This window comes from Rhinopithecus roxellana, chromosome 4 (assembly GCF_007565055.1).
Source record: "Rhinopithecus roxellana isolate Shanxi Qingling chromosome 4, ASM756505v1, whole genome shotgun sequence".
NCBI classification, from domain to species: domain Eukaryota; kingdom Metazoa; phylum Chordata; class Mammalia; order Primates; family Cercopithecidae; genus Rhinopithecus; species Rhinopithecus roxellana.
Window position 1 is genome coordinate 5,979,005 of NC_044552.1, and position 72,089 is coordinate 6,051,093.

At 43.5% G+C, this 72,089-nt stretch overlaps 1 protein-coding gene across 4 annotated transcripts; it reads left to right on the forward strand.

The window, feature by feature from the left end:
• Positions 1–26,416: 26,416 nt before the first annotated feature.
• On the forward strand, positions 26,417–50,470 carry MCUR1 (mitochondrial calcium uniporter regulator 1). Of its 4 annotated transcripts, XM_030929212.1 has the most exons (9): positions 26,426–27,048; positions 34,313–34,432; positions 38,997–39,100; positions 39,941–40,042; positions 40,939–40,980; positions 42,404–42,475; positions 47,013–47,066; positions 49,249–49,363; positions 50,394–50,470. In XM_030929212.1, the coding sequence occupies exons 1-9, from the start codon at positions 26,622–26,624 to the stop codon at positions 50,447–50,449; spliced, it is 1,092 nt and encodes a 363-aa protein (XP_030785072.1). In that variant the 5' UTR covers positions 26,426–26,621; the 3' UTR covers positions 50,450–50,470. The 4 variants fall into 4 exon arrangements, with proteins under 4 accessions (XP_030785075.1, XP_030785073.1, XP_030785074.1 ...); XM_030929213.1 differs by lacking the exon at positions 47,013–47,066 and having other exon boundaries at positions 26,418–27,048; XM_030929214.1 differs by lacking the exon at positions 39,941–40,042 and having other exon boundaries at positions 26,418–27,048.
• Positions 50,471–72,089: the final 21,619 nt, after the last annotated feature.

Sequence of the window (72,089 nt, forward strand, 5' to 3'; positions counted from 1 at the left end):
CACTGGGTCATTGCCATGGAAAGAGGCGGTAACTCCCAGGTGGTCGTGACTGATTGAAAGTGCTTTTGCCCTGGCCCTGTTTTAGTTAGTCCTCAGGCTGGTCTGGTGTCTGAGCCCCACCTCTGGAGTCAAGTTCCACATTTTACCACACCTCTATGAGTCTTCACATTTCCTCCTCCTCTCTGTGTCTGCCTGCTTCTCTGTCTTTTCTTAAAAAGAAACCAATCATTGGATTACGGCCATCCTGATCCAGTTTTACCTCTTTTTTTTGGTGTTTGTTTTGAGACATAGTCTCACTCTGTCACCCAGGCAGGCTGGAGTGCAGTGGTACGATCTTGGCTACTCCAACCTCTCCTTCCCAGATTCAAGTGATTCTCTTGCCTCAGCCTCCTGAGTAGTTGGGATTACAGGCACTCGCCACCATGCCCAGCTAATTTTTGTATTTTTAGTAGAGATGGGGTTTCTCCATGTTAGCCAGGCTGGTCTCGAACTCCTGACCTCAGGTGATCCACCCACCTTGGCTTCCCAAACTGCTTGGATTACAGGTATGAGCCACCGCACTTACCTAGTTTAACCTCATTTTAACTCATTATATCTGTAAAGATTCTATTGTCAAATAAGGTCACATTCAGAGGTTCCAAGAGGACATGAACTTAGGGGAGGTACTATTCCAACCCAGTACACGGGGGAGCTATAGGTGAATGAAAATAGGCAGGATCACATTTCGTAACATATGAATATGAGCTAGACCTATGCCAGGGATGGCTGCACAATGTATGATGTGGTACTTAGCCTAAAATATTGTCCCACAATCTGGGTCACTTATCTACATGATCAAAAATGAAGTCAAATTTGGGCTCAAACCCATAGCATATAGTTGCCCACAGTTCACTGGCTAAGAACCTGCTCCTCCCATCCTGTTTAGTCAGTCAGTTCCTCAGAAAAGGTAGTCAATACCATTTGTGTTATACACATTGTACCATGTACTAAAGATAGTGATGAACAGAACATAGCCCCTGAACTCATGGAGCTTGCGTTCTATAGGATAGATAGGTTTTAAGTCATTGCATATGTGGTGAACATTACATTGCTATTGAGGAGTTTTTACTGCCCTGTGTGTGGTAAGTCCCCAAGATCACCCTCGGTTTCAGTAATTCACTAGGAGAACTCACAGGACTCAGCATATAAATATAAACATACTCATGGCTATGATTTACTAGGGCAAAAGGATGCCAAATGCCATTAGCAAAGGGAGGTGCATGGGGTGAGACATGGGGGGAACCAGGCAGAAGCTTCCAGATCCTCTCTTATTAGAATCGCATAGAATATGTTCATTCCTTCAGCAATGAGTTGTGACCACAGGTGTGAAATAGTGCCTGCCAGGGAAGCTTATCAGAGACTCAATGCTCAGAGATTTTTGCGAGGGGTACTGGTCCTGTAGACAGCCTCTGCTGGACATGTACTGAAATTCCAGACTCCCAGAAGCAAAGCAAATATTTGCCATAAACCATATTGTTTCTACAAACAGCTTATAAGCACATGAAGCCACTCCTATCAGTGGGAACCCTCCTAAAGTCTGAGTTCTCAGATACCAGCCAAGGGCCAGCCTGGCAAGCAGACCTTTTCAAGGAGAGCAGTTTGGGGCTGTTTTGTTAACTCTTTCCTGCACACCCACAGACTCAGCAGGTTGTATACAGGGTCGACTAAACTCCTCAAAGACCAGGATGCTACAATCAATGGGGCTCTAGATGACATTCTCCTGGAGCCACATCTATTCCACTTCAGTCACCTTTATCCCCAGAAGATACTTTTATTCTCATTGAGAGAGAAGAGCAGTTTTAAAAATAACAATATTGGGTAGATAAGCAAGGAATTGATTCCTTGCTCTGATCCCAGCCCAGTATTAGAGGAGTTGATGAGTCAAGTCAAGAAAAAAAGTGGGACTGTGGGTGGAGGGTGTATGCCCTGACAAGCCAGCTGTGCTGGGTTTCTCCTGGGCCTGGTAATCATTGCGCTTGTCTCAGACAGGTCACCTTGAGGCGGGTGAGATATAGTTGTGTGATGACTAGTCATTTTCACAATATATAATCTTTGAAACACTATAGCAAAATGGCACTAATAGCATCATAAGAAATAGTACTTGGGACCTCAATATTAGATCCAAATGATGTGGTTGCAATTCTAAAAGGCAACTGTGCCAGCATTTGAGGGTGACTTGCTTAGAGTGATAGAGGGGATTGCTAAATCCCCATCAGAGCTTCCCAGGACTCAAAAACCTGGCTCTGGTTTGGCAGGATTTCATGACTCAGCCTCACACATATCCCATGAGAACACTGGGGACTGGGGAAGCCACACTCATGAAATATATTCCAGCCTGATGTCATCTGAGCTCTCTGCTAAAAAATATGTATTTTGGGCCGGGCGTGGTAGCTCACGCCTGTAATCTCAGGACTTTGGGAGGCTGAGGCGGGCAGATCACAAGGTCAGGAGATCGAGACCATCCTGGCTAACACAGTGAAACCTTGTCTCTACTAAAAATACAAAAAATTAGCCAGGTGTGGTGGCAGGCGCCTGTAGTCCCAGCTACTTGGGAGGCTGAGGCAGGAGAATGGGGTAACCTGGGAGGTGGAGCTTGCAGTGAGCAGAGATCGCCCCACTGCACTCCAGCCTGGGTGACAGAGCGAGACTCAGTCTCAAAAAAAAAATGTATTTTGAACTTGTCACATTAACTTGAACGTTTATAAATTGTGTTGCTGGACATTCATTTTCTGCAGGCCCCAAACCCCAAAGTGGGTAACAGCTGGGAAGTCAGGATCTGGGCAGGCCCCTGCTTAGAACTGGCTGAATCTAAAGTGAAGCAATAGGCAGGTGCCTTGAAATGGAACAGATTAGCCCTTGGAGACAACAGTGAGATTTCTGGACCTGGCTTCAGTCAAATTATCAAGATTAAAAGAAATAGTTTGCAGTATTGTTCACTAAGGAAGTGTGTGTATGTGTGTGTATGTGTTTCTTTTTCTGGCAATATAAAAGTCTGTCTTACACATACAAACATACACAAATACTTCCAAGTAGAATAGGCCTTCCTTTCAGTAAAATGATCTTTCAGTTTTCACAAATCAGTAAAACATTTTTTACAAGTTAAATAAAGAGACTTATTATATATTAAAACAATGATTTTCTTAAAAAAAATTATGTCAGCTGAGAGCAGTGGCTAATACCTGTAATCTCAGCACCTTTGGAGGCCAAGGCAGGAGGATTGCTTGAGCTCAGGAGTTCGAGAACAGCCTGGGCAACATGGCAAAACCCTGTCTCTACAAAAAAATACAAAAATGGCCGGGCGCGGTGGCTCAAGCCTGTAATCCCAGCACTTTGGGAGGCCGAGGCGGGCGGATCACGAGGTCAGGAGATCGAGACCATCCTGGCTAACATGGTGAAACCCCGTCTCTACTAAAAAAATACAAAAAACTAGCCGGGCGAGGTGGCGGGCGCCTGTAGTCCCAGCTACTCGGGAGGCTGAGGCAGGAGAATGGCGTGAACCCGGGAGGCGGAGCTTGCAGTGAGCTGAGATCCGGCCACTGCACTCCAGCCTGGGCGACAGAGCGAGACTCCGTCTCAAAAAAAAAAAAAAAAAAAAAAAAAAAAAAAAAAAAAATACAAAAATTAGCTGGGCATGATGGCGCATGCCTGCAGTCCCAGCTACTTAGGAGGCTGGGGTGCGAGGATGGCTTGAGCCCAGAAGACAGAGGTCGCAGTGAGCCAAGATCATGCCACTGCACTCCAGCCTGGGTGACAGAGCAAGACACTGACTCAAAAAAAAAAGAAAAAAAATTATGTCAAGAGTAACAAATTGGGAAGGCCAAAATGTCAGCATGATAAGCAATGAATAAATTGTTTTTGTGCATAAGAAACTTACTATATCATGCTTAGTTTTCATAAGTATAAGGGTGTAAACATTTGAGGGTGGGAGAGTGTTTGGCACAAAATCCCAAATTTGCATTCACAATTGTGCCTCCCAAAAGGCCCAGTTATCACCAACCATGAAGTACCATGAGTTAGGCCCATCAGCCACAGCAGCCACGAGGGTTACTGCCTAGTCAGCTCTAGGGATGCTAGGTGGGTTTATATCTACTCTAAGAAAAGATGGTACCTAGAGGTTTCCAGGGGCCCTGGAATAACTGAAAAACAAACAAACAAACAAAACAACAAAAAGAAACACCTCATGGAATGAGTAGAAGGCTCCTTGTGCTCACTTAAAAAGAAAGATGTTGTTTTTATATAAGCCAAATCCATGAGTTCCCATCTACCAGCAATAAGGAAATCAGTAAGTTCGCAAAACTTATTAAAATATTTTTCTAATTTTAGAAAATTCCAGGATTTTATACATAACCAAGTATAATGGAAAAAGACTTGAAGTCAGGAAACTTGGGTTAGAATCCTGGTTCCCTCACTTCCAAGTTCCCTGGCCTTTTTAAGTCATTTAAACTTTCTGAGTCTCAGTTTGCTCATCTGTCTAATAGTGAGGAGCGGATGCACAAAGAGTTGAGAGGGAATGTAACAAAAGTACCTGGCACAATGCCTGGCAATGAAATTTGAGTTAAAACTTGTGATTGTTTTTTAAAATGTGGAACTGGAAAGACAAGTAACACCTGCGCTTAGCAAAAAGAATTACTACCTTCTTGCTCTTGTCCAAGACCAAGATAAATGTTTGGGTCCAAACAGTGTATTTCTGGAAAGCCAGACCACGTGAAAAAGTTATGACGTGGGCATTTATCATGTTTTCCGGCCAGCCGGTACCTTTGAAACATCCTTTCTATGTTTGGGGAGTTAACTCAGAAAATGCTACCCGAAAGGCTTCTTCACAGGCACATTGTAACCTAAGCTCCACCAATGAGACGTCTAAATCAGAATCTGATTCAGCAGTAGACCAGAGTGGGTGGGAAGATCCATGTAGAATCTACTTGCTGGTGGTAAAGGTATCCAGCCTTCAGAAACAGCAGTGTCTGCAAACTTGGATTCCTAAGGTGCAGAAATGGCGGCAGTGGCTGGAGTTTGTGGAAATTTCAGTTGTGCTGACTTGCTGGCAGCAGTACAAACTATAGCAACCAATGCTCCATGATGACAGTGACAGCGGAAGGACAGCTTTCCCATCAAACCAGGTCTGCCATGTGATTTGGGACACTGTTCATGGAAACTGAACTTCAGACCAAGTTCCTAATACTTCTATGATGCAATGGTATTTTAATTAACTCTATTTCTGCCTAATCAGCCAGAATCAGCTTCTCTTTTGTGCAAGAACTTAGGCAAATGCAAATACAATGACCTTTCTAAAATGCAAACTAATTATCTCTTGTCTTTGCCCAAAACATCACCATGATAAAGTCTAAACTCCTTATCTTGGCATATAGGCACTGCTGAATCTCTGGCCTCACCTGTCACTAATAGGTCTCCCATTCCACCTTAAGCTGCAGTCACGCCAAACTACTTGCCATTACCCAGTATTTCATATTCTTCCTTATCCTCAGATCCTTTGCATATTGCTATTTCTGGAAGCCAACAAAGATTTCTGAACATTGAAAGTAACATTAACCTAAATAACAAACAGAGTGAGGCTCTAAAAGGAAATGATGTTTATCTGGGAATAGAGCATTGCAATGGGAATATGCATGCCATGGTAAACTATGTGCATATTCAGGGAGGCAAAGGAAGACAAAGGTGTTTGTTTGTTGTTTGTTTTGAAACAGTCTCACTCTGCCGCCCAGGCTGGAGTGCAGAGGTGCAATCTCAGCTCACTGCAACCTCCGCCTCCAGGGTTCAAGGGATTCTCCTGCCTCAGCCTCCTGAGTAGGTGGTATTACAGGCATGCACTCACACCTGACTAATTTTTGTATTTTTAGAAGACGTGGGGTTTTGCCATGTTGACCAGGCTTGTGTCAAACTCCTGACCTCAGGTGATCCACCCATCTGGGCCTCCCAAAGTGCGGGGATTATAGGTACGAGTCACCACGCCCAGTTGACAAATGTTTTTAAAGAAAATAATAAGGAAGGCCGGGCATGGTGGCTCATGCCTGTAATCTCAGCACTTTGGGAGGCCGAGGCAGGTGGATCATGAGGTCAGGAGATGGAGACCATCTTGCTAACACGGTGAAACCCCGTCTCTACTAAAAATACAAAAAGATTAGCCGGGCATGGTGGCGGGTGCCTGTAGTCCCAGCTACTTGCTACTCGGGAGGCTGGGACAGGAGAATGTCGTGAACTTGGGAGGTAGAGTTTGCAGTAAGCTGAGATTGTGCCATTGCACTCCAGCCTGGGCAACAGAGCAATACTCCATCTCAAAAAAAAAAAAAAAAAAGAAAAGAAAGAAAGAAAATAATAAAGAAGATTACGTAATTGTTTTGAAATATTATGTTTGGCTACAATGATCAATTGAAAGGATAATGTCAGTCTGAGGTTGGACAGGTAGTTGCTGGGCAGATGTCCTTGGAGAAGTATTTTTTGTATAAGGTTGCAAAGGCCTTTGTCCAAGGTTGCGGTTTTTGTAGTCTTTTTCCTTATCAGGTGAACAAGTGTGAGGATCTTTTTTTTTTCTTTTTGAGACAGGTCTTGCTCTCTCACCCCGGCTAGAGCGCAGTGGTGTGATCTTGGCTCACTGCAATCTCTGCCTCCTGGGTTCAAGTGATTCTCATGCCTCGGCCTCCCAAGTAGCTGGGATTACAGGCATGTGCCACCATACCCGGCTAATTTATGAATCTTCTCTTCATGACCTTCTCGGGCTCTATTTGTCAAGGTTTTCTTAACATTAGTGACTCCATTTTGATTCTGACAACTTTCCTACTTCATTTCCCAGACACTCTTGCACCTAGGTTTGGCCATATAACTATGTTCTAGCCAAGGGAGGACGTAAGGGGAAGCGATGTGTTTAACATCCAGGTCATGTTCTTAAAAGGAAGAGGCATATCTTCCCTTTCTTTTTCTGACTGGGTAGAATGCCAGAATGTTGGTGACCCATGCTGGCAGACAATGACAATTGTCTAAGAGTGGTGAGTCAGTGGGTTTGCCAACTCTGTGGAGCCACCATATCAACCCTGTATGGTTACACGAGAGAGAAAAGATCTCAATCTTAGGCCAGGAGTGGTGGCTCACGCCTGTAATCCCATTACTTTGGGAGGCCAAGGCAGGCGGATCATGAGGTCAGGAGATCGAGACCATTCTGACTAACATGGTGAAACCCCCGCTCTACTAAAAATACAAAAAATTAGCTGGGCGTGGTGGCAGGCACCTGTAGTCCCAGGTACTCGGGACGCTGAGGCAGGAGAATGGCGTGAACCTGGGAGGCAGAGCTTGCAGTGAGCTGAGATCGCGCCACTGCACTCCAGCCTGGGCGACAGAGCGAGACTCCATCTCAGAAAAAAAAAAAAAAAAATCTCAATCTTATCTGTAGAGCTTGTGTTTTTAGATGCTGAACCTACATCCTAAATAGTACACCAATTTAACTAGTTAAGCAGAAATTTAATTTAATAAAGACACTTAGGTAGGTCACAGAATTTGCAAGAGAATCAGTCATGCTTGGAGAGTACATAACCAGGAAAAATGCCCAATGTACTACCATATGACAGCACGACACCAGCAAAGGTCCTGCTGATCATACCTGGTGCTGTGCATTAGATGCCAAAACTGCTCTTACTGCCTCCCCTGAAATTCAATGCCTCATCATCATTACCAGGAAAATGGCGCTTGCCTTCACATTGTTTCCCAGTCTCACTCTGGCACATGTCTATATTTGCAGGGCAGAGGTTAGGTCACATATCTAATTGCAAGGGATACTAGGAAAGTGTGTTTCTGGCTTTTCTGTTGGAAAGGCAAGTAAGGCTACTGTGCAGCCATGCAGGCTACGTACTGCGTAGCTCTGAAGGGCCACCATTCACATTCTTGTTACGTGAGTGCCTCCCCCTGGAGTTGTACAGTGGTGTATGAGTCAGGGTAGGCTAACATGTATACAAATAACCTCCAAATCTCAGTAGTCTCATATATAAGGGATGTATTTCTCACTCATATCATGGACCAGTCATGCACTGTTGAGCAGGCAGCCTTCCACATGGTGATTCAAGAAACCTCGCTCCTTGCGTCTAGTAGGTTTCACATTCATGCATACAGAGCAAACATGCACTGTCATCCCATAACATTGATTGGAGAAACCTGGGGCAGAATATAAACGGTATATACAGTTGGTGCTTGAGGTAAGATGCTGTCAGCAGGAAATGAGTCAAAGCCCTCACAGAACTATTTGCTCCAGCCCTGACTACAATCAGAGTCAAGCCTGAAAGGATATGAGGGGGTACAAAAAAGGCATCTGGTACACAAACCTCTACGTCATTCTTACCTTCAAAGGACCACAATTAAGTCTAGCTCTAAATCCATGAGTTCCTTGAATTTTGTCAAACACCTGCTACCCCAGGGCTGGGATATACAGGGAAAATGACAAAAGTGACTGAAAATGTTCCTGTCAATCTTAAACCAATCACAAGCCTTCATCCAATTTCCCTTAGGTACTGAATGTTGCTAATTCACTTAACTCAACCATCCTGCACTAGGAGTCCCCCCATGCAGTTCTCCCTCGAAGTGCTCTCTGCGGGTAGGAGCTATTCACACATGCTCATCATTCTTTTATTCCTTTCTTTTTTTTTTCTTTTTTTACTTTAAATTCTGGGATACATGTACAGAACATGCAGATTTGTTACATAGGCATACATGTGCCATGGTGGTTTGTTACACCTATCAACCAGTCATCTAGGTTTTAAGTCCTACATGTATTAGGTATTTGTCCTAAAGCTCTCCCTCCCCTTGCCCCCACCTCCGTACGGGCCCTGGTGTGTGATGCTCCCCTCCCTGTGTCCATGTGTTCTCATTTTTCAACTCCCACTTATGAGTGAGAACATGCGGTGTTTGGTTTTCTGTTCCTGTGTTAGTTTGCTGAGAGTGATGGCTTCCAGCTTCATCCATGCCCCTGCAAAGGACATAATCTCATACTTTTTTATGGCTGCAGAGTATTCCATAGTATTCCATGGTGTATATGTGCCATATTTTCTTTATCCAGTCTATCATTGATGGGCATTTGGGTTGGTTCCAAGTCTTTGCTATCACATGTGCTTACTCATTCTAAGAGGGTATATGTCACCAAGCTCTTCCATGCCAAGCCCTCAAGTCCCTAGACCCAAACCCTCACTTGTGTGAAAACCATCCTCCTGAATGTCGTTTAGCTTTGATAAACATTTTCCAGGAAGAGATGTTTCCACTTTGGGCTGCACAAAGTCTGCACTCTAAGTTTCCATTTCCCAGGGCATTCCCTTTCAAGAAATGCCCCAAAGAAAAAAGACAAAAAGGAGAGGAGAAGACCTATTTATTATACTTCAGAATATCTCCTCCTCCTCCTCCCCAGCTCTGAACTCATCCCCACAAGTTGCTTTCCCAAATAACTCATTGGACAAGGCTGTAACAGGGTCCCACAGGATGCTCACACCCACTTACCCAAGTGTCTCCCAGTGGCTGGCATCAGTGGGCAGCTTTTCTTAACTACTAGGACCCTTCCTTTGCTGTCAGGTGGGCTTGCATGTGGTACTTCTTCAAGCCTGCTGCAAGCTCTAAAGATGACAGCAAACCTGCTGACCCCGAAGTGCTCTGCTCCGCTCCTCAAAGTGCTGTTTCTCATTGGGTGCACCCTGAGCCTCAAAGATGTTTACAGTGCGGTGTTTTCTTATCGCAGACACTCAAGGGATTTCCTTGAAGAGTTTGGTTAAAGCAAGGCTAGCAGATTCTTCTAATTTTGTAGCTGCCTTAGGGAGGGAGGGAAAATAACCCAGAGAGTTATATTCAAAACTCCAACTCAGGAGGACTCTGGCAGCATCCCACTGGTCATTCTCATTTCTTCCTCAGATTAAAAGGCAGTGGATCCCAGTCTGCTACTTTTTTTCTCAGCCTGCACACTCAGGGCTGCCATGTACATGTGTTTAGATTGTGTATTTCATGAGATCACCACATGCCATTCACATAACGGGTGTCTTTATTTCTTTGTGGGGTTTGGTGGGTGATTTTTTTTTTTTTTTTTTGGCTTTTTTTCCTCCAAATAAGAATGTGTACATCCAGTATAAAATTTTTCCAGCAAATGGAAATAAAGTACCTCGTTCTAACAGGATAGATATAAACAATGCCACTTTAGCTTATTAAAAAAAGAAAACATTGTTGATCTAGCAATAACTAAAATAACCTGAGTTTCTTTTTTTTTTTTTTTTTTTGAGACGGAGTCTTGCTCTGTCCCAGGCTGGATTGCAGTGGCGCGATCTCGGCTCACTGCAAGCTCCGCCTCCCGGGTTCAAGCCATTCTCCTGCCTCAGCCTCCGGAGTAGCTGGGACTACAGGCGCCCGCCACCTCGCCCGGCTAGTTTTTTGTATTTTTTAGTCGAGATGGGGTTTCACCGTTTTAGCCAGGATGGTCTCGATCTCCTGACCTCCTGATCCGCCCGTCTCGGCCTCCCAAAGTGCTGGGATTACAGGCTTGAGCCACCGCGCCCGGCCCAATAACCTGAGTTTCTAAATGAGTTGCTCCTTTCATGAGTGATGGGCTAATCAGCAATTGCCATAAAATTACTAATAAATTGCTTTTTGATATTAGTGTGCTGGTTACATTTGCTATTTTATATTGTAGTTCATATCATTTGTCATTTTGTTATATCAGACGGCATTGCTGAGTTCACATTTTAAATCTACCATCATAATATAACCACTAATAGTATTTACCATGAATAATTCAAAGTAGTAACTATTATATGGAACTAAATTAGAAATTAATAAGTAATGCTAGGCTAATTATTTTATAGCAATCATTTATTTTAATTATGAAATTGTCATAAGTGCAAAATTTTCACGTGTATTAAAATTCAGCAGCTTGTTACTATATGTTACTTTAATATGCTATAAATTCTAATATAAGAATGCTGAGCTTTAAATTATTTCTCCCCACTGGAGAATATAGCTTCTTAAAACTAAAATTTATTTAAAACCTACTTAAGGTCTACTATGTCAAAAGAAACGTTGTAAAATCTAGAATCATTTCTATAGAAAATAAAATATTAATGCAAGTAAGCACAGAAATTGTCATAAAGAATTTCATTTCCATGAAAACAAGACATAATTATTTTATATAAATTATAATGTCCTATTTTATTAATTATCTTTAGTTGTATGGTTGGTGGCTTAAAGCAGTAAGCATCATTATCCGACATAGTGTTTGAGTCTTAGGAATCAGGGGCACTTTAACTGGGCGGTTCTGGCCCAGGATCTCAGGCCAAGCCGCAGTCAGATTTTGGCAGGGGCGGCAGTCAGCTCAAGGTCGGCCTGGGCCGGAGGCTCTACTTTCAAAATGGCACACTCACAGGGCTGTCAGCAGGAGGCCTCAGTTTCTCACCGTGTAGGCCTCTCCTTGGGGCTGCTCATGCCGTGGCAGCTCTCTTCCCGCAGAGTAAATGACCCAAGTGATGTATTCTCACTTCTGCCATACGCTATTAGCCACATAGGCAGTCCCCTTAGAAGATGGGGAAGCATGCACAAGACATGAATACCAAGAAGCAGAATTCAATACTGAGAATCACCCTGGAGGCTGCCTTGCATACCTAGTGACTTTGAGTTCCTAATTACTCTTATTTAAAATGTAAATTTTCTTCTAATTTGATTTGTACCATTCATACAGATTAACTTTATGGTTGTTTTATTGAGACATAATTAACACATTCATTTCCTTAAATATTTCTTGATAAGCCATGCCTCAAAAAGGTGGCATTGGTCAGACGCCGTGGCTCATGCCTGTAATCCCAGCACTTTGGGTGGCCGAGGCGGGTGGATCACTTGAAGTTAGGAGTTTGAGACCAGCCTGGCCAGTGTAGTGAAAACCCGTCTCTACAAAAATTACAAAAATTAGCCGGGTGTTGTGGCAGGCGCCTGCGGTTCCAGCTGCTTGGGAGGCTGAGGCAGAGAATTGCTTGAACCCGGGTGGTGGAGGTTGCAGTGAGCTGAGATCACACAACTGCATTCCAGCTTGGAGAAGAGAGAAAGACTCCGTCTCAAAGAAAAGAAAAAAAAAAAAAAAGAGAGGAAAGGAAGGGGAGGGAAGGGGAGGGGAGAGGAGGGCAGGGGAGGGAAGGTTTGGCTTTGAGGTTGTGGTGACTTTGATACAACTCCCCTGGGGGTGGGGTGTGGTGTGCATACTCATTTCAGAGACTTCAACCATCATTTATTTGTGGATGGTAAATCTGTAACTCCTGCCAGACCACTCTCCTGACTTGCATCTCCGAGCTGCCTACCAGACATACTCATTTACACATTCTCTAGGCACTTCAAACTCAACTTCTCCAAAGTGAATACTCTCTCAAAAATTACTTTGTTCTTCTTCAGTAATCCCTTTGACATCATAAGGCAGCACATCAATCCAGTTGCCTGAGCCAGAAACATGGTGTCATCCCTGAATCCTCATGAACATATATATCCAATCACTTATTAAGTCCTATTGATTTGACCTTCTTAGCATCTCCCAAATTTCCTCTAGATGCGATGGTCTCCAACACTACAGTGGTTCAGATGCTCAGCCTTCCTCCTCAGTTCTCCCAATTACCTTCTAATCACTCTACCTCTGATCTCATCTTCCCTTCCTCTGGTCTAGCTTTTACATAGGCTGCTAAAGTAATTTTAAATGTGAGTTTAATCACATTATTCCCTGACTTGAAGTCCTGCCATATACATTTGGTGCCATATACATTTCTTGGTTTGGCAAACAAAGCACCCTTGAGCCTGCTTCAGCCTGTTTTTCTAGTCCTCTTTCTCATTAGACCCCAACATAAACTCTAAGCTCCAGTCCTAATAAACTCTTCAGGATTCTCTGAATCACCTGTATGGTCTCCTTACCTCCGGGTCTTTGCACGTTACCTTTACTTGTAATATTTTTCCACTCCCTTGTTTACCATCCCAGATCTTTGCCATGTTTCCAAACATAGCTCCAGTGCCACCTCCTTTGGGCCACCTTCCCTGATTTCCCAACCTGAGCCAGAGGCCCCCTCTTCTGTGTTTTCCCACAGCATCACACGCATATCTCTATGGAAGTAATATCATACAGTTTGACAAGCATCTGTTCCTCCATCTTTGAAGACAATGACTGCATCGATGTTATTCAGCTGTTCAGTCCTAGTTACATAACACTCCCTTGATAAGTGGTAGTGAAAAGCAAAAAGGGGCAGAATGCCTTTTCCCCTCTCAAGGGCCTGGCTGGAAGCAGAACACTTATGTATGTTCCTATATGTTGCAGCTCTAGTCCTTACGTTCCTAGGGTGGGGAATTTTGTGGGAAGTCAGAGACCCTGAATGGAGGGACCAGCTGGAGCCACGGCAGAGGAACATAAATTGTGAAGATTTCATCTTAATATGGACATCTATCTGTTCCCAAATAACACTTTTATAATTTCTTATGCCTGTCTTTATTCTCTTAATCTTGTAATCTTCATAAGTTGAGGATGTATGTCACCTCAGGACCACTGTGATAATTGTGTTAACTGTGCAAATTGATTGTAAAACATGTGTGTTTGAACAATATGAAATCAGTGCACCTTGAAAAAGAACAGAATAACAGCAATGTTTACGGAACAAGGGAAGACAACCATAAGGTCTGACTGCCTGCAGAGCCAAGCAAAAAGAGCCATATTTTTCTTCTTCCAGAGAACCTATAAACGGACATCCAAGTAGGAAAGATATTGCTAAATTCTTTTCCTAGCAAGGAATATTGACACCCTGGGAAAGGAATGCATTCCTGGGGAGAGGTCTATAAACGGCTGCTCTGGGAATGTCTGTCTTGCGCAGTTGAGATAAGGACTGAGATCCACCCTGGTCTCCTGCAGAACCCTCAGGCTTACTAGGGGTGGGAAAACTCTGCCCTGGTAAATTTGTGGTCATATTGGTTCTCTGCTCTCGAACCCTGTCTTCTGTTGTTTAAGATGTTTGTCAAGACAATACGTGTACCACTGAACACAGACCCTTATCATTGGTTCTGCTTTGCCCTTGCCTTGCGATCTTTGTTGGACTCTTATCAGTGGTTCTTTTGCCCGTTGTCCCGTTCCCTCAGAAGCATGTGATCTGTGTTAGACCCTTATTAGTGGTTCTGTTTTTTGCCCTTTGAAGCATGTGATCTTTGTACCTACTCCCTGTTCTTACACCCCCTCGCCTTTTGAAACCCTTAATAAAAACTTGCTGGTCTGAGACTCCGGCAGGCATCACAGTCCTACTGATATGTGATGTCACCCCTGGTGGCCCAGCTGTAAAATTCCTCTCTTTGTACTGTCTCTCTTTATTTCTCAGCCAGCCAACACTTTGGGAAAATAGAAAGAACCCGAGTTGAAATACTGGGGGCATGTTCTCCCAATAGGGGAAATGATGCTACTTGCTTAGAAGCTGGCCCTCTCGGCATGCCAAATTATACTGCCTCCTTCTAACTGATGTTACAGGTTGGATCAATACCCATTTCCCTACTTTTGCTTTGTTTTCCTTTTCTGTTGAAGCAGAGAGGCCAAACGTGACTTTCAAGCCTTTCTTACACCTGAGGCTGGTTAATGACACAGTTCCAACCAATGAGATGTGAGCAAAAGGCCCTCGGGAGGCCATCCCTTCCTGAAATAAATAAAAGGCAAAGCCTTAGTATGAGGATTTGGCTACTTCACCTTTCTCTTTCCTTCCAGCCTGGAATGTGGTTGTGGGGCCTTGTGATGCAGCAGCCATCTTGTGACTATGAATCCAATAGGCCTAAAAATGAAAACCACTCACTGAGCAGGACAGAGTAGAAAGACAGAAGAAGTCAGGGTCTTTCAGGACATTGCTGAGCACTACATCAGCCGTGAATTGCCAACTTCCAATTATGTTCTGTAAAATTAAGTAAATCTCTAATTGTTTGAGCTACCAAAGGTCAAGTTTTCTGTTATTTGCAACCAAAAGCATTTCTAAGAGATATGAAACCCTATGGAGGCATAAATTTCTTATTAACTAGGACTCCTTGGAGTCATGTGCAACATAAATAACCAACATAGGTACTATTTATTGAGCTCATACTACAGATCAAGCACATTAATAAATGTTGATGATTCATGATCTCAATTTATTTTATTTTATTATTATTTTTGAGATGCAGTCTAGCTCTCTCGCCCAGGCTAGAGTGCAGTGGCACGATCTCAGCTCACTGCAAGCTCCACCTCTCAGGTTCATGCCATTCTCCTGCCTCAGCCTCCCGAGTAGCTGGGACTACAGACGCCTGCCTCCATGCCCAGCTAATTTTTTGTATTTTTAGTAGAGACGGGGTTTCACCATGTTATCCAGGATGGTCTCAATCTCCTGACCTCGTGATCCTCCTGCCTTGGCCTCCCAAAGTGCTGGGATTACAGGCATGAGCCACCACACCTGGCCATGATCTCATTTCAATCCTCACCTAAGAGAAAGATGATAGTATTATTATGATGATGATGATGACAGAGTTCTTCTTAAGCATGGGATAATTCAATGAGAGAGACAAGGAAACTCACCTAAGGTCACCCAGTAAGTGTCAGAGAGTGTCATGCTCGTAAGTACTGTATTGATCTGCAAATAACACCAGCCATTTGATCTTAATTTTTGGAGGACAGACAGCATTCCAGGCCTAAAGCCTTTCTGTTACCTGAGAACTGTCAATACAACAGAGCTTGGCTCATAATGATAGTTATACCACCTGTGTATGAACAAAACTAGTGTAACCAAATAAAACGGTGTTATTGTAAAGAACTCATGGGAATTTGAGAAGGGTAGCCTTTCAGAAAGCACCAAAAGGGGCCTATTTGACTTTGAAGTGCAAGGTAGCCTAGGTAGAGGCTATAAGAAAAATATTTGGCCAAAATGCTCCACACAATGTCTCAAGAAATTCTGGAGTTGTCAGCTGGTGCTATGAAGAGGGAACTGGACTCTAACAGAAAGAAGGGAGGAGAGGAAGGGCACTGCCTCTTGAAGCAGTGAGAAATCCCCTCTAGTGAAGAATGGCAGGAAAAGGTACAAGAGCAAGGAGTGATATACAATCTGAAGCAGTTTTCTGCTTATGCTATAATTATTCTCTGAAACTTCAGAAACACCTGTTAACTGAAATAGCCTTGTATTAGCAGTTTTGGAGACGGAGTAACACGTGGCAGTAGGCCAGGTGTGGTGGCTCACACCTATAATCCCAGCACTTTGGGAGGCCAAGGCGGCTGGATCGCTTGAGGTCAGGAGTTTGAGACCAGCTTGGCCAACATGGTGAAACCCTGTCTGTACTAAAAAATACAAAAATTAACCAGGCATGGTGGTGCATGCCTATAATCCCAGCTACTCGGCAGGGTGAGGTGGAGAATCACTTTGACCCAGGAGGCGGAGGTTGCAGTGAGCCGAGATTGCGCCACTGCACTCCAGCCTACGTGACAGAGTAAGACTCCATCTCAAAAATAATAAAAATCATCAGTGGCAGTACCTTCAAAAATCTACCAGGGATGAGCGGACAGGTTCCAGCTGCAAACCCACCTGTGTTGTGGATAGATTCTGTATTCTTCCCAAATACACCAAAGTCACTAGAACCTTGGGAGGAACAGGAAGAGGAACAAGATGACCTTAGTATTTAGGATGAAGGATAAAGTCGTTTTATTGGATAATACCGAAGAGGATGTTAGGCAAAAGGTAAAGCACTTAAAGTCACTTGGGTTTCATGGGTTTATTAAAAATTGGATGATATTCTAGACCAGCACTGTCTAATACATATATAGCCACAAACATCAGTCATATATTTAATTTTAAACTTTCTGGTAGGTACATTTTAAAAAGGAAAAAGAAATACATGAAATTATTTTAACAATTGCTATGATTTGAATATGTTCCCCAAAGTTTATGTATCAGAACTTTATCCCCAATGCAGCAGTGTTGGGGGTACAGCCTAATAAGGGGTGATTAGGTCATGAAAGCTCTACCCTTGTGAATGGATTAATGTTGTTATTGAGGGAGTGAGTTAGTTATCACAAGAGAGGGCTTGTTAGAAAAATGAATTTGGCCCTTTATTTCTCTCCCACACCTTCTCTTGCCCTTCTGCCTTCTGCCATGGGATGATGCAGCAAGAAGGCCATTACCAGATGCCACCCCCTAACCTTGGATTCCAGCCTCCAGAACTGTAAGAAATAAACCTCTGTTCTTTATAAACTATCCAGTGTTAGACATTCTGTTATAGCGGCACAAAATGGACTAAGAAAATAATATAGTTTATTTAATCTAACAAAATTATTTTATCATGTAACCAATGTTTACAAATACATGAGATATTTCGTATTCTCTTTTTGCACTAAGCCTTTGAAATCCATTTGGTAATTTACACTTAGAGCTATCTCAATTTGAGCTAGCCACATTTGAAGTGCTCAATAACACCAAATCTTACCTCTTTTTTTTTTTTTTAAGTTTAACGATTTTTCATGGCAATTTGCCTAAAATATAGGACTATAAACTTGAATGTCTCTTTTTTGCAACTTTTTCTCTATTATAAAACTTTTTCTTCCTTTTTTGCAGTTTTCGCTATTATTTTCTACTATGATAATTTGTAGAAAAGTTGAAAAATTCAGAAAAGTACAAAGAAAGAAATTTAATCCATCCATAAACCACTTTTCAGAAATAACCACTGCAAAAATTTTAATATATGGTTCTAAATTTAAACATACACACATATATATCTCAAATTAAGATATAGTATATGATATATACTTTCTCACTTTTAAAAAAGTTACATGATGCCCAAACTGAGGTCATCTTTCTCTGCACATTCAGAAGAATCAATACAGTTTTCAGCATGCCGCAAATAGCATTATGAATCCTTCAGTCCCTAAGGTTAAATAAATGTTATCTATTCCCAATTCTTTGTTATGGGTGTCTCCTCTGTCACTGTAAGTTTACGGGGTCTTTTCTTCTCCAAATTATTACAGTTCATCTTTTTCTCTTCATATACAATGTTTTCACCTAATTCATTTCTCACACGCATTACTGTAAGAGTAGCTTCTTTGGTCTCCCTGAATCCAATTTCTTCCATTTCCAAACATCCTGGTTATTGATGCAAGACCAATTTTCAAAATGTCATTTTTGACCTGTTGGTAGGAAGAAGACAGAAGAGATGGGAGATTAAGCAGTCAGCTTTGAATCTCTGAAATAGAAATACACACTCCAGGGAAATCTGTGCTTCCAATGGGAATATAATTACTCCTCCATATCCTCCTCCTTCACATCCAACCCATCATAGAAAAGGAAAGTCTGACACAAGATACTTATTAAAACCTCAAAAAGGCATTAGAGCCCAGTTTCTCTAAGAAAGGATATTAGAGTCCGGGTGTGGTGGCACAATCCCAGCACTTTGGGAGGCTGAGGCAGGCAGATCACGAAGTCAGGAGTTTGAGACCAGCCTGGCTAACATGGTGAAACCCTGTCTCTACTAAAGATACAAAAAGTTAGCCGTGCGTGGTGGCGTGCCCCTGAAATCCCAGCTACTCGGGAGGCTGAGGCAGGAGAATTGCTTGAACCTGGGAGGTGGAGGTTGCAGTGAGCTGAGATCACACCATTGCGCTTCACCCTGGGCAACAGGACAAGACACCATTTCAAAAAAAAAAAAAAAGAAAAAAAGAAAAGAAATGAAAGGATACTGAAAATTCCAGCTACCTCTTTCCCACCAATGCACAGATACAGAAAAGCTGACAGAGCACTAGAACTATGTCCTTCAGCCACAGTCCAGAGGGCAAAACAAATGGGTCTTACATAAAAATGAGAAAGGATATGAGGAGAAATTACATCCAAGCAAACTGAAAGTCTGGATAGACTTCCCTACATTAAACATGAAGAAGATGAAAGGCCGGGCGCAGTGGCTCACACCTGTAATCCCAGCACTTTGGGAGGCCGAGGTGGGCAGATCACAAGGTCAGGAGATTGAGACCATTCTGGCTAACACCGTGAAACCCCGTCTCTACTAAAAATACAAAAAATTAGCCGAGCGTGGCAGCATGCGCCTGTAGTCCCAGCTACTCAGGAGGCTGGGCAGGAGGATGGCATGAACCTGGGAGGCAGAGCTTGCAGTGAGCCAAGATTGCGCCACTGCACTCCAGCCTGGGCGACAGAGTGAGACTCTGTCTCAAAAAAAAAAAAAAAAAAAAAAAAAAGAAGATTAAAAAAATACTGTGTGCATTATGAAAATTTATTACTTTTTTAAAAGGAGGACAAAGAAGCAACCAGATTAAGAAAAAAAGATATGGAACCCAGTGTCAAAGAAAATATAACTCAAAGGAGAGAAGGAAATTCTCTATAATGGCTTCTCTGTGAAGCAACTAAAACAAATATGAATTCTATAAATAAGAACTTAAAGACAAGATGAAATACAAAGCAATAGGAAGAGAGAAACTTAAAATTCTAAGTAAACAGATCAAAGACTAAAAGAATACTCATCATAACTCATAGATTCTGCTTCTTATATATGACATTACATACAGAGAAAAGAGACCCAGGCTCTGGGCCCTGCTTCTTAGAGGACTGAGAATATCACAAAGACTGGGAAGATAAATTTATTAAAGAACACATGGGCATCTCTGATGTTCTGTGCTGGCACAGCAAAACCCACAACTCCAAACCTACTCTCATAATTCACACCCCTCAGGCCCCAAGGAAAGGTTTCTTCTGATGTACTGAAGAATGCCAAAGGCCATGAAGGTTTTTGCGCTTTTGCCAACATCAGAGATGGACACTGCTCAGCAGAAGGCGAAAGATTTGAGCTGAAGAGTTTAGGGAGGATAACAGACCAATTCACTTGTTTGTCAAATACATAGTATCAGCATGAATCCCATAGATTCTTACTGAAGACAGTATCATTTCCCAGAAGGCCCAGCATTCATTCTCTCATGTCTTTTTGTATCTAATTCATTGGTTTTGAAGATACTAAAATATTACAGCATATTCACAACTGTTACTTACGCATGGCATCTGAGGAGCATTTTGCAACATTATACAACTCATATTACATATTATTCTTAAACGTGTACCTACATACAGACAAGAAATAACATGTGAAGTGTAGTTCCAATTATTTACATTGGTAACTATGTGGACTTTGAACATTCACACTAAAAATAGTTTTACAATATAAAAATCTTTACTATTATTGTATTAAATTTTTTAATTATTAAATAAAATATCAACTTCACATAATTTTTGTTTTTGTTCAATGTAATTATTTTGCAACAGGGTCACTCTGTTGCCCAAGTTGGAGTGCAGTGTCACGATCTCGGCTCATTGCAACCTCTACCTCCTGGGTTCAAGCCATTCTCCTGCCTCTGCCTCCCAAGTAGCTGGAATTATAGGCGCCTGCCACTACATCTGGCTAATTTTTGTACTTTTAATACAGACAGGGTTTCACCATCTTGGGATGAAACTCCTGATTCATGAGGTGATCTGCCCGCCTCGCCCTCCCAAAGTGCTGGGATTACAGGCATGAGCCACTGCACCCTCCCTATCTCTTTTGATAGAGAAATTTCAGGCAGGATGCAGTGGCTCACACCTGTCACTCAGTGCTTTGGGATGCTAAGGTGGGAGGATTGTTTGAGGCCAGGAGATCAAGACTAGCATAGGCAACACAATGAGACCCTCTGCTACAAAAAAATTCCAAAACCTAGCCTGGCATAGTGGTATGTGCCCGTAAACCTAGCTACTTGGGAGGCTGAGATGGGACAATTGCTTGAACCCAGGAGCTCAATGCTGCAGTAAGCTATGATTGTGCCACTGCACTCCAGCTTGGATGACAGAGGAAGACTCTGCCTCATAAAAGTTTTCAAATTTCAATTTTAGAAGAAAAATACAAAAATCATTAAAACAATTTACAACTTTCAATGTTTTACATCTATCTTGTTTTCGATGAAAATCAAATTGTTTTTTAAATTTTTCATCATATACTTTTTGAGATGGTGTCTCGCTCTGTCACCAGGGAGGAGTGCAGTGGCACGGGGCTCAATGCAACCTCTGGTTTGAGTGACTCTCCTGCCTCAGCCTCCTGTGTACCTGGGATTACAGGAACGCGCCCACCATACCCAGCCAATTTTTTTAATTTGTAGTACAGACGAGGTTTCACCGCGTTGGCCAGGATGGTCTTGACCTTCTGCCCTCATGACCTGCCTGCCTAAACATCCCAAAGTGCTGGATTACAGGCATGAGCCACTGCACCCAGCCGTTTCTTATATTTTCACATTACATATATGTAAAACATCAAAGATGCTGGGCACAGTGGCTCACACCTGTAAACCCAGCACTGTGGGAGACCAAGACGGGCGGATCACAAGATCAGGGCCATCCTGGCTAACACGCCGAGACTCCGTCCCTACCAAAAACAAAAAAACTAGTGGGCATGGTGGTGGGCACCTATAATCCCAGCTACTCAGAAGGCTGATACAGGAGAATGGCGTAGAACCCGGGAGGCAGAGCTTGCAGTGTGCTGAAATCACGCCACTGCATTCTAGCCTGCGCAACAGACGGAGAATGACCTCAAAAAAAAATAAAAAACATCCTTAAATATGAAAATCTTCATTATACCCCGTCCAGAATTAGCAAGTTTTTTTTTTTTTTTTTTTTGGTCTCACTGGCTTCAAGAATGAAGCTGTGGACCCTCATGGCAATTATTAGTTTTTAAAACTACTGTATGCGGAGTTTGCTGCTTCAGACGTTCAGCTATGTCTGGAGTAGAACTTCTCTCTTTCCCCTAGGTTCAACTAACCTGTGAGCAGTGAGACCGTCGACCTTCATAGTGAATATAACAGCTTTCATAAGCCAGTACAATCCAGAGTTATTCGTTCCTCCAAGTGGGGTTGTGGTCTCACTGATTCGTGTACAAGAGTGAAACTACAGACCTACACAGTGTTACAGGCATTAAAAGTGACATGCATCCAATACAGCCACCAACAACGAAGACTACAACAAAGCCCCCAAAAAAAAAAAAAAAAAAAAAAAAAGCCCAAACGCGTTACTGCGGACTGGGGCAGCCTGCTTTTATTCCCTTATCTGGCCCCACCCTCATCCTGCTGATTGGTTCATTTTACAGAGAGCTGATTGGTCCACTTTACAGAGAGCTGATTGGTCCGTTTTGACAGAGTGCTGATTGGTGCGTTTACAATCCTTGAGCTAGACGCAGAGTCACAGAGTGCTAGTTAGCTAGATACAGAGTTAGCTAGATACAGAGTACCAATTGGTGTATTTACAAACCCTGAGCTAGACACAGAGTGCTGATTGGTGCATTTACAATCCTTGAGCTAGACATACAGTCACAGAGTGCGAGTCCTCCAAGTCTCCACTAGGTTAGCTAGATAAGAGTACGGATTGGAGCACATACGATCCTCCGGCTAGATATAAAAATTCTCCAAGTCTCCATCCAGTTCAGGAGCCCAGCTGGCTTCACCCAGTGGATCCTACACCAGGGCTGCAGGCCGAGCTGCCCGCCAGTTCCCACCCACGCCTGCACTCCTAAGCCCTTGTGCTGTCCATGGGACTGGGTGACACGGAGCAGGGTGCGGTGCCCATCGGGGAGGCTCAGGCCGCGCGGGAGCCCACCGCAGGGGGAGGAGCTCAGTCGTGGCGGGCTGCAGGTCCCAGCCCTGCTCCGCCGGGAGGCAGCTAAGGCCTAGCGAGAATTTGAGTGCGGCACCAGCCTGCCGGCACTGCTGGGAGACCCCACTGGCGCAAGCTCCGCAGCTGCTGGCCCGTGGTGCTAAGCTTCTCATTGCCCTAGGCCGGCGGCGCCAGCCGGCCGCTCCGTGTGCGGCGCCCGGTGAGCCCGCGCCTGCCAGAACTCGCACTGGCCAGCGAAAGCTGTGCGCAGCCCTGGTTCCCACCCGCGCTTCTCCCTCCACGCCTCCCCACAAGCAGAGGGAGGCAGCTTCGGCCTCAGCTAGCCCAGAGAGGGGCTTCCACGGTGCATCTCTGATGTTCTGTGCTGGCACAGCAAAACCCACAACTCCAAACCTACTCTCATAATTCACACCCCTCAGGCCCCAAGAAAAGGTTTCTTCTGATGTACTGAAGAATGCCAAAGGCCACATGGTAGCCCCAGGAGCTTATGGTTCAAATCATCCTATACCTACACATCACAATAAAATAAGACTACCTCTTCCCAGTAGTTCCTATTAAGAACCATAGAATTGGGCTGGGCTTGGTGGCTCACACCTGTAATCCCAGCAATTTGGGAGGCTGGGACAGGCAGATCACTTGAGGTCAGGAGTTCGAGACTAGCCTGGCCAACATGGTGAAACCCCTGTCTCTACTAAAAATACAAAAATTAGCTGGGTATGGTGGTGCTTGCTTGTAATCCCAGTTACGTGGAAGGCTGAGACAGGAGAATCACTTGAACCCAGGAGTTGGAGGTTGCAGTGAGTCAAAATCGAGCCACCACACTCCAGCCTGGGCAACAAAGTGAGACTCCATCTCAAACAAACAAATAATCCTAGAATAGAAGCTTTTTTTTTTTTTTTTGTTAGATGGAGTTTTGCTCTTGTTGCCCAGGCTGGAGTGCAACGGTGCAATCTCAGCTCACCACAACCTCTGCCTCCCGGGTTCAAGCAATCCTCCCGCCTCAGCCTCCCGAGTAGCGGGGATGACAGGCATGTGCCACCACAACCGGCTAATTTTGTATTGTTAGTAGAGATGGGGTTTCTCTAGACTGGTCTCAAACTCCCGACCTCAAGTGTTCCGCCCGCCTTGGTCTCCCAAAGTGGTGGGATTACAGGCATGAGCCACCACGCCCAGCTGCTCATTAACTTTGATTGGGTGACATGCCCATGCCTGTGGTCTGCAGAGCAATCAGTCCCTCCAAACCGCATGGACTGAGAGTGGAGAAGAGTGACTGCCCATGGAAAACTAAGGTGCTGAGACCAAAAGAAAGGGAATGCTTTGGAAAACAAAACAACAGGTGTCACATCGAAGGAAAAATGGATGCTATCCAACCTGTAGTTAGAACTGACATTCATTATACTCCTATCATAGGCCAGGCACTGTGCTAAGTGCTTTACATATGTTATTGTATTCGATATGGCGGGTAGTAATAATACATGAAAAGTTAGTCAACATCATTAGGCATCAGGGAAATGTATGTTAAAATCACAATAAAGTAGCACTCTATGAGGACTGAAAATACCAAAATTTGGCAAGGATGTGGAACAACCGAAACTCTCATCTATTGCTAAGAGTGTAAAAGAGTGCAGTCACTTTGGAAAAACAATCCAGCAGTATCTAAAGTTAAGCTACCATACGATTCAGCAATTTGACCCAGATACTTTCCCTAAGAGGGGTAAAAATGTATGTACACACAAGGTCTTAAACAAGAATGTTCATAACGCCCTATGCATAATAGCCAAAAACTATAAACAAAGCAAATGGCCATTAATAGGAGAATGGATGACCACTTGTGGTATGGTCATACAATGGAATACTGTTCAACAATTAAAAGCAACTAATTACTGATACAACAGCATGGATGAATCTAATTGATACTGAAGTCAGACACAAAGCAGAAGAAAGACACAAGGCAGTGTGTATTGTAGGTCTCCATTTATATGAAATTCAAGAAAAGACAAAACTAATCTATGGTCATTGAAATTTGAAAATAGTTGACTGGGCGCGGTGGCTCACGCCTGTAATCCTAGCACTTTGGGAGGCCGAGGCGGGCAGATCACAAGGTGAGGAGTTTGAGACCAGCCTGGCCAATATGGTGAAACCCCGTCTCTACTGAAAATACAAAAATTAGCCAGGCGTGGTGGCAGGCACTTGTAATCTCAGCTACTCAGGAGGCTGAGGCAAGAGAATTGCTTGAACTCGGGAGGCAGAGGATGCAGTGAGCTGAGATTGCGCCACTGCACTCCAGCCTGGGCAACAGAGCAAGACTCCATCTCAAAAAAAAAAAAAAAAAAAAAAGAGAGAGAAAATAGTTGCCATGGGGTGGTGGTGGGTTGTCTGGAAAACTGGCACAAAATAACTTTCTGGAGCAATGAAAATGTTCTAGATCTTGACTGGGTGGTGTATACAACTGCTAAATGTCATCACGTTCAACATATAGGTCTGTGGAATTTATTGTATGCAAATTATATCTCAATTTTTAAAAATTACAAAGGACTAACATTAAAGCTTTTGCCACAGTTTAATTGTTCCTCTAATGTTGTGCACTAGTTTTTCCCATTTTTTCCCAATCACAAAATATGATACAATGACTATCTTTTGTGCATATGTGAAATTACCAATATTAAACATTTTGACCCTTAAAAATAACAAGTTTGTATGGTCAAACCTAGTAGATTTTTAATATTTTGGATTATTCCCATTATCCCCATTTTTAGTTAGGTGACTTGAGAAAAGTTTACAAATTTTGTTGATACTCATTGCTAAACTGCTTTTTCTACCAGTTTTATAAATGTATACTCCTTTTACAAAAGTGTCTCTCAGGTTGGTGCAAAAGTAGTTGCAAGTATACTTGCAATGGCAAAAGCCGCAACTACTTTTGCACCAACCTATGACTTGAATCCTGTTTTTTAGTTCTTCAAATTTTGATGGACACTTATCTTTCACATCCACAGGCACGTTCCTCTCTGCCCAGCACTTTGTACATCTCTCATTGGCTCATAACACATTCTACTTCCATCACGTATGTGTACACATATGGCTGTATAGGTAAACAGCTTCTGGAGGATAAGAACAATTTGTTTTGGGGTTTTTTATTTTTAATAAAATCTCCTAGCTTGATGCCTTATGCATTTCATTTATTCATTCAACATCTTCCAAGTTTACGTAAGGGATCAGTCACCTGTGAATAGTGTAACAGGCCTTCAAAAAGTTCACGAAACTAAACATTATCAGTTTCAAATATACCTGACAGGTCTCATTTTAACGATCATGCCCCACGTTTTAAGTTCCCAGACTGCGACCTCCCCATGTTTTTGGTGCTCTAATCTGGAAACAAAAACTCTGAAAATTTAGTTTTGAATGTATTATGTGAGGGCCTTTCCCTGGGCCCTGCTACTAATTCCTTAAAACGCTCCCCAGAACCACATGTTGGGGAACTTAGGATAATCAGTGAAATTAAGGCAGCCTGTCGGTCTGGGACTTTTCACAGGACTCTGAAGGGCGCCAGAGTAATTAATTCCTTTTTAAGGACAGCAGTGCAGTGAATATGCAAATCGTGGCAGCAACAAGCTCCTTCCAGTTCCGGAGTGCCCGCAGGCTCCTCCCGGTCGCTGCCGTCGCCTAGCGAATAGGGCGGGGGCTCGCACGGTCCCCGCAGCGCCCCGAGACTAGCCACACCCGCTCGGCCCCGCGTGCCGGAGAGCCACCGCAGGCTCCCGCCGCCCCGCCCCGGGCGCGCGTCCCGAGCCCCACCCGCGCGCCCGGCAGGAAAGGGCGGGCCTGCGCTGCCGCCCACGCTCGCTCCCACCGTCGGACTGTGGGCCGGGACCGCGCATGACCGGCGCCCTGAGCGAGAGGCACGAGCGCGCACCCGGGCCAGTGAAGGGCTAGGGGATGGACTGTTGCTCCGTCGGCAGCCAGGGGACCCAGCGCCTGCCTGGCCATCGGCGGCTTCTGTTCTTGCCCGCGGGCCTCAGCGGAAGACCGGGAGGCAGCGGAACCTCAGCACGCCGCTGCCTCTCTGCGCTCTCCGACGGTCTGGGGGCGCTGCGCCCTCGCGCCCGGGCGACCCGCGGCGGCGTGTCACGTGCCTCGCCGCTGCTCCTCCTCCTGCTAGTGCCCTCCCCGCGCTTGGCCGCCGCAGCCCCGCGCCGGCAGCTCGGGGACTGGGAGCGCTCGCGCGTCGGGTATGCCGCACCTCTGGCCGGGCGCAGCGGCGCGTGGAGGTGCCCACCGGGCCTCGGTCCGGGCGTCGCCGCTGCCCCCGGCGCCCTTCCCCAGTGCAAAGGCCCGGCGCCTGCACTCGTTTCCTGCAGGAGAGGTGAGGCCCAGGTGGGAAAGGAGAGGGTGCTGGTCTCGCGGGGCTGGGCGGGTCGGGGACCTCAGCTACAGCCTTCCCGAGGAAAGGCCCGGCAGGCCGGAGGGCGGGTCAGCCAAGGGCACCGGCATCTGCCCGGACCGTGGGGCGAAGGTCCGGGCCCGCCTTGCTCGGCCGCGGTGGCGGGGCTTAGCCCAGTAGGAGACGAATTCCTGGGAATCCCGGGCGCTGAAGTTGGAGGGAGGTGCGTGCTGGGGCGGGGAAGTGGTGCCCGCCCACTCCTAGGGTCTGCTTCTGGGCGCCGCCTTCCAGGCGTTTTGTTTGGCAGGGCGCAGCCTGTTGGCCGCTCAGGGGGAAGGGATGGGTATGTTTGGGGAGCAAAGCTCTGAGAAATGAAGGGATTGCTTTACAGTTTGATTTCACGTTCTGATGGAATCATTAATTCGTGGAGTCCTGGCGTCTACCCTGTCCCTGGCGCTTTTCTAGATGTGTGGGATATATCAGTCCAGAAAATGTTTCCCTGTCGAGCTTAATTCTGGCGGAGGAGACGCAGTAAATGTGTATGGATATACATATGCATAATTGATGTATATGTAATTTACATATACATAATTTTATATATTCGTAATTTGATAAATGGTATAGGAAAATTATAGGATAAGGCTTGGGAAGTGGAATGGGTCTCCAGTCGTGAATTTAAATAGGGTGATCAGAATCGATTTCATTGAGAAGGTAGCATTTAATTAAATAGAGTCATGCATCCCTTCAGAACAGTCACCTACTGAGAAATGAGTCATTAGGCGACTTCTTCCTTGTGTGAGTATTGTAGTGTGTGCTTACACAAACCTGGATGCTACAGCCTACTACACAGCTAGACTAGCAGGTAGAGCCTAGTGCTCCTAGGCTACAAACCTGAACAGCATGTTACTGTACTGAATACTAGAGGCAGTCTGAACACAATGGTATTTGCGCATCTAAATATAGGAAAGGTACAGTAAAAATATGTATTATAGTCTCATAGACCACTGTCGTGTGTACCCGTCTGTCCTGGGCTGAAAGGTAGTTGTGGGGCGCCTGACTATTTAAAAAGGAGGTGAGAGAGATCACTGCCCTGGAGATGAGGGAAGTAAACAGGATCAACTTATTAGATAGCATATTGTTGATTAAATAAAAAAATCATTTCGAATAATCAACAGACTTGGCAAAATTATCACTTTGGGCAGTCTGTACATGTTCATTAGTAGCCATCACTAACCACACATTTTTCCTATTCAACAGATAGGCCCAGCAAATGTTGACTATGTCTAAAATTTAAGCATATCATTGGCTGGGGTAAAAACTGATTAGTAGAGCAATAAAGTGAAGGAAACTTTATATACAGAGAGTGGGGAATGAGTAGTGAACTCGGTGCCACTGTCCTTCAGAAATTAGGAGTCGGAGATGAGTTTGGTCTTTATTTCTGTATTTTGCCCTTTGTTGTGCTTTTTCTGACAAGCTAGTAATTTCCAATTTGTTTTTCTCTCAATACAAGAGTATGGGGCAAAAAGAGAGTGTTCTTTCTCATGGATTTGCTGACCAATCAGTAAGGTGGTACTGTTGTTTTAGTGTCAGCGATCTCATTCTTCAGTCATCATAAAACATAAGTATGGATGCATAAAAACAGAAGCAGAGCAGAGACACAGCTAAGGAGGGGTGTATGCTCATTAACCAGCTAATGAGCGTTTCCCAACCATTTGTTTGCTTGGTACCTGAGGTTCTCAATTGGGCTACTTAAGGATGTCATCAGTAGGAAGTTTGTATTTGGTTTCCACATCCTGTCCAAGGCTAACTTTGGGCCTCTATTGTAATTGTGGGTTTTTATTATCCTCTTGATATGCTTAAGGTCCCCAGAAAGGGGAATTGCATGTTACACGTTAACACAGCTCAGTTGACTCGCTTCCTTATGATCAGTGAGGAGTCTAGGAGTTGGCGGCGTCCTCAGGTACTGCCCTTTGACAGAAGGCAAGAGGGCATATCCTTCCCTCAGCAGGCGTTGGAGTGCCTACTGGGAAGTGGCCAGCCCTTCGGTCTACTTTTCAGAGGCAGGATTTCTTGGAAATAAGCTTGTCGTTTCTGGTTCCAATCTTTTTGAAAAAGAAAAACAACAACAAAAAACTATAGAATCTAAATTGGCGTTACAAAGTAGTCTTGTGATTGTTTTGTTTATGTGGGAGTGGGGATGAGGAGGTTATGTTTTAAATACATGAATGGTTATTTTCTTACTAGAAACAAGGAGTTTGGGTCTAGAGTAACCCTGTCACTCTTCACAAGCCATTCCAGACTCAGGTGTTTCCAAGCTCCCTGACACATGGGACAGTCCAGTAGAGTTCTAGGGCAGGTGAGGTGGTCCTTAAGAGGTCCCCTAGATAAGTGCTTTCATTCATTCACTCCCACTGTTTCTCAAGCTAGGTCTCTTCTGTGTTGGGCAGACATCCTGGGTCTCTTCTCATGGAGGCCAGTTTCTGTCTCAGGACTAGAAATAAACTAAAAAAGAGATACCAGATTTAAGTGAGCTCGTTTGTGTGAAAAGGGAAGAACTGAGGAGAAAGGAATTCATTTCGAATTTTCCCTCTAGACAGTTTCATAATCCAGATTGTAGAAGTTATTACAGTTCAATTACAAAATATATATATATATTCCTAGCCTGCTGTATGCTAGGTCCTTTGCCAGATGCTAAAGATAAAAAATGAGCAAGACTGGCTGCTCCTGGGCAGCTTGGGCAAATAGATAATACAGATGAGGAAATAAGGTGTTAAGTGCTAAGATGAGCTATCTGTGCTGAACTGAGAACACAGGTATGGGAGCCATAAAGGTTGCTCCCTTAGCTGGGTGGAGGAAGCAGAGAGAACCATAAAGTGTAAAAAAGAAAATGCCACATCTGAAACATAATGTATACTCAGTAAATTGGCAATTTAATGAAGAAAAGTAAAAAGAATGCTTAAAGTTTAACAGTTGGGAAAGGGGAACAAGCCATGCTTAAGCATGGAGTTGCAGGAAATAGAATAGCTTAGGTTGCTAGAAAGAAAGCTGAAAGGATAAGTGTGGTCATAAATAGCAAGGGCTTTGTATGCCAGGTCAAGGACCTCGTGTCATAGCACAGTGGTTCTTCGAATCTAAGGGCCCAGTTTTACCAGCAAACACATACAAACACACGTAAGTCGTTGCACTTTATATTTTGTCAGTCTGCAAATGGTTCTTGATACAGATAAAGATTATTGCATCTCTTGCTCTCATCTTGATGCCTACAGTGACCACAGCTACCTTCCTCTTCCCAAGTTGTGAGCAGGCTGGGAACGACTCCCATAGGCTGCAGCGAAGTGTCAGATCTGTAGGGTTCAGTCCACATCACATTTTTGTTTACTCTCGATTTTATTGTAGGGTAAGAAGGGGCAAAGGACTGAGAGTGGAGGCTGATCAGCTGGAGCATCTTTCTGGTCATTCAGAGGCCTGCTGGGGAAACCTTTGACCTTTGAGTTGGCAGGTGACCCTTCTTGCTCCTACCAGTCTTCTGCAACACCAGACCTCAGACTGGTGCCAGTTAATGGCAAAATTTGAAAAGCAGTGACAAATATGTAGCAAGATTTTCATATACTAAGTTGATTAGAAGTTCTAAGTTGATATAGAAGTTCTATAGATTGTCTTTTTTTTTTCTTTTGGTGTCATAATTTCTTTTTTAGTATAATATTTAATAGTAGTAAGCAGCAATATTTAAATGTTCTTTCATGACAGTTAAAAATTGGCAACTCAAATATTTTTTTTTATTTTTTATTTTTTATTTTTATTTTTTTTTTGAAATGGAGTTTTGCTCTGTCACCCAGACTGGAGTGCAGTGGTGCAATCTCGGCTCACTGCAACCTCCGCCTTTCGGGTTCAAGCAATTCTCTTGCCTCAGCCTCCTGAGTAAGATTACAGGTGCCCGCCGTCACACATGGCTAATTTTTGTATTTTTAGTAGAGACAGGGTTTCACCATCTTGGCCAAGCTGATCTTGAACTCCTGACCTCGTGATCCACCTGCCTCAGCCTCCCAAAGTGCTGGGATTACAGGCGTGAGCCACCGTGCCCGGCCTTTTAATATTTTTGTTTTAGATACAGGATCTTCGTTTGTCACCCAGGCTGGAGTGCAGTGGTGCGATCATAGCTCACTGCAGCCTCAAACTCCTGAGCTCAAGCCATCCTCCTGCCTCAGCCTCCTAAGTAGCTAGGAGTAGATGAGACTACAGGCACACACCACCACACTCAGCTAATTTTTTTTTTTTTTTCTGGAGATGAGGTCTTGCAGTGTTGCCCAGGTTGGTCTCGAATACCTGGCCTCAAGTGATCTTCCCACCTTGACCTCTCAAAGTATTAGATTTACAACCATGAACTAGTTCACTTGGCCCAATTAAAAAAAAAAAAATGATTTTAGCAATTCATAAAATCCAAAGCCAAGAAACTAAACCATATACTATACAACCTCCCTCAGATGAGTACCTTCAAGCAAGAAGTTTACAAAATGGATTGGATCTAGGCTAAATGCACAAAAATTTATAGAAAAGGTAATGTAAAAATTGTTAGAAAATAGCTCTCTAAAGATAGGCTTTTGCAAAGACATTACAAGAAAAGAATGCTATTGACTGATACCTCTTATGATTAAAGATGAGAAAACCCTTAACAAAATACTAGCAGGTCAAATCCAGCAACATATAGAAAGTGCAATGTACTTAAAGTCTAATGTACATTAAAATATAATTTTCCTAAATCAATGGAAAGACATCCATTTTCATTGATCTGAATACTTAAGATGGCGTACTTTTCAAACTGATCTACAAATTTAACACATTCCTATCAAAATCCCAAGTGCTTCTCTTATAGAAATTGACACACAGATCCTAAAATTCATATGGAAATACAGGAAAACGAGAATAACCAAACAACCTTGACAGACAACAAAGTTTAAAACCCACACCTTGGGAGGCTGAGGTCAAGTCTGTAGTGAGCTATGATTGCACCACTGCACTCCAGCCTGGGCAATAGAGCGAGACCCCGCCTTAAAAAAAAAAATCAAGAGCAACAACAACAACAAACACTTTCTGATGTCAAAGTTAAAACAGACTTACAAGTAATCAAGAAATCGTGGCACTGGCATAAGGACAAACATATAGATCAATACATTAGAATGGAGAGCCCAGACACAAGGCCTCATGCTTATAGCTCACTGATTTTCAACAAGAGTGAGAAGGCATTTCAGCAGAGGGAATGGTGCTGGGACAACTAGATATCCACATGGAGAAGAATGAAGCTGAACCCACTACCACACACCATTTAAAATACTAATCCAAAATGAGTAAAAGACCTAAATGTAAGAGCTAAAACTGTAAAACTCTTAGAAGACATGGGTGTAAATCTTCATGTACTTGCATTTCTTAGTGGTTTTTTACATATGTTATCAAAAGCACAGGCGGCCGGGCGCGGTGGCTCAAGCCTGTAATCCCAGCACTTTGGGAGGCCGAGATGGGTGGATCACGAGGTCAGGAGATCGAGACCATCCTGGCTAACACCGTGAAACCCCATCTCTACTAAAAAATACAAAAAACTAGCCGGGCAAGGTGGCGGGCGCCTGTAGTCCCAGCTACTCGGGAGGCTGAGGCAGGAGAATGGCGTAAACCCAGGAGGCGGAGCTTGCAGTGAGCTGAGATCCAGCCACTGCACTCCAGCCTGGGCGATAGAGAGAGACTCCATCTCAAAAAAAAAAAAAAAAAAAGCACAGGCAACAAAAGGAAAACCAGATGGGTTGGACTTCATCAAAAGTAAACTTCTGTGCTTCAAAAGACGGTATCAAAAAGTGAAAAGACAACCCACAGAATGGGAGAAAGTATTTTCAAATCATAATCAGATAAGGAGCTTGTATCTAGACTATATAAAGAACTCTTACAGCTCAGTAATATGAAGACAACCCTATTAAAAATGGGCAAAGGACTTTGCCTTAGTCTGTTCTGTGCTGCTGTAAGGGAATAACACAGACTGGTAATTTATTAAAAAAAAAAAAAAAAGAAAGAGATACATTTCTTGCAGTTCTGGAGGCTAGGAAGTTGAAGATTGAGGGGCCCGCATCTGGCCAGGCCCTTCTTGCTGCTTCGTAACATGGCGGAAGGCAGAACAGCACACATGTCAGGGAAGGGGTGGCAAACTCATTCTTTTATCAGAAACCTACCCCCGAGATAGCAGCATTAATCCATTCATGAACAGAGCCCTCCCAATAGCCTAATCACCTCTTAAAGGACCCACCTCTCAACGCTGGTGTGTTGGGGATTAAGGTTTCAACACATAAACTTTGGGGAACACGTTCAAACCATAGCTGACTTGAATACACATTTCTCCAAAGAAGATATCCAAATGGCCAGCAAGCCCATAAAAAGATGCTCAGCGTCATTAGTCATCAGGGAAATGCTAATTAAAACCACAGTGACACCCAATAGGATAACTATAATTTTTTTAAAACCCAGATAATAGCAAGGGTTAGTGAGGATGGGGAGAAGTTGGGACCCATGTGTGCTGCTAGAGGGAGTGTAAAATGGTACAGCTGCTTTGGAAAGCAGTCTGGCGGTTGCTGAAACAAACATAGAGTTATCATATGATCCAGCAATTCTACTCCTAAGTATACACTCAAGATCATTGAAAACATAATGTCCATGTAATTCATAATAGCTAAGAAGTAGAAACAACCCACGCATCCTTCAACTGATAAATGGATAAACAAAATTTAATATAGCTATACAGTGGAGGAGTATTCAACTATACAAAGAAATAAGAGTACTGACGTGCTACAACATGGATGACCCTTGGAAACGTGCTAAGAAGCCAGTCACAAAAGACTATATATATTACATGATTCAGTTTCTGTGAAGTCTGCAGAGTAGATAAACAAAAAAGACAGCAAATAGACCAGTGCTTGTCCTGGGTATGGTTGGGGGCGGTGGAGAAGGGCTGGGGGAATTGGAAGGTGACAGCTAAGGGGTACAGTTTGTCTTGAGAGTGAAAAAATATTCTAAATTTGATTGTGGGATGGTTGCACAACTCTATGCCAAAACCTGTTGAATTGTATGCTTGAAATTGAGTGAATGGTATATCTCAATGAAGCTGTTATAAAATACCAGGTAGGCTTTGGGGTATGCCTTATTTTCTCAGGGTGCTGAGTTGCTTCTGTTTTGCATTAAGTCTGTTCTGAGCTTACTGTCCTTTCCACCCTAGAGCTAAGCCTGTCTGCTGGATACCTGCAGCTGGAGCGCAGAAGGAGAGATTTCACCTCTTCTGGGAGTAGGAGGCTCTACTTTGACACTCATGCCTTAGTGTGCTTACTGGAAGACAATGGTAATCCTCTCTCGTTTGTCATTTAGTGCCTTAGAAAAACACTTTGAATTATGACTTCTCTTCTGGTTTCATTTTAAGTTCTCATATTTCTCTTTGACTTTTATTTTTTATTTGTATTTAATTTAATTTAATTAATTAATTTATTTATTTAGAGATAGGGTCTGGCTCTGTTACCCAGGCTGGATTGCAGTGGCGCAATCTCAGCCCACTGTAACCTGCCTCCCAGGCGCAAGTCATCCTCCCACCTCAGCCTCCCGAGTTGCTGGGACTACAGGCACATACCACCACGTCTGGCTAATTTTTGTATCTCTTTGACTTTTAAGCCTATGGGTAATTTTTTAATTAATCTCCATGTTTTAAGTCCTCATTTTTTGCTTGAGGACATTTTTGTTTCATCAATACAGTGGAGACTTTTCTCACACATTGTCTCTTTTTCAAAGTGAAGTGTATTTCTGTAACATCACCATGGAAGTACAGTGTTATAGGTAAAAATTTAGACATAAGTCAGCAAAGCTGAGGAATGATTCCTATGACAACAGTGTCTGAAGCACAGAAGTGATAGTTTTATTACTGTGCATCTTGTGTGCTTTTTAAAATCCTGTGAAATGGAAATGTTGTCGAGTAGCAGTTCTTGATAATTTCAACTTACTGTTCTTTTTTCTTTTTTCTCCTTTTTTTTGAGACGGAGTCTTGCCATGTCGCCTAGGCTGGAGTGCAGTGGCACAATCTCGGCTCACTGCAACCTCTGTCTCCTGGGTTCAAGCGATTCTCCTGCCTCAGTCTCCTGAGTAGCTGGGATTACAGGCAAGTGCCTCCACGCCCAGCTGATTTTTGTATTTTTAGTAGAGTTGGGGTTTCACCATGTCGGCCAGGCTGGTCTCGAACTCCTGACCTTGTGATCCACCCGCCTCAGCCTCCCAAAGTGCTGGGATTACAGGCGTGAGCCACCACGCCTGGTTCTCTTTTTTCTTTTTAATAATCAGGCTAACATTCTCCCTTATTGCTGTTAAGGTAAAAGATTGCTCTGGTATATATGGTGTTCATTGAAAATGCACTTTAGACTTAGAATGTAGGGAAGATTCTCGTACTAAATCATATTTAGACAAATACACTGATTATAATTCTCTATATGGTGACACATTCTCAAAAATCAGAATTTCAAAATAGTGTAAATTATGCTTGTGAAATAAATTTCCCTGCGTTTTTACTTCATTGTGTAGTTATTTGTCCCGTTATACATGTTTGTGTCAGAAAAGCTATTCTCTGTAGAGGTGCTTTACATGCCTAAGACAAAGTGATGGAATGAATTATTCTGTGCTTTGTGGGAGAGAGTGGCTCTGGGCTTGAGCCTAACTCTGCAGACTTCTAGTTGCATAGCTTAGGAAGCCTTTCTCCCCTTCTCTGTTTCTATTTGCCCATCTGTAGTATGAGTGTAATAAGAATTCCAAAGATCTTTTTGAATATTACACAAGATAATATGCATGAATGAACTTTGGAAAAACTGTCATATGCTGTGTAATTATTTTAACTTTTCCTGTCAAACAGTAGGCTTTTTTCACCAAAACTTATTTCAGTTCAGAATTTAAAAGAGAAAAGTAGAAGTGAGAGAGGAGCATGTAAAGTTCCTCTGATAAGGCCAGGTGAGGTGGCTCATGCCTGTAATCTCAGCACTTTAGGAGGCTGAGGCGGGAGGATCGGTTGAGCCCATGAGTTCAAGGCCAGTCTGTGTAACATAGTGAGAGCCTGTCTGTACCAAAACAAAACAAACAAACAAAAAATTGATAAGCAGAAGTCTTCCTAGTTTTCTTGATTTTAAACCTTAACCCATGATTATTTGCATCTTTAAAGACTGTGGTGTGAGGACCGCACTGCAGTACATGGTGTGGAGGGGCTGTTTAATCCAACATGGATGAGTGGGGCGGGTGTCTGAGATGACTGGCTGAGTAGGAGGCCAGGAAGGACTTTTTAAGGCATATTCTACCCTTTCTTTATCCAGACCTCTGTCTTCAGATTAACAGAATTTCTCATATGCCTGTGATCTCACTGACCCTGGTTCTGTCCTATTCCCTCATGTCTACAAAAAATTAATTTCTACCTCATAACTCAGTAGGTTTTCAGATTTCTACTTTTTCTTAATCCCTTTCTCCTCCCACAAGTGGCTATAAAGTATATGGCTTTAGAGTTTGTTTTACAATCAACATAAGTTCTCTTTCTACCTTTATTTTTCTTTTCCTTTTTTTTTTTTTTTTTTTTTGTGAGACAGTGTCTCACTCTTTCTCTGAGGCTGGAGTACAGTGGTGCAGTCCTGCCTACTGCAACCCCCGCCTCCTGGTTTCAAGCGATCCTCCCACCTTGTCCTCCTAAGTAGCTGGGATTACGAGCTTACACCACCACACCTACATAAATTTTCTGTATTTTTACTAGAGATGGGGTTTCACCATGTAGGCCAGGCTGGTCTCAAACTCCTGACCTCAAGTGATCCGCCCTCCTTGGCCTCCCAAAGTGCTGGGATTACAGGCATGAGCCACTGTGTCCAGCCGCCAAAACTAATTATGTTTAAACATGAACTCTTTTTTTTTTTTAATTAAAAAATTTTTTAAATTTTATTTACATTAAAATGGAGATGGGATCTCACTGTGTTGCCCATGCTGGTTTTTTAAACTCCTGGGCTCAAAGGTCCTCCTGCCTTGGCCTCCCAAAGTGTTAGGATTACAGGCGTGAGCCACCACACCCAGCCAGTGAACTCTTCTTAATCAAGCTTTAAAATTTGCAAAAGTTTAGGTTGAGTTTTTAAAAACTAGCAAGACAGACTAGGAAAAAGAAAACAGATTCAGACTAAACAATGTTAACATTTTGGTGGATAACCTTTTATATTTTTTTTCCTAGACATGTGCACAACACACATGTTGAAAAATTAAAGGATTTTGATGAAAGTGATGGCAATAGGTCTTTGGAGGTTTTTTCCTTCTCCTTTAAATCTGTGTCTTTGGTTTTTTTTTATTATAGTCCCATGCTTCATCTTATCCAAACAAATTCCATTAATTAAGTACTACTTTATTCCAATACACAATTAATTACAGGAATCAATAGATTCTTCTGAAATTCTTAAAGCTGGAAGCATTTAATAGAACTGTTTCCCAGGCACTCAGTTTTAAGCATTTAATTAGAATTTATGTGAAATATGAGTTACTATCCAACGTTTTTAAAAACAATACCAAGGCCGGGCGCGGTGGCTCAAGCCTGTAATCCCAGCACTTTGGGAGGCCGAGACGGGCGGATCACGAGGTCAGGAGATCGAGACCATCCTGGCCAACACGGTGAAACCCCGTCTCTACTAAAAATACAAAAAAATTAGCTGGGTGAGGTGGCGGGCGCCTGTAGTCCCAGCTACTGGGAGGCTGAGGCAGGAGAATGGCGTGAACCCGGGAGGCGGAGCTTGCAGTGAGCTGAGATCCGGCCACTGCACTCCAGCCTGGGGGCAGAGCGATACTCTGTCTCAAAAAAAAAAAAAAAAAAAAAACAATACCAAGTACTGGCCAGGCGTGGTGGCTCACACCTGTAATCCCAGCACTTTGGGAGGCCAAGGCGGGCAGATCACCTGAGGTCAGGAGTTCGAGAACGGCCTGACCAACATGGAGAAACCTCATCTCTAATGAAAATACAAAAGTAGCTGGGCATGGTGGCACATGCCTGTAATTCCAGCTACTCCGGAGGCTGAGGCAGGAGAATGTCTTGAACCTTGGAGGTGGAGGTTCCTGTGAGCTGAGATCATGCCTTTGCACTCCAGCCTGGGCAACAAGAGCAAAACTCTGTCTCAAAAAAAAAAAAACAAACAAACAAAAAAAAAAAAAACAAGTACTGCATTGAATCCTCTATCATTCAATTCAGTATAATTTATTGACTACCAAAGTACATGTTTTTTCCCCTTTGGGTCCCCCAGACTAGTTACTGAAGAGAATTGTGCGGGAAAAATGAAAGAACGGATTTTGTCTTTTAACATTAAGTTAGCCAACAGCTAGATGACTGTATAGTCAATGATTTGACTGCCTTATGCTAGATATAAAACAGCTGAGCTTTCCTATTTAAGGAAATTATTTTTTAATAACGTACACATTACAAAATTAAGGAAATATTGTCCACCATAGAAAATCTACATAATGCAGAGAAACATAAAGAAGAAAACAAAAATTACGATGAATCTTTGTTAAATTATAAAAACAAGAATTGCATCTTTGATTTTGAGTCTTGCCTTTTTTCACTTGACATTGACTTGCCGGCATTGTCTATGTCATTAAATAGTCTCTGAAAACATGACTTTTGATAGCTAGGAAGGACTTACAAATCTGTCAGCAAAGCCACCGGTACCTGGGGAAGCCAGCTTATGTTTCGTGCTTGCTCTGAGTGACCAGCACGTGGTAGTTTGTGGCTCAGCCCTCCTCCCTGCCTCCTACCACACTTTGCTATACCCCTGCTCCTGGATTCGGACATTCACATGAATGTGTGCATTTGCTGTGGGCTTTTGTAACTCTGAGCATGATTTTTTTTTGCCTGTGTGCTTGCTTAGGGTTTGCTACTCAACAAGCAGAAATCATTGTGTCTGCACTGGTCAAGATCCTGGAAGCCAACATGGACGTCGTCTACAAAGATATGGTCACCAAGATGCAGCAGGTTAGCCTTGTCGGGTGGCCTAGCAAATTAGGACTGTGAAGATGGGATATTGTTCGTAGTAATGTTTTCATGTAATTTTTTAGATAATACCCAGTTGAAAAGTATATAGTAACTTTTACCATGATTAAGAGGCAAAAGATTACAGTGGCATAAAAAATACTTACTCAGAGCTATTTAGTCAACAGTTGTAGAATTGTTATGCTTGAAAGCTCACTGTTCAAAATTATTCCAGTGAAATATACTTTAATAAATGGAGACATGGCCTGAATTACAGTATTGTAGCATCATTTTCTCAAGTCTTCAGATCACCACCCTTTTAGCTGTGATTCACTTGGTAACGATAACCAGATATGTGGTTTTTGTTTTTTTTGTGTTTTGGGTTTTTTTTTTTTGAGACAGGGTCTCACTCTTTCACCCAGCCTGGAGTGCAGTGGTGCAGTCTCAGCTCACTGCATCCTTGACCTCCTGGGTTCAAACAATCCTCCCAAGTAGCTGGGACTACAGGTGTGCACTGCTACAACTGGCTAATTTTTGTACTTTTTGTAGAGATGGGGTTTCACCACGTCGCTTAGGCTGGTCTCGAACTCCTTGGCTCAAGCAATCCTCCTGCCTTGGCCTCCCAAAGTATTGGGATTACAGGTGTGAGCCACCTTGCCTGGCCAGATATGTGGGTTTTTTTTCCTTTTCCTTCTCCCCTTTTGGAATAAAGGATGACTTTACTGAACCTCTTCTTGTGTCCACATTCTCCTGGTTTCTCAATAAGAAGATAGCACATTGAGATGATAGGAAGTGGACTTTTTAGGGTAGACTAGATTGTGTGTTTTGTTTTTCTTTTCCTAGGAAATCACTTTTCAACAAATAATGTCTCAGATTGCGAATGTGAAAAAGGATATGATTATTTTGGAGAAGAGTGAATTTTCAGCCCTCAGAGCAGAAAATGAGGTAAAACAGCCACTCACACTTAGAAAGTTGATTACATTAAGACATTGAGATAAAATATATACACATAAAAGATCTCACATAAGTGTACATCTCAGTGAATTTTCATACAGTGTGTACTTCCAGTCAGATCAAGCAGGAAAACTTGACCAGTGTCCCAGAAGTCCTTCTCATGCCTCTCAGTTGCCCCTGCCGCAGAGGAAACTCTGTCCTAGCTGATAACACCATTGACTAGTTTCGCCTATTCTAGAACCATTTGATGGTATCATGCTGTGTGTCCTGTAGCAAGAGATCATTTTTTTCATTGTCCGTAGTCTTACATGAATATGCCCCCATCGTTCTATTGTAATGTAAATTAGAATTGTTTCCAGTTTTTGGTTATTTTGAATAATTGCTGCTGCAAAATATCTCTTGCGTTCCTTTAAATAGAGCATATGGGATCAGCATGTAAATAAGTGCTCTCTCTGCATCTTTTATTTTCAGTCATGTTTAAAGTCCTATAGGGAAGGCCATTTATTGCCTGTTGACCTAGCCTTGTAAGAAACCTTCTAGCAAAAAGTAAAGTGGTAAAGTTTCAGATTCTCTAAGTTGTCCTTGAAATCAGTTAATTGAGGGTAGAATTAGTTAAAAGATAAACTGAAGGAGATACTAAATAAAGCAGGGTCACTGAAGGCAAATGTGTATGCCAAACACAACTGAATTAACTTTATGTAGCCTTCAAGATGAATTCAAACTTATTTCAAGATACATGTGTTGTAATGCCATTCTGCAGTCAATATGGTGTTCTGAATGGAGGAAAAACTTGAAGAACTTGTGCGTACATACATATTGTAATATTTGTTGATTACTGCATTTTATGTTGTTCTTTCTAAAGACTTATTTTTTTCATGTGTTTTTAGAAAGTAAAACTCGAACTACATCAGTTAAAGCAACAAGTAATGGTAAGATTCACTTTCCTGTTTGTTGGCTTGTTTGTAATTATATAAACTTATTAATAAGTGTAATATTAGAAATGAATATTTTTAAAACTTAATTCTATGTGAAATGTTTGTGTAATATGCCTCAAAAGTACACATTGGAGGATTTAGCTAAGAACACAGCCAATGAATGAATTACTGTTGTGTGTAACCATATTCATTAAGAAAATTGTGGCCGGGCACGATGGCTAATGCCTGTAATCCCAGCACTTTGGGAAGCTGAGGCGGGTAAATCACCTGAGGTCAGGAGTTCGAGACCAGCTTGGCCAACATAGTGAAACCTTGTCTCTACTAAAAATACAAAAATTAGCTGAGCGTGGTGGCAGGCGCCTGTAATCCCGGCTACTTGGGAGACTGAGGCAGGAGAATCACTTGAACCCGGGAAGTGGAGGTTGCAGTGAGCCGAGATTGCGCCATTGCACTCCAGCCTTGGCAACAAGAACGAAACTCTGTCTCAAAAAAGAAAAGAAAAAAAAAATTGTGTTCTAAGAGGAATTAAGTCATTTTTAAGTCAAAGTTTTTCTAAAGTAGCTGCATGGAAGGAACCCTTAAATTCTCTTAGACTGTCTTTAGAGAAACACACATGATTTTTAAATGCTTACTGTGCCAGCTATTTGATGTTTTTTTAAATAGCAAAAACATAGATGTTAAAGAAAAAAAGACTTTGATGTGTGTTAGAGAAAAGGCTCTGTGTAAACCAGATTTTAATATTTGGCTGCTTTGAGTCCATCTTTGCTTTTCAAAGTTGTTTCAGATCAGCTTTATTCATAAGTTCCATTCAGAGATTGTATGAGGAGTCTTGAGGTTAAAAGCAGCAACAGGCTGGGCGCGAAGGCTCATGCCAGTAATCCAGCACTTTCAGAGGCCTAGGTGGGTGGACCACAAGGTCAGGAGTTCGACACCAGCCTGACCAACATGGTGAAACCCCATCTCTACTAAAAATACAAAAATTAGCAGGGCGTGGTGGCATGCGCCTGTAATCCCAGCTACTCGGGAGGGTGACACAGGAGAATTGCTTGAACCCAGGAGGCAGAAGTTGCAGTGAGCGGAGATCACGCCATTGCACTCTAGCCTGGATGACAGAGCAAGATTCCATCTCAAAAAAAAAAAAAGGCATCAACAACCCACTCTAGACTGGCATAAGCATAGAAGGGGGTTATTTGTGTCTAACTGGGAAGTCCTGGGATGGGCTCCGGATGTGGCTTGGCCAGAGTTCCCTGATGCCAGGAGACCTAGGTCCATTTCTCTGGAAGCCCCTGGCTCTGTCCTTCCCTGGGCTGCCTCCCCTAGGATAGGGACACTGGGGGCAGTGGTCCCGCCGTCATGTCCTCAGAGAGTTTGGGTTTCTTACTTTGGATTTCTTCTTTGTTGTTTGCCTTCCTTTTAGGATGAAATGATCAAAGTCCGAACAGATACCAAATTAGACTTCAACCTAGAAAAGAGCAGAGTAAAAGAATTGGTATGTTCCTTTACTAAAAATACATTAGGAATTTATTTTTGGTATGGAATGCTTGGTTAAGCCTAAGTTTATACACATGTCATAGGTACTGTTCAATATCTGTTTATCAGTGTTAGGCTGTATTTTCTCCATTATATTCATTTTGGATTTAGACTTAAATTTGATGCTTTCAAAAGTAACATTAAAATTAAAATCCTAGTCAAATTAGTCAATTTGAATCTTTGTTTCAGAAATTATAGACACATGTTACATAGACATTCATAAAGAAATTAAATGCAATCAATTTATTTAATACTGACTTAAATCTTCATAGGTCTTGATCTTGCAAAAGTTAAGTTGATTATCTCAGGCTTGAATAATAGTAAATTATTAATATTAAGTAATATTAAATTACACACTGGAATTCAAGATTAAAACATTTCTGGCTGGGCGCAGTGGCTCACGCCTGTAATCCCAGCACTTTGGGAGGCCGAGATGGGCAGATTACCTGAGGTCAGGAGTTCGAGACCAGCCTGCCTGCCCAACATGGTGAAGCCTTGTCTCTACTAAAAATACAAAAAATTAGCCGGGCACCTGTAATCCCAGCTACTCAGGAGGCTGAGGCAGGAGAATCTCTTGAACTCAGGAAACAGAGGTTGCAGTGAGCTGAGATCATGCCACTGCTCTCTAGCCTGGGCGACAAGAGCAAGACTCAGTCTCAAAAAAAAAAAATTCTATGTTGTATTTTAAATGCAGTGAGAAGTTGTGAGGGTGTTTTGTTTTGTTTTGTTTTGTTTTGTTTTGTTTTGTTTTTGGTGTTTTTGAGACGTAGTCTCACTCTGTTGCCGAGGCTGGAGTGCAGTGGCACCATGTCGGCCACTGCAGCCTCTGTCTCCTGGGTTCAAGCAATTCTTCTGCCTTGGCCTCCCGAGTAGCTGGGATTACAGGCGCCACCACCACGCCTGGCTAGTTTTTATATTTTTAGTAGAGACAGGGTTTCACCATGTTGGCCAGGCTGGTCTCAAACTCCTAACCTCAAGTGATCTGCCCACCTTGTCCTCCCAAAGTGCTGGGATTACTGGAGTGAGCCACCGTGCCCGGCCTAAGTGTGTTTTAATAAAGATATGTGTCAGGTTGCCTCTAGTGATTTTTAACCCTGACTGAATCTTCTGCTGTCTTTTTGCTTGGACTTTATTTGAATTTGGTTAACATCGGGTGCCTTTTTATTCTCAGCATAATGAGAAGTAGGACAGAGAGCATCTTGCACCAACACAAAACTGAATACACATGCAGAAACTGAGTACTCACAACTGTTTGTTGTCTTCACATTTTTGACAGTTTGCTTTTAATTAAAATGTGCTATAATAATAAATCAAGCTAACACTGAAACTCAAAAAAGTAACCTACTTGTATTTTGGAACTGCCACTGTATTTCAAGAGTTAATCCGAGCTTCGTTATACAAAACAATTATTAAGGCTGTCTTTCTAGTCTTACAACAACAGTCTCCACCCATAAAGATTAAATCACCTAGTATTACTAAAATAGTTAATGGCTATAGCATGTCACTGGTGTCCAGAAGAGGAGAAACTCTTTTGGTTACCTTTGTCTTTATGGGTTGTGTACTCAAGAAGAACCAAATTCACTTGATGTAGGAAAATGACTGCATGTAGCTAACCAATCTGGGAAAAACTACATCAAGGACATCAGGAAATACAGGGCATGAATGTAGATGAAAGCCAGTGAATTTTTTAAAAATTTTATGTAGAGTCATTTTAATAACAAAACTAGGCTGATACATATGTACATTTTTCAATCATGTAACATTTAGATTTTACTCATTTTAAGTCAGTGACATCATCCAGCAAACAAAAATTTTCCAGAAATTTTTTTCACAGTTACAGTTATCGTCTTTAAGCCAAAATGAAAAAATTTCTGCCGGGCATGGTGGCTCACACCTGTAATTCCAGCACTTTGGGCGGCCGAGGTGGGTGGATCACCTGAGGTCAGGAGTTCGAGGCCAGCCTGGCCAACGTGGTGAAACCCTGTCTTTACCAAAAATACAAAAATTAGCTCGGCTTGATGGCAGTTGCCTGTAGTCTCAGCTACTTGGGAGACTGAGGCAGAAGAATCATTCGAACCCGGGAGGCAGAGATTGCAGTGAGCTGAGATCACACCACCGCACTCCAGCCTGGGTGACAGAGCGAGACCCTGTCTCAAAAAAAAAAAAAAAAAAAAAAAAAAAGAAATTTCATTCTTCAAATACTCATATTTTTAAATTATTGGATATATAGAGTGGATCCATTCAGTGTTCTTATAAAATAAGAAAAGTAAAGCTTACAATATTTTGCAGATTTGATAATACAGCACTCAAAATACTTAACCTGATTTTATTTTACTTGAATTTACTAGTTAACTATGCTGATAAATATAATTTACATGTAATTATTTTATCTGGAATGACGATATTGACCTTAATCTCCAGGAAGCAACCAATGCACAGAGTTTCAATTAAATCCTATCCATCATGACAGTAACTTTTTCTACATGACACAAAAGTGCCTTCGTGGTATATTTGAACAGTAACTGTGACTATGAATTGTTCTTGTAATCTTTTTTTAGTGTGTCATTATTATTATTTTAATTTCAATAGGTTTTGGGGGAATAGGTGGTGTTTGGTTACATGAAGAAGTTATTTAGAGGTGATTTCTGAGATTTTGGTGCCCCCATCACCCTAGCAGTGTACACAATGTGTAGTCTTTTGCCCCTCACCCACCTCCCACCCTTTCCCCCCAGTCCTCAAAGTCCACTGTATCATCCCTTTGCCTTTGCATCCTCATAGCTTAGTTCCCATCAAGCCAGTGAATTTATGTGATTTAGTACCCTAACTGGGAGGTTGTTCTTGGTAATCATAAACTTAGATTACTCTGAAGTGCAAGGTAGTAGTAAATTATAAAGCGAGTGTGTTTGTTACATGCATTGGTGAAGATGAGTTTTTTGGCTCTCATTCTTTTGGTAAAGTTATAATGTTAAATATTAAATTGAAAATTAACTATGATATTTACAGCCAGTTCCAAAAGCAGTATGGCATATAAACTTTTGGGGCATGGGGATATATAGCTACATAGTTGTTACTTTTAAAACCATGGCAGCATCAAGATTTAGGCTTTTCTTTTGTGGGTGAGTCGATGTTGAGTTAATGAAGACAAGTTTAGTGATGCACAAAATCTTGTTCCACGCCGCCCTCTAGTGGTGATCTGATGCATAGGGCGCTCCTGGTCTGAAACCCTGAGGTTTAAAGAGCATTGTTCTTGGTTTTACAACCTACTCCTTGGCTTAGGGTTTTGGGGTTTTTGGTTTTTGTTTTTCTCTCTCTCTCTCTTATTTTTTTTTTTACTTCTAAGTTCCCAGTTGTCCCAGGAGAACATTTTACAGCTAGAAAGTTTCTATATATTTCAAAGCATTAACCTTTTCTCTGTATAACAAGGTTAATGTAGGTCTTAAAAGTCTTCATTTAAATTACTCATTGTCATTTGCTCAATTAAATCCTGTTGCCCACTACTAAGGAGATAAGTCTGATTTCAATCTTATTGTCTCCAAAACTGCACTAAATCTTTTCACTGACATTAATAACCAAAGGTGAGATACTTTAACTCTGGGTAGAATGAGTTCCTTTAGTAACACTGGATTATGACTATGCCCAAGTGGGTTTTTTTTATTGTTATTAAAACTAACATGTGCAGGAGGCTAAGGCAGAATTGCTTGAACCTGGGAGGCAGAGGTTGCAGGGAGCCGAGATCAAGCCACTGCACTCCAGCCTAGGCAATAGAGTGAGACTCCATCTCAAAACAAAAAAACAAACCAAAAAAAACCAACATGTGGTGAGTTAGTGTATTTATGTTATTTACATTGTGTTTTATAATCACAGCACAGTGTCTTTGTCATAGAGTAATAATCCTTGCCACTGTTTTTCCCCAACTTCATACTTTTCCTGTCTTTTGTTGAGACTCAAGTAATGACTTGTTTTGCTACTAGTTACGATGGGATAGCTCCTAAATTGAGTTGAGTCTCCATTTTCAACCCTCTTAAAACCAAAAACCACGTGACTCACCATCCGTGGAAATTGGTCCCCAGAGAGTGCTGCTACAACAGTGGGAGGGATCTAAAGCCATCACAGGAAAGATGCAGGGAGAAGTGATAGATGACTAAGGAAATCCAGATATTGGAGGAATGAGTAAATATAAATAAGAAACTTTAGCCAGCATGGTAGGTCATGCCTGTCATCCCAGCACCTTGGGAGGCCGAGGTGGGCAGATTACTCGAGCTCAGAAGTTTGAGACCAGCCTGGGCAATATGGCAAAACCCCATCTCTATGAAAAAAAACAAAAAGAAACTTCAAATAACAGATACAAAGAGGCAGGTAGGCTACTTCATCCCAGAGTTGACTTTCTGGTGTTACATATTCTAGGAGTTTACTGAGACCAGAATATTTAAGGCACCAGAGAAGGAGAAGAGAGAGGAGTAGGTCAGAATCTGACCCATGTTACGTGTTTATTTCAGTATTCATTGAACGAAAAGAAGCTGCTGGAATTGAGAACAGAAATAGTGGCATTGGTAAGAAATGAGACTTTGATTTTTCTTTGTCATTGTACTCATCTTTGCTTCATCCCATGCATGGTTGTTTGTAATGATAATAGGAACTTATATGCAGGTTTACTGTCATGGGAATTTTTTATATTGTGCTAAAATACACACAACATAAAAATTACGATGTTAACCATTTTTAAGTGTACAGTTCAGTGGTATTAAGTACATTCACATTTTGGGGCAACCCTCGCCACTCTCTATCACAGAACTCTTTATTTTGCAAAACTGAAACTCGGCACCCTTTATACATTCCCTTTTCCAGCCCCTGGCAACCTCCTTTCTACTGTCTGTGGATTTGACTATTCTACATACCTCATATAAATAGAACCATAGTGTTTGTCTTTTTGTGGCTGGCTTATTTCACCTAATACAATGTCCTGAAGGTTCATCCATGTTGTTGCAATGACAGGACTTTCTTCCTTTTGAATGCTGATTAGTATTTCATTCTTTGTATATACCACATTTTCTTTATTCATCTGTCAGGGGCACTTGCGTTGCTTCCACCTGTTGACTTCTGTGAATAGTGCTGCAGTGGGCGTGGGTGCACAGATGTCTGTTGGGACTCCTGCTTTCAGTTCTTTTGCGTATATATGCAGAAGTGGAATGCCACAGGATTTTTTTTTTGCACTTCACAAAATATTTGGTTATCTTAATGGAAGATAGTTATCCTATGAAAGATTTAACTTTCTTTTTTTTTTTTTTTTTTTGAGACGGAGTCTCGCTCTGTCGCCCAGGCTAGAGTGCAGTGGCGTGATCTCAGCTCACTGCAAGCTCCGCCTCCCGGGTTCACGCCATTCTCCTGCCTCAGCCTCCCGGGTAGCTGGGACTACAGGCGCCCACCACCTCGCCCAGCTAGTTTTTTGTATTTTTTAGTAGAGATGGGGTTTCACCGGGTTAGCCAGGATGGTCTCGATCTCCTGACCTCGTGATCCGCCCGTCTTGGCCTCCCAAAGTGCTGGCATTACAGGCTTGAGCCACCGCGCCCGGCCGAAAGATTTAACTTTCTTAATGAAAGTTTCCTTTTTTTTTCTTCTTCTTTTTTTTGAGATGGGGTCTCGCTCTGTCACCCAGGCTGGAGTGCAGTGGTGCAATCTCAGCTCCACTGCACCCTCCTTCACCTCAGCCTCTAGAGTAGCTGGGACCACACCCTGCTTGAAAGTTTGTTTTTCTGAACAAAAGTTTTACTAAGAAAGTTTAAATCTCACTAATTTAAGAATAGTGAGGAATGGAGAAGTCTTATTCTATTTTTAATTTATAGCATACATTACTCCTTTTCCATACTGTATGGAACCTGGGGCCTCTGAAACACCCAAGAGGCTTTCATGAGAGAATTCCAGAATCCTGGGATGTTTCTCTGGCATAATTTTCTACTCATCCAGGCATTTATTTATTTCTTTCTCTGCCTGAATTGGTAGATTCCGTTGCTCGAGGAATTTTAGTGAAGCATTGCCACGGTTTGTATGCATTAATGCAGTTATACAACCCCCATAAGTTCGGCCAAACCCATTGCCTTTTTGAGGGTTGATTATGTATCCAGTTTAACTGTATTGTATTTGGGGAAGGACACAAATTGGCCCTGGGTAGCCAAGCCTCATAGCAATGAAACACTTGATATTTGAACATGAAAAAAGAAAGTTTTTTAAAAATATGACTAGAAATAGCTCAAGACAAGCACTGCCGCTTTTACATTATCTAAGACACCATTTCTTGAAAACATTTTTGAGTTTACTGTATATCTTTGACTAAGGAGGATTTAGAAGGATGAGACATAGCCGTTGCCTTTGAGAACAGACTGGCCTCATAATGCCACATCATTTATATAGCAACCTAGAGCTTACAAGTGCTTTTTCACATAGATTATCACATTTGACTCTCTAAACAGTCCAGGTAAAGGCAGGGCCACTGGTTTGGTTGTTTCATTTTGTTCTGTTTTCATTTTTTCAAATAGAAGAAAACTAAGGCCTAGAGAGGTTAAGGGTCCTGACCAATGCAGCGTAGCATTAGGATCTTAGCACTGAGACTAAAGCCCAGGCCTCCGTAGTGTTAACCAGGTTTCCCTGTGACTACACCCCATTGGGAATGAGCTATCAGATGGTGAACAGAGGGGACATGCTGTGGTCTAACGCTGTGACTCTCTTCATTTTAAAAGCATGCCCAGCAAGATCGGGCCCTTACCCAGACAGACAGGAAGATCGAAACTGAGGTTGCTGGCCTCAAAACCATGCTTGAGTCACACAAGCTTGATAATATTAAATATTTAGCAGGTAAGCTATTTTATATCTATTTAAATCAACCTGAAAAGAAAATAAATTTATAAAATAAGTCATTGACAGATACTGCATTTCATTGATTCCAACACTTTCTGAAATATTTTAACATCTCTGAAACTGGAAAGCATCTTACAGTTTCCAATAGATGATGTATCATACTTTAATTGGCACTTTTTCTTTCTTAGTAGTAAATAAAGTAATTGTGTACTTTATAATTGATAGAATTGGAAATTTGATAAGATACTGTAATGGAAGTATAGTTATTAGGGATTTTAATGAGATTCAAGACAGGAAATATTTTATGGATAAAATGGAAGGTGTTTCAGTCGTAATCTTTCTGCTTCAATTGGCGACACTCCTTTTAAGGAGTTACTTTACTTTCGAGATTTTTGATCCAAAAGAGAGAATGAACATTCATGTACCACCCCTGCACCGAAATTAACCATTATTTCAAGTCAGATTTAGCATCTTGGATTAATGAAATATTTTAAGGTCACAGCATTATTTAACAGTGAAGTGTTGTTCTTTATATTAAATTGTGTGTCCCTGTCTGTATAGTGCATATACGTAGACCTTGTGACCACAGAATTTTTGTGATTTGAAACGTTTATTGAAAACTTTTCTTAGCCTAGGCAACACAGTGAGACCTAGTCTCTACAAAACAGTTTAACCAGGCGTGGGGTCATCCAGCTGTAGCTTCAGCTTCTTGGGAGGCTAAGGCAGGAGGATCACTTGAGCCCAGGAGTTTGAGGCACAGTGAGCTGTAATCACACCATTTCATGGTACACTCCACCTGGGTGCCAGATGAGACCGTGTCTCTAAAACAAGAAAATAAAACAAGGGGTATGGGATTTGTTTTTTCAGTAGGCAGGTGTTTCACGGAATATGGCACATCAGTGAGCAATCTAAGTTTCTAGGTTTTCTTAGGAAATAAGTGAGTAAGTGTGTGTTTTCTTAAAAAAAAGATGTTCCCTCAAGTAACTTAATAGAACTAATAGTACTCTCAATTGTTTTTTTCTTACAGGGTCTATATTTACATGCCTAACAGTAGCTCTGGGATTTTATCGCCTGTGGATCTAATAAAGTGTCTATTTAAAGAGATTTCTACTGTTTTGCCTTAAGAATACCAGATTGTTGGCCAGGCACGATGGCTTACGCCTGTAATCCCAGCACTTTGGGAGGCTGAGGTGGGTGGATCACCTGAGGTCAGGAGTTCCAGACCAGCCTGGCTAACATGGTGAAACCCCATCTCTACTAAAAATACAAAAATTAGCTGGGTGTGGTGGCACGCGCCTGTAATCCCAGCTACTTGGGAGGCTAAGGCAGGAGAATCACTTGAACCCAAGAGGCAGAGGCTACAGTGAATTATGGACACTTAACCAAGATAAAGAAGTCAGGTATTCCATAGCCATTCCTTATCTCCTTTCCGCTTAGTTGACTTTCTAACTGAGCGGCACACAGTGCATGGAAGACTCCACTCAGCCAGACCAGGGAGCTTGGTCTTGCCTCTGGTTCACACCATCAGCAAACATTGGTATAATTCTCTACAACTTAAATCTTTGGCATATAGAGGATTTGAGGGTCTCCATGTTCAGGGTACAGTGGCTTTAATAAGTGCTGGAAAATCACTGAAGCTAAACCAAGAGCACCAGATCCTCTTTATCTAAATACCCAGTCTCTAACATGAGGTAGTCCCTGTACCAGAGTATTGTTTCAGCTGTAGTTGGTTGTTATGTTAATAAGACAGCTGTACCTCTACCTTCTTTTCTTTTGATTTCCATTGTCTTGGTAAGTTATTGTTAGGGTTATTTTTAATGTGCCTTCCAGCCAGAAAAATCAGCTGTCTAATGAAGCATTGCAATTGTAATGGGGACTCTTTTACCTCTTATAATGCAAGATTTTCCCTCCTCCCTCCCTCTTCTCCACCTCTTTCCTTCATGGTCTGCGAACTGTAATAATACTGCACTGGTGTTATTACCTACCTAGAAAACCTGCTGATTCTTAGCATGAAACTCTGCTTCAGTTTGTAGGACGAAGTCTGCTTCCTTCTGGTCTTCATTTACTTTTTATACAAGGGATGCACTCAGCTCTCCATGTGTAAGATACCTAGATGATGGATACATATTTCATAAATGAAATTTATGTCATTAATGAATATCCCCTTGCCCACAACCAGCTCAGGCTTTCAAAATTTGAGAATGGTCATGCCACACAGCATCCTAATCTAGATTGACTAATTCTGTTGTTAAAAACATTCTCATACCTACCTTTATATTGAAAACAAATTACAGATACAACTGGGGTTATTCTGGAAAAACACATTCTCTTTTTGAGACGGAGTCTCGCACTGTCACAGGGCTGCAGTGCATTGGTGTGATCTCTGCTCACTGCAACCTCCACTTCCCGGGTTCAAGCGATTCTCCTGCCTCAGCCTCCTGAGTAGCTGGGATTACAGGTGCCCACCACCATGCCCAGCTAATTTTTGAATTTTTAGTAGAGACGAGGTTTCACCATGTTGGCCAGGCTGGTCTCTAACTCCTGACCTCGTGATTCGCCCGCCTTGGCCTCCCAAAGTGCTGGGATCACAGGCATGAGCCACTGCGCCTGGCCCATTCTCATCCCATTCAAATTACTGGCACATGGGCAAGAATAAGCATTTTGGAGACAATGACATTGATAGAACCTCTTCTGCCTTTCTCTGCATACACACATATGCACACAGGTACAGTGGAGGAGCCACAGGCAGATTTTTTGATCAGTTTGGTGAATACATTACTTGTTGTCACTGTTCCAATCACATTGGTGTAAAAAAGTTTACCTTTTGTCCTTTGGATGTCATGTCTAAACTTTGGAAAATATAAATCATTGCCCTTTTAGAGAATGTTTGTGTAGTCCAAAGATTCTGAGCTCCATATGATATGAAAATCAAGTACTTTTGCAAGAGCAATAGCAGTTTCAAAGTGAAATATTATAATTTAGTCTTTTCCAAGTAGATCAAAAATTCTTAACTGTTCAATAAAATACGTCATCAATATATTGTCCCCCTTTCAGAGAAAAGTCCCCAGAAGAGACTGCACACTTAGCAGTTGCCCTCATTATCAAAGGCCTAGGTGAGTGGCAGAAAGGGCCATATGCAAGTATGTATCAAGGTAAACATTACCTAACCTTGTGTAGGTTAAAAACTGAAGTGTCCTTGTATCCTGATAAAATATTTTTAAAATAACATATGGTGGGGTGACATTTTTGCATCTACTGAAAGGTTTCTCCCATGTCATTCTTCCTCATGATAGCGGGCTGCATCATTCTGGCACTTAATTTGGGTGTTCGATTTTCCTGTAGAGTTCTTTGCAGTACAGCATGGCCTCTTTTTGGCCTTGGGAACAGTGAACTCTTCTTTTGATGGTGTGGATTGCATGCATATCTGGAGTGAGGAGGGTTCAGGACTGTTTTCGCTTTATTTGGTCAAATCTATTTGAAAACCTTTTGAGCCCAAAATACAAGTGTGCCCTTCCCACTTCTGGCTCAAGCATCTGTGAGCCGACTAGACGTAATATTAAAACTTCCTGAGCCTGGGCGCGGTGGCTCATGCTTATAATCCCAGCACTTTGCGAGGCCAAGGGAGGCAGATCACCTGAGAACAGGAGTTGGAGACCAGCCTGGCCAACATGATGAAACCCTCTCTCTACTAAAAATAACAAAAATTAGCCAGGCGTGGTGGCACACACCTGTAATCCTAGCTACTTGGGAGGCTGAGGCAGGAGAATCGTGTGAACCCAGGAGGCAGAGGTTGCAGTGAGCTGAGATTGCACCACTGCAACGTTCACTGCAACGAGACTCGCACGCAGATGAGATCTGCCTGGGTGACAGAGTAAGACTCTGTCTCAAAATAAATAAATAAATAAGTAAATAGAACCTCCTGAGCTACCCTGGCTATTAAGGATTCAGATTACTTGAGGAAATTAGGCGTTAGCACTAGGAAGAGGGAAGATGGCTGGCAAAACTTCTAGCTAGCAACCTATGTCTAGCACAGCGGGAACTAATCATAGCGAGATCCTGAACACATACCCTTCTAGGTGCAGGTGGAGGGAACGACGTCCAGTGCCTGAAGCAGCACCTCACATGGACAGAATGTCTGTATTTCCCTCTCCTGCATGAATCACTCGTCATCTTAGAGGGCTCCCCTGCATTCCTCCTTTTCTTCTCTCCCCTCCCCTGCCTTTTGTGTTTTCTAAAGAATCTGAACTCCGATTTCCATGCTCTCCTGCTGCATTAATAAGCAAAACCTGCTTGTGTGTACGGTTCTTTACTGGAAACACAACTTGTTGTTTCTGTATTGGTTTTACTGTCATCCAGTTTTCTAGCCTAATATCTAGCAAAACTAAATCTGAATGTACTCGCTTTTTCCGTTAAGTATGCCAAGCAGCTCAGTTGAAAGGCTTGACTGAAACCAGAAGTCTTGCTGGAATTCGTCTCTGAACACTTGAAAAACAGAAACCCTGAGCCACAGCAAACATGCCTCTGTGTGCCGGGATAGCCTTTGTCTCCGCTTCCATGTGGCTTTTCCCTTTGTAGCTATGCTTAGTGACATAATCTTCCCTCTTCATTTCTAGCCTCCTCCTTGCAAGCCTGTCTGTTAATTAACCATGTCAGTATTGGCAAGCAATTATCTTCCCCCACCCTGACATGTGATCTAAGAATTTTGCAAAATTCTAAACAATTATAGAGATGTTATAATAGAATTCATGTCTAGAAAACTTGTAAGTTCATCAAATTGGTTGTGGCTTTTTTGGCACTAAGGCAAAAATATGTTAACCAGAAATAATTTATTCTTCATGTATGTAAAATATTTGAGAATGTTTAGCCTTTTATTAGAATTTTATTTGGAAAATATTTATCTTTCTACACATTTTGCACTTACATTCCTTCGCTTATAACCCAGTTTCTTAACTGTTTTGTTACTTAAGCAGATACTCAGTTATGTTTTATTATCTAATAAAGTGTAAGATTCTTACTGTCTAAAATATTTAATTCTGTGTGACTCATACACTTTCCTGGTCATTCAAATTGAATATGAAAAGCTAGAATAACTGTATTGAAACTGTTAATTCCAGCCAGTTGTATAATGATAACACTGATGAATTTGTAAGTAAATCTAATACTTGAAAATTTGGGTATACATAGAAAATAATTTTAATATAATGTACAAAATAAATTTTCATCATTCAAAATAATTTCTTTAGCATGTTCACGTTATGAGTAGTTTTATACAAGCTACTTGTTTGAGGGGAAGTGATGAGGTTTAAACACAGCTTTTTAGAAATAGACAATTTTTTCTTTTTTTTTTTGAGATGAGATACTACTCCATTGCCTAGGCTGGATGGAGTGCAGTAGTGCAGTCACTGCTCATGGCAGCCTCGACCTCCCAGGCTCAAGCAATCCTCCCACCTCAGCCTGGGACCCGAGCAGCTGGGACCATGGGCATGCGCCACCACACCCAGCTAATTCTATTCTTTGTAGAGATGGTGTCTTACTATGTTGCCCAGGCTGGTCTCAAACTTCTAAGCTGAAGCCATCCTCCTGCCTCAGCCTCCCGAGTGCTGCTACTACAGGCATGAGCCACCGCATCTGGCTGAGAAATACACAATTTTTAAAAATACCTGGCCGGGCGCAGTTGGCCTTGTCTGTAATCCCAGTAGTATGGGAGGCCAAGGCGGGTGGGTCACTTGAGCCTTGGAGTTCGAGACCAGCCTGGCCAACATGGTGAAACCCTGTCTGTACAGAAAATAGAAAAATTAGCTGGATGTGGTGGCACACACCTGTAGTCCCAGCTACTCAGGAGGCTGAGGTGGGAGGATGGCTTGAGCCCAGGTGGTAGAGGCTGCAGTGAGCTGTGGTTGTGCACTCTAGCCTGGGTGACAGAGCCAGACCCTGTCTCAAAATAAAAATAGCTATAAGGGCCCGGGCGTGGTGGCTCAAGCCTGTAATCCCAGCACTTTGGGAGGCCGAGGCGGGCGGATCACAAGGTCAGGAGGTCGAGACCATCCTGGCTAACACAGTGAAACCCCGTCTCCACTTAAAAAATACAAAAAATTAGCCGGGCGAGATGGCGGGTGCCTGTAGTCCCAGCTACTTGGGAGGCTGAGGCAGGAGAATGGCATGGACCCAGGAGGCGGAGCTTGCAGTGAGCTGAGATCCGGCCACTGCACTCCAGCCTGGGCGACAGAGCGAGACTCCGTCTCAAAAAAAAAAAAAAAAAAATAATAATAATAATAATAATAGCTATAAGGATTCATGGATATCCTAATCAGGCTAGCTTGAGCAAAACAAAAAGGAATATCTTTTTTTTTTTTTTTTTTTTTTGCTCTGTTGCCCAGGCTGGAGTACAGTGGTGCGATGTTGGCTCACTGCAAGCTCCACTTCCTGGGTTCACACCATTCTCCTGCCTCAGCCTCCCAAGTAGCTAGGACTACAGGCACATGCTACCTCGCCTGGCTATTTTTTTGTATTTTTAGTAGAGACAGGGTTTCACTGTGTTAGCCAGGATGGTCTTGATCTCCTGACCTCGTGATCTGGCCGTCTCGGCCTCCCAAAGTGCTGGAATTACAGGCGTGAACCACCACGCCCGGCCATGAATCCTTTTTTGGCTTATGTTGGGTCAGGAAGGACCAAAAAAATGCCATTGTGAGATCTCCTCTCTGCACCTCTTACCTTCGCTTTTTCTCTGGAGGGCATAATTCTCCCAGACCTACTTCTTCAAGCACAGAGAGTCTGTGTGTCTGCAGGAAACACCCAGTACATCCCTTTACAGTTTAATGAGTAGCGAGCTCCACCCTGAAAAAGCTTGGGAAGGAAGTATCTAAAGCAAGCAGCTGGGGTCACAGGAAGCAGAAGGGTCCTCAGAGGGATGTATACTTTACCTTTCCCTGAGGACCTGTTGAGCAAATTCCCCACCTCCAAAAAATTGAGCTCTTCTTGAGTCAGCCTGTGTGGGTTGATCTTTAGTGTAATGAATACCTGCTCAGGAGGAGAGGAAAGGAACACCTCGGAAAAGGGGGTAAATGAAACACAGGTCTGGGCACGGTGGCTCACATCTGTAATCCCAGCTCTTTGGGAGGCCAAGGCAGGAGATCACTTGAGGTCAGGAGTTCCAGACTAGCCTGGACCACAAAGCAAAACCCTGCATCTAAAGTGAATGAATGAATGGTAGCCTGGAAATTAATTTCAGGTACATCTCGTTTTCTCCAACCAGAAATCTTGTACCAAAGTTAGAGTCAAACTAGACTTGAGGGGGAACTGCAAAGTTTCGTGAAGGCAACCAGCAGATCAGGTAGGCAAAGGCGGTAAATGATTTACAAACTCAACCTTCAAGTTCAAAAATGGTGGGCAATGTGTTAGATTTTAGTCATCCTTCCACATCTCCCCTAGATCCCCATTTCACATCAGTGTTAGGGGAACAAACTGAAAACCTTTTCTTTGCCTTGAGTTTTTTTATTGCTTTTTCTTTCTTTCTTTCTTTTGAGATGGAATTTTTTGCTCTTGTTGCCCAGGCTGGAGTAAGGTGTTGCGATCCCAGCTCACTGTAACCTCTGCCTCCCGGGTTCAAGCAATTCTCCTGCCTCAGTCTCCCAAGTAGCTGGGATTACAGGCGCCTGCCACCACGCCTGGCTAATTTTTGTATTTTTAGTAGAGACGGGGTTTCACCGTTTTGGCCAGACTGGTCATGAACTCCTGACCTCAAGTAATCCACCCACCTCCACCTTCTAAAGTGCTGGGATTATAGGCAGGAGCCACCACTCAGAGCCATGATTTTTCTTTTCTTTTTTTCTTTTTTTTTGAAACAGAGTCTCGCTCTGTCACCCAGGCTGGAGTAGAATGGCTTGACTGCATCCTCCGCCTTCTGGATTCAAGTGATTCTCCTGCCTCTGCCTCTTGAGTAGCTGGGATTACAAGTGCCCGCCACCACACCCAACTAATTTTTTTGTATTTTTAGTAAAGACAGGGGTTTCACCATGTTGGCCAGGCTGGTCTCAAACTCCTGACCTCAGGTGATCTACCCACCTCGGCCTCCCAAAGTGCTGGGATTCCAGGCATGAGCCACCATGCCTTGCTGATTTCTTTAAGAAAATTGTCTTAAAGGCATTTTCTAGAAACAGCTTTCTCTCTGGCATTCCACAGCAGAACTTCACCAGTTGTTCTGCTGCTCATCTTGTCTCCACCTTAATTCGGCAGCTTCTGTAGGAGGTTCTTGCCAAGGACCCAAAGCGGGTGGCCTTCAGGACACTGAAGAGCGGCTGGGGTGGCCACTGCCAGCCACCAAGATGTAAGCATCAGCATCCTTAAGTAGAGATCAGTGAAATTTTGGTCTTTGTTTACATATCACAAATATGCAGATAAGTATTTTTAAGCAACACCTTCCCCAAGGAGTAGTTGAAACATGTAGGAGTTTTATAAGGTCCCAACTTGCCCTTTCAGTTTAAAGTCATTTTTTTTTTTTTCACATACTCTGTGTTTCGGTAAACTGATTAGTTGTCCATGATCTGAAGGTTCAGGTCAGCTTAATGTTAAAGCCAGGAAGCGGCACTCCCAATTTCAGCTTAGTGTGGCATTTCTGCAGTTAATGTCTTAAAACAAAGGTTTTAAAAATACTTCTTACTCCGCCACCTCAGGCTCACAGGCTCATTCATTCCCCCAGGGGAAAAGACACAGCTGCTTCGTAGCATCTTGTCCCCTGTGGCATGAAAGTCAGTGTCCTTTCCTAACACACAAGTATTTTGTTACTATTTGTCTCTTACATTTGTCTAGTATTTTATGGAGTGCATGAACCTCACAGCCTTCTGAGGGGCGCGTAATAGGCAGTGTCGCTCTCTAACCTCAGGAATCTCTGTGAGGTGCAGTGGCTTACGCCTGTAATCCCAGCACTTTGGGAGGTCTAGGTGGGCAGATCACACGGTCAGGAGTTCAAGACCAGCCTGGCCAACACAGTGAAACCCTGTCTCTACCAAAAAAATACAAAAAAATAAGCCAGGCATGGTGGTGGGTGTCTGTAATCCCAGCTACTCAGGAGGCTGAGGCAGGAGAATCGCTTGAACCCAGGAGGTGGAGGTTGCAGTGAGCCGAGATTATGCCATTGTACTCCAGTCCAGGCAATAATGTGAGACTGTGTCTCAAAAAAAAAAAAAATTTTTTTTTGAATAGACTATAGACTTCGTGAGGAAAAGATGGAGGCCTAGAGAATCAACACAGTGACCCCATGAAAACACATATATTTTGTTGACATTTGCATTTACATATATTTTGTTGACATTTGTATCCCATGGATGCTCTCAACTGCAGTTAGTATAAAACGAGCAGTGGCTTACACCTAAGGACTTCTGTTTCTTAAGTCTAAAATGGGTGATCCTCAGGGTTGGATTGGCAGCTCAATAGTGCCTATAAGGATTGGAGCTCCTTTCATCGTTCCATTCTTACCTTCCTACATATGTCATCTTAGAGCTTCAGGCTGAGGGTTTATCTGATCTCAAGGGGGCTGCCACCTCTCCAGGCATCACATCCTCACATGATAGCACCCAGAGGAAAGTGCTATCAAGAAGGGAGGGAGGTGCAAAAGGGCCCTTCTCATGTGTCCTCTCTCCTTTAAGTCAGGGAGAAAGATATTTTCCAGAATCTTCCTTGCCACAGAAACCCCCACGTGTCTCATAGACCAGGATTGGGTCACACCGACTGGTTGCAAAATGGAGTTTTAGCTTTTTCCGCTCCTCTGGTAGGAGGTGGACAAGGGAGAAGAAAGTTGGAAGTGGTTTTTGCATTGGCATTCATCAGCACTGGTTACAGTGTTCACGAAAATAAAACACAGGCTGCACACTAAAGAGAACCATACAGCGAGTGTTAAGTTGCCATCGTTTAGTAGCTGGAAATACTGCAGAATGTCCCCTCCTTTGATTTCCAGTGTCATGTGGTAATTTCAGTTCATTGTGTTTCACATAATTTTACCAGCTCTCTACCGAATCTTAAATTACTTTTTTTTTTTTTAATGTTATGACTAGTTTCTAGGATCCCACTATAATTCTGGATTAACTCAGATGCTTGAGGGGGAAAAAAAAAGTTAACCAAAAAAATCCATGGCCGGCGCAGTGGCTCACGACTGTAATCCCAACACTTTGGGAGGCCGGGGTGTGTGGATCACCTGAGGTCAGGAGTTCGACACCAGCCTGTTCAACATGGAGAAACTCCGTCTCTACTAAAAATACAAAAATTAGCCAGGTGTGGTAGTGTGCACCTGTAATCCCAGCTACTCCGGGGGGCTGAGGCAAAAGAATCACTTGAAGCCAGGGGGCAGAGGTTACAGCGAGCCGAGATCGCGCCACTGCACTCCAGGCTGGGCGAAAGAGCAAGAATCCATCTCAAAAAAAAAAAAAAAAAAAATCCACATAGGCTGGGCGCGGTGGCTCACGCCTGTAGCACTTTGGGAGGCCAAGGTGGGTGGATGGCTTTTGCTCAGAAGTTTGAGACCAGCCTGGGCAACATGGTGAAACACTGTCTCTACACGATAAACAAAAATTAGCCAGGGATGGTGGCATACACCTGTAGTCCCAGCTACTCAGGAGGCTGAGGTGGGAGGATCACTTGAGCCTGGGAGGTCAAGGCTGCAATGAGCCATGATTGTGCCACTGCACTCCAACCTGGATGACAGAGTGAAACCCTCTCTTGAAAAAAAAAGAATGCATGTACACACTTGGGCATTTCTCAAAACTCACTGATTTATATGAAGGGACTTCAAAAAGTTTTGTGGAAAAATGGAATTAGAAGATAAAAATTTAAAGTATAAACTTTATTTCTCAATATAAGCTTCATCAAGGTCAACAGTCTTGTAAGCAATACCAGCCATGTAGTCCATCCTTAAGGAACTGAGGGTCCTGGGAACTTAACCATATCAATGCAGTCTTTTTTATACTATTAACTGAAGAAAATTGGGTTGGTTCCCTTTACAGGTTTGTTTTTTTGTTTGTTTGTTTTTGAGACAGGGATTTGCTCCTTTGCCCAGGCTGGAGTGCAGTGGCGCAATCTCAGCTCACTGCAGCCTCTGCCTTCCAGGCTCAAGCCATCCTCCCACCTCAGCCTCCGAGGTGGCTGAGACTACAGGCGTGCCACCATACCCGGCTAATTTTTGTATTTTTGGTACAGATGGGATTTCGTCATGTTGCCCAGGCTGGTCTCAAATTCCTGAGCTCAAGCAATCCTCCTGTCTTGGCCTCCCAAAAGCAATTACAGGAGTGAGGCCACTGTGCCCAGCTTATTTTCTTTTTTTAAAAAAATTAATTAATATTTTCATTTAAAATAAATTGAGACAGGGTCTTGCTTTCTTGGCCAGGTTGGTCTTGAACTCCTGGCCTCAAGTAATCCTCCCGCCTCAGCCTCCTAAAGTTTTAGGATTTACAGGAGTGAGCTACTGTGCCTGGCCTGTTTTTTTTGTTTGTTTGTTTTTTGTTTTTTTTGAGACACAGTCTAACTTTGTCACCCAGGCTGGAGTGCAGTGGTGAGCTTTTGGCTCACTGCAGCCTCAACCATCTTAGCTCAAGCAATCCTCCCACATCAGCCTCCTGAGTAGCTGGGACTACAGGTACGCACCACCATGCCTGGCTAATTTTTTAAATTTTTTTTTTTTCTTTTTGAGGCAGAGTGTCACTCTGTTGCCCAGGCTGGAGTGCAGTGGTACGATCTCGGCTCACTGCAACCTCTCCCTCCTGGGTTCAAGCAGTTCTTCTGCCTTAGCCTCCCAAGTAGCTGGGATTACAGGCACGTGCCACCACACCTGGCTAATTTTTGTATTTTTGGTAGAGACAAGGTTTCACCATATTGGCCAGGCTGGTCTCAAACTCCTGACCTTGTGATCCACACACCTCAGCCTCCCAAAGTGTTAGGATTACAGGCGTGAGCCACCACACCAGGCATGCCCAGCCTGTTTTCAAACTGATGTAATATCCTTCTTCCTGCCTCAAACTAGGTTCTGTTCAGACATGTTATAGCAAGTTAGTGTGCGTTTATGTTGGTGCAAAAACATTTTAAAATCCATACATAGTTTTTTTCACAATATGCATTTTGCATGACCTTTTTCCAGTCCCCTTGTATAGTGTTGGCTTTTCCATATTGTTGTAAATAAAAGTAGCATAACCTAGGTACAACTCCTAAGACAGAGCAGGAATCCTTAGAAGCCTACCAACCCCCCCATAAAATAAAAATGTTTAAAGTATTCAGTTACTTAAAAAAAGTTTCAGGCCGGGCGTGGTGTTCATGCCTGTAATCTTGCACTTTGGGAGACCAAGGCAAGTGGATCACCTGAGGTCAGGAGTTCGAGACCAGCCTGACCAAGATGGCGAAACCCCATCTCTACTAAAAATACAAAAATTACCCGGTCGTGGTGGCATGCGCCTGTAGTCCCCGCTACTTGGGAGGCTGAGGCAGGAGAATCACTTGAACCTGGAAGGCAGAGGTTGCAGTGAGCTGAGATCGCACCACTGCACTCCAGCCTGGGCGACAGAACGAGACTGTCTCAAAACAAAAACAAAACAACAACAAAAAACTAAAGACAACATCTGAGCATATGTCCCTCAGTTGTTTTTCAGAAACCCAGATCCCCACTGAATGGATCCACTGGCACATAAACCTCAAATAAGGGGAAACTGGGGGCTAAACTCTAACCACTGTTTGTTCTAAATTTCTTCTTCCTGAGCAGCCTACAAAAAGTCATACCCTCGAGCCAGAGCTGCCATTCCTTTTTACTGACCCCAAATATTTAAACAAAGCTCTTTTTTAACCAATTACAAATAAAAAAATCTTTAAATCCACCTACGACCTATGGGTCCCCACATCGAGATGTCCTCCTTTATATGAGAAGCCAGCCTGTATCCTCCATATATTAATTTATGACTGCCAATAACCTCTGCCTTCCCGCCTTTAAAAACCCTTACGTGTAAGTCTTGGGTCTTAAGCATGAGCTGCCTGATTCTCCTTGCTTGACACCCTACAGATAAACACCCCCAGATCACCTGAGGTCAGGAGTTTGAGACCAGCCTGGCCAACATGGTGAAACCCGTCTCTACTAGAAATACAAAAAATTAGCCCGGCGTGGTGGCGCGCGCCTGGAATCCCAGCTACTTGGGTGACTGAGGCAGGAGAATCGCGTGAACCTGGGAGGCGGAGGTTGCAGTGAGCAGAGATCGTGCCATTGCACTCCAGCCTGGGAGACAGCAAAAATCTGTCATAAATAAATAAACACCGCCCGCTTTCTCCCACTACAAGCCTCAATTTAGATATCTGATGTTACTACACCGGGCAAGTAGACCCTAGTTTGGCTCAATAACACCCCCTTCCCTTTAAAGGGTGCAGGAGTAGTATTCCAACACCTAAGCTGCTTTTGCTTCAGTTGCCTTAGGGTGGGTGCATGGCAAAAGTATGTACTCCTGCACACCACCCCTCTCCTCTTTCCAGCTTCCTGTTTCCATCTTTTCTGTCACCTATAAGAATAATTCAGTTCATATATACTTGGTCTGAAATTTGCATGATTATGGGAAAAGAGTACTAAAATCCATCTATATTTGGTAGAATTCGTGGTTGGTAAGGGATGACTGTGGCTTATTCGTGGTTGGTAAGGGCCGTCCGCCTTATTCATAGGGTGGTAGACCTAGAAGTCATTGTGTCCTCTACTGAATTTGTGGAATGCTGCAAATTACTTATTTATCCAATTCCTTCATCCAACCTAGGAACAGAAAATACAGCTATGATACAAGTATGCAATTAAACCACAAAGTTGGATACTTATGAAAATAAAAAAGCTGTTGAACTACTACTGCCCCTTTTAAAGGGAAAGGAGTGTTATCGAGCCGAACTGGGGTCTACTTGCCCAGTGTAGCAAGGTCAAATATCTATATCCAGGCTTGTAGTGGGAGAAAGGGGGGCGTTTATTTGTAGGGTGCCAAGCAAGGAGAATCAGGCAGCTTATGCTTAAGATCTGAGGCTTATAGGTAAGGGTTTTTAAGGCAGGGAGGCAGGGGTTATAGGCAGTCATAAATTAATTTTTTGAGCTTTCCCTATTAATATTTATGTGAATGAGCCTGGACAACATGGTGAAACCCCATCTCTAAAAAATACGAAAATTAGCTGGGTGTGATGACGCATGCAGGAGGCTCAGGCAGGAGGATCACTCAAGCCCAGGAGGTCAAGGCTACAGTGAGCTCTGATCATGCCACTGCACTCCAGCCTGGGTGACAGAACAGGACCCTGTCTCAAAACAAAAAAACAGAAGGAAAGAAAAAAGTATATGTGGGTTGGGCGCAGTGACTCACGCCTATAATCCCAGCACTTTGGGAGGCTGAGGCGGGTGGATCACCTGAGGTCAGGAGTTCGAGACTAGCCTGGCCAACATGGTGAAACCCCGTCTCTACTAAAAGTACAAAAATTAGCTGGGCGTGATGGTGGATGCCTGTAATCCCAGCTACTTGGGAGGCTAGGGCAGGAGATCGCTTGAACCCGGGAGGTGGAGGTTGTAGTGAGCCGAGGTTGTACCATTGCATTCCAGCCTGGGCAACAAAAACGAAACTCTATCTCAAAAAAAAAAAAAGAAAGAAAAGAAAAAATGTATGTGAATGCCTTTGCTTGGTTGTAAGCACCAGCAAGTGGTAGTAGGCAAGCAGTAGCAAATCTTCAAAGCTTAGAACTCCATTCGAAAATATTTAAGATTAAAATGTACCCATTACCATTTTCCTGAGACTTAACAAAACCATGATTATTTTGTTTTAGCAGCATGATATCTTGTTACGGTTGCTAAAAACCAGTTTTTGCAGGCAGATATTTGACCACTATGAATACAATGAGTCAGGAGCCCTGGCGGTAGCTCCCTGCCTTGCCACTTGTTGCACTCTTGGGAAAACCATTTGACCTTGCCAAGCCTATGTTTTAGTCAGTCCAGGCTGCTATTACAGAATACCATAGACTGGATGGCTTCAACAACAAACATTTCTCACAATTCTGGAGGCTGGGAAGTCTGAAATCATGGTACTGGCTGGCAGGTCTGGTGTCTGGTGAGAGCCCACTTCCTGGTTCACAAATGGCTCTCTTCTTGCTGTGTCCTTACACGGAGTGGAGAGACAGAGGAAACAAGCTCTCTAGAGTCTCTTTTTTTTTTTTTGAGATGGAGTCTCGCTCTGTCGCCCAGGCTATAGTGCAGTGGTGCGATCTCGGCTCACTTATAGCTCTGCCTCCCAGGTTCACGCCATTCTCCTGTCTCAGTCTCCCGAGTAGCTGGGACTACAGGCACCTGCCACCATGCCGGGCTAATTTTTTGTATTTTTAGTAGAGACGGGGTTTCACCATGTTAGCCAGGATGGTCTCAATCTTCCGACCTTGTGATCCACCTGCCTTGGCCTCCCAAAGGGCTTGGATTACAGGCAGGAGCCACCGCGCCCGGCCTAGAGTCTCTTCTTATAAAGGAACTAATCCCATCATGAGGACTCCATGCCTGTGACCATCACATTGGGGAACAGGGTTTCAACACAGGAATTTGGAGGAACACAAATTCAGTCCAGAGCACCTTAGTCCTTACATTTCGAAAACAACAACAATAATTACAATACGAATGCTTATAAAGCATTTATTTACTGCATTCCAGTCATAGTTTTTTGTTTGTTTGTTTTTTGTTTTGGTGGGGGATGGGGTCTCCCTCTGTCACCCAGGCTGGAGTGATCTCAGGTCACTGCAGCCTCCACCTCCCAGGCTCAAGCAATCCTCCCACCTCAGCCTCCCAAGTAGCTGGGACTATAGGCATATACCACCACACCCGGCGAATTTTTTCTGTATTTTGGTGGAGAAGGAATTTCGCCATGTTGCCGGGGCTGGTCTCAAACTCCTTAGCTCAAGCTATCTGCCTGCCTCGGCCTCTCAAAGTACTGGGATTACAAGCATGAGCCACTACACCCAGCCTCCAGATGTAGTTTTTGTTTGTTTGTGTTTGTTTTTCTGAGACAGAGTCTTGCTCTGTCACCCAGACTGGAATGCAGTGGCCGATCTCAGTTCACTGCAATCTCCACCTCCCGGGTTCAAGCAATTCTTCTCCCTCAGCCTCCCAAGTAGCTGGAATTATAGGTGCCTGCCACAATGCCCAGCTAATTTTATTTTATTTTATTTTATTTTAAAAATACAGACAGAGTTTTTTTTTTGGTACAGACGGTTTCACCATGTTGGCCAGGCTGGTCTCAAACTACTGATGTTGTGATCCACCTGCCTCTACCTCCCAAAGTGCTGGGATTACAGGCGTGAGCCACTGCACCTGGCCCAGGCATAGTTTTAAAGTCATCACAATCTCATTTAATCGTCATCACATTCCTATGAAGTAAGTACCACAGCGATCTCTATTTTGCAGATGAGGATACTGAGGCATAGAAAGTTTAAGTAGACTGGATGAGGTGGCTCACACCTATAATCCCAACATTTTGGGAGGCTGAGGTGGGAGGATCCCTTGAGTCCAGAAGTTTGAGACCAGCCTGGGCAACATAGGGAAACTCCATGTCTATTTTTTTTTTTTTTTTTTTTAAAAGTGGGCTGGGCATGGTGACTCATGCCTGTAATCCCAGTACTTTGGGAGGCCGAGGCAGGTGGATCATCTGAAGTCAGGAGTTCAAGACCAGTCTGGCTAACATGGCAAAACCCTGTCTCTAATAAAAATACAAAAATTAGCCAGGCACAGTGGTGTGCACCTGTAATCCCAGCTACTCAGGAAGCTGAGGCAGGAGAATCACTTGAATCCGGGAGGTGGAGGTTGCAGTGAGCTGATATTGTGCCACTGCACTCCAGCCTGGGAGACAGTGAGACTCTGGCTCAAAAAAAAAAAAAAAAAAAAAAGTAATACAGTTGAAGTAACTTGCCCAAGAACACATAGCTAATAAATGGTGACTTCAGAGTTGAACCTAAGCATTCTGATTCCAGGGAATAGATACCCTACCTGGGTGATCACATGTGGTAAGGATCAAATGAGGTCAAATACATGAAAATATTTTCTAAACAAAAAGCCCTGGCTGGGCACAGTGACTCACGCCTATAATCCTGGCACTTTGGGAGGCTGAGGTGGGTGGATCACAGGTCAGAAGTTCAAGACCAACCTGGGCAAGATGGTGAAACTCCGTCTCTACTAAAAATTCAAAAAAAATTAGTCGGGCATGGTTGCAGGCCCCTGTAATCTCAGCTACTCAGGAGGCTGAGGCAGGAGAACAACCTGAACCTGGGAGGTGGAGGTTGCCATGAGACGAGATCATGCCACTGCACTCCAGCCTAGGCAATGGAGTGAGACTCCGTCTCAAAATAAATAAGTAAATAAATAAATACTAAAACCCCATACCTACATATAAAATGTGTAGTCTGCATGCAATAACTGGAATCATTGGCTAGTAATTACTAGTAATATTACTTGCCCAACCACCAAACAAGCAAACTTCTGTTAGTACCCTCCCTGGCAACCACCCCAGGGTACTAAGACGAATTTACTGAGAAAGATGCAGTACCCTAGTAAAAGAACATTCTTCTTTGAATATCTAGGGCACAGACTGTAGTAGATATTAGAAGAATGTAGATAACCCATGGACATATCTGTGAGCTCTCGAGTGTTATACCACATCAGTCTTTCATACAGATCCCAGAGTGACTGTGAATGTTTATATTTTTATTGGGGAATCTTCATATAAAGGGGCTGATGTTAACATGGAGCCCACTGTTTGGGTATTAGATTCATCCAAAGTTTAGACCTTAAATACTTCTTACTGTTTGATTCAGTACCCTTTTTTCTGAGACCGGGTCACCCAGGCCGGAGTGCAGTGGTGCAATCTCGGCTCACTGCAACCTCTGCCTCCCGTGCTCAAGCCATCCTCCTACCACAGCCCTTCATGTAGCTGGGACTACAGGCATGCACTACCATATCTGACTAATTTTTGTATTTTTTGTAGATACAGTTTTGCCAGGTTGCCCAGGCTGGTCTCGAACTCCTGAACTCAAGAAATCCACCCGCCTTGGCCTCCCAAAGTGCTAGGATTATAGGCGTGAGCCACCATGCCCAGCCTTCAGTACCCTTCTTTTGTGACATGATCATTAAGTGGGATATTTCATTCTTTTTATTTTTTTTTTTGAGATGGAGTTTCGCTCTTTCGCCCAGGCTAGAGTGCAGTGGCACGATCTCTGCTCACTGTAACCTCTGCCTTCCAGTTTCAAGTGATTCTCCTGCCTTAGCCTCCCACTACAGGTGACCGCCACCATGCCTGGCTAATTTTTGTATTTTTAGTAGAGACGGGGTTTCACCATGTTGGCCAGGCTGGTCTCGGCCTCCTGAAGTGCTGGGATTACAGGCGAGCCACTTTGCCTGGCCTGGGATATTTCACTCTTAATCATCCAAGTTGACCATCTGCAACACTTCATGAAAAAATAAAACAAATTTCAGCAGCTTTTTATTTTATTTATTTATTTATTTATTTATTTATTTATTTTTTGAGACGGAGTCGTGCTCTGTCGCCCAGGCTGGAGTGCAGTGGCCGGATCTCAGCTCACTGCAAGCTCCGCCTCCCGGGTTCACGCCATTCTCCTGCCTCAGCCTCCCGAGTAGCTGGGACTACAGGCGCCCGCCAGGTCGCCCGGCTAGTTTTTTTTTTTTGTATTTTTAGTAGAGACGGGGTTTCACCATGTTAGCCAGGATGGTCTTGATCTCCTGACCTCGTGATCCGCCCGTCTCAGCCTCCCAAAGTGCTGGGATTACAGGCTTGAGCCACCGCGCCCGGCCTCAGCAGCTTTTTAAAACTTCCCCAGAAAGATGGGCTACCCAAATCCTGACCACGCCCTTGTGAGCATTCACATCTCATCCAGCATCTGTGCTTTATTTGCATAAAACCCTTCTTGCTTGCTCTCAGCTATCAATGGAGTCCAGAAGAGTGTCTCCCACTCTTCTCAAGCAAAGCAAAACTTAAGATCCTAAAAAAGCACAGGAATAATAGGGACATTTGCAGGGCACACCATCTTTTCACCCCAACTTCTTGTGAGTTAAAAATGTAATGTATATTTGCCTATGCTGATGGTGGTGTGTTTCTTTTTTTTTTTTTTTTTTTTTTTTTTTTTTGATTTTTGAAACAGTCTTGCTCTGTTGCCCGGGCTGGAGTGCAGTGGCGGTCTTGGCTCACTGCAACCTCCACCTCCTGGGTTCAAGCGATTCTCCTGCTGCAGCCTCCAGAGTAGCTAAGATTACAGGCATGCACCATCACACCTGGCTAATTTTTGTATTTTTAGTAGACAGGAGTTTTGCCATGTTGGCCAGGCTCGTCTTGAACTCCTGAGCTCAAGTGATCCACCCGCCTTGGCCTCCCAAAGTGCTGAGATTATAGGCTTGAGCCACCTCACCTGGCCGATGGTGTGTTTCTGTGTGTATGAGACAGTGCCACCAGAATAGGCCAATCCATGGAGATAAAAAGTAGATTTATGGTTGCCTGGAACTGAAGGACTTCGGGTGAAATAGTGACTGCTAATCAGGTAGGATTTGTTTTTGAGGTGATAAAACTGTTCTAAAATCAATCATAGTGATAGTTGCACAGCTCAGTAAATATACTAAAAACCATGAAAGTGCACATTTTGAATGGGTAAATTGTGTGTTGAAATGTCTCAATAAAGCTGACATTAAAAAAATACTTCAGAAAGCGCACCATTCTTTTAAAAAAGAAAAAGAGCAAGTAGTAACACTAAAAGGAACCTCCGAAATCATCTATCCATCTACACCTTCAATATACAGATGAAAAACCCAAGCCAGAGAATGTTGTGCTCCACTGCAGCGCTCACAGACGGTGGCTGGAATGCCCAGCCTGGGGTCCAAATGACACCTTGGTGGACCCCCTTCCATGACTCCCTTAGAAGATGCTTTGGTTGTTGTTAAAACCCAAATCACTTTTTATTAGGATTTAGTAGGCTTGGCGCAATGGCTTATGCCTGCAGTCCTAGCATTTTGGGAAGCAGAAGAAGCAGGTGGATCACCTGAGGTCAGAAGTTCGAGACCAGTCTGGCCAACGTGGTCAAACCCCGTCTCTACTAAAAACACAAAAAATTGGTTGATGTAGGGGGGGGGGGGGGTGGTGGGCACCTGTAATCCCAGCTACTCCGGAGGGTGAGGCAGGAGAAATAATTGAACGTGGCAGGCGGAAGTTGCAGTGAGCAGAAATTTTGTCATTGTACTCCACCTCAGCTGAGCAAGAAGAGCAAAACTTATTCTCAAAAAAAAAAAAAAAAAATTAGTGATAACGAAAATCAACAATCTAGTCATCATCCCTACATTTACAATGTTTAACGAGGGGCAAAGTCTACTTCTGATCAGCACGATGAGAGAAACTGAGATCATACGTTTATAGCCTGGGCAACATAGCCACACCCCATCTCTTACACTTTTTTTTTTTTTTGAAATTAGCCAGGCATATGGTCCCAGCTACTCAGGAGGCTGACGCAGAATCACTTGAACCTGGGTGTTGGGTGCTGCAATGAGCAGAGATTGCGCCACGACACTCCTGCCTGGGCAGCAAAGCGAGCTACTGTCTTAAAAATAAAAATAATAAAATGCAATCATCCATGTATAAGCTTATCCCCAGCTGTACTGCGGTTCCGAACGCAGGGCATGGCCTGCTCACCGACTCCTGCGGGTGGGTGGGGCTGGCGGCCGCGCGTGGCGGGCAGGGGCTCACTGTCCACGGGAAGGCTTCTTCCAGGGAACGACTCTGCATGAGGGCCAGAAGAGGGCGCCCCGAACAGCTTCGTCGCCCCAGGCACAAGGTTCAGCGCTTGGCCACCCGGGGACCGCAAGACATCCGCGCCAGAGAAAAGCCCTGGCAACCTCCTCTCTCCTCTCCCAAACTCTAGATGGACCCAGGCCTGCAAGACAAGTGTGCTGAGAATCCCGCGATTAAGGGGGCCTGCTCGCCTTTCCGCGGACTTCCTGTCGCAGGCCTGGCTCTCAAGCCGCTGCGTCGGGTCGTTAAGGGAGCCGTGGGTTGGCTGCAGGCTGAGACTACCGTGCCTGAAGATTCGGGTCTAGGCCCTACAAAATCTCCACGACTCTCAGGTACCTCATCGGTAAAAACTAAGTGTTCGGAATTGGAATCTTGCTCCGACTTCAAAAATGAAGCCGCGGACCCTTCCGGAGAGTGTTACAGTTATTAAAGATGGTGTATCCAGAGTTTGTTTCTTTAGATGTTAAGAAGTATTTGTAGCTTCATTTCTTCTGGTGGGAGCTTTGTGGTCTCGCTGTCAGGGGTGAAACTGCAGACCTTCGTGGTGTTCAGCTCTACAAAGGCAGAGCGTCCGGAGTTGTTCGTTCTTCTCGGTGGGTTCGTGGTCTCGTTGGCTTCATTTTTTTTTTTTTTTTTTTCTTTTTTTTTTTTTTTTTTTTTTTGAGACGGAGTCTCGCTCTGTCGCCCAGGCTGGAGTGCAGTGGCCCGATCTCAGCTTACTGCAAGCTCCGCCTCCCGGGTTTACGCCATTCTCCTGCCTCAGCCTCCCGAGTAGCTGGGACTACAGGCGCCCGCCACCTCACCCGGCTAGTTTTTTTTTGTATTTTTTAGTAGAGACGGGGTTTCACAGTGTTAGCCAGGATGGTCTCGATCTCCTGACCTCGTGATCCACCCGTCTCGGCCTCCCAAAGTGCTGGGATTACAGGCTTGAGCCACCGAGCCCGGCTCGTTGGCTTCAAAAGTGAAGCAACAAAGCTTCACAGTAAGTTTTACAGCTCATAAACATAGCGTAAACCCAAAAGATGAGCAACAAGTAAAAGCGATTGCAAAAAGCGAAAGCATAAACCTCCCCCCTCCCCTTCCGAAACATGCACCCGAGCAGACTACTGCCAGCTACCTCAGGCAGACTGCTTTTATTCCCTTATTTGGCCCCACCCACATCCTGCTGATTGGCCCATTTTACAGAGAGCTGATTGGACCGTTTTGACACGGTGCTGATTATTGCATTTACAATCCTCTAGCAAGACTTCAAAATTTCTCCAAGTCCCCACCTGATCAGCTAGATACAGAGTGCTGATGGGTGCACATACAATCCTCTGGCTAGATATAAAAGTTTTCCAAGTCCCCGTTCGCCTCAGAAGCCCAGCTGGTTTCACCTAGTGGATCCAGCGCTTGGGCTGCAGGCCGGACCACCCGCCGGTCCGGAGCCGCGCCTGTCTGTATTCTTCAGACTTTGGGCTGTCGATGGGGCTAAGCACCACGGAGCAAGGGGCGGCGCCCATCGGTGAGGCCCGGGCCGCGCGGCAGTCCACCGCAGTGGGGGAGCTCAGACATGGCGGGCTGCAGGTCCCGAGCCCTGCCCCGCGGGGCGACAGCTAAACCCGTCGAGAATTTGAGTGCAGCGCCGGCGGGCCGGCACTGCTGGGGGACCCGGTGCAACCTCCGCAGCTGCTGGCCTGGATGCTAAGTCTCTCAGTTCCCTGGGCCACCGGCGCCGGCCGGCCGCTCTGAGTGCGGGGCCCGCCCAGCCCGCCGGAATCGTCCCGTCGAGGCGGGACGATTGACGGCCTTGGTGGCACACGCCTGTAGTTTCAGCTACTGAGGAGGCTGAGGCAGTAGGGAGAGGATCTCTTGAACGCAAGAGGCGGAGCCGTGATCGCACCACTGCACTCCAGCAACAGAGTGAGACCCTGTAGAGAGAGGAGAGGAGGGGA

What these genes read in the sequence shown, in the direction of transcription:
- MCUR1 (XM_030929212.1), top strand. Translation starts at nt 26,622, where the DNA reads ATGGACTGTTGCTCCGTCGGCAGCCAGGGGACCCAGCGCCTGCCTGGC. An exon ending in AGTTAAAGCAACAAGTAATG is followed by an intron (nt 40,981 to 42,403) that starts GTAAGATTCACT and finishes CCTTCCTTTTAG; the next exon opens with GATGAAATGATCAAAGTCCG. An exon ending in GAACAGAAATAGTGGCATTG is followed by an intron (nt 47,067 to 49,248) that starts GTAAGAAATGAG and finishes TCATTTTAAAAG; the next exon opens with CATGCCCAGCAAGATCGGGC.